The sequence below is a fragment of the Lytechinus variegatus genome, chromosome 2 (assembly GCF_018143015.1).
Source record: "Lytechinus variegatus isolate NC3 chromosome 2, Lvar_3.0, whole genome shotgun sequence".
NCBI lineage: Eukaryota > Metazoa > Echinodermata > Echinoidea > Temnopleuroida > Toxopneustidae > Lytechinus > Lytechinus variegatus.
The window spans coordinates 33,927,999-34,000,087 of NC_054741.1; the positions used below are offsets into that span (position 1 = coordinate 33,927,999).

Below are 72,089 nucleotides of genomic sequence, written 5' to 3' on the forward strand. Positions count from 1 at the left end.
AATTATTGTTATTATTAGTCTGAAAAAATATATACATTTGTTTAATTTTGCTCTTATACAGGAAAAAAAAGCAGGAAAAACAGATGGGAAATCGAAAACTCTTCGAGCGTTATTCCCCCCCACATAGTTGCTTCATATTCAACTCCCAGTTCGTTTCAGAATTCCCTAGGAACTGCAAAAATGAATATAATAATTATATGATAACATTAATCAAAGGGGAAAAAAGAACTTAGAATTGTTATATTTTAATTTTTAGAAAAATTGCTGATTATTACCCTTCTTTTTCTCGTATTTGGAACATTACAAGGTTCTTCAAGGAAACAGAAAAGGGTTCTGAGCAGTTCTTATTAAAGGTCAAATCCACCTCAGAAAAATGTTGATTTGAATCAATAGAAAAAAATCAGACAAGCACAACGCTGAAAATTTCATCAAAATCAGATGTAAAATAAGGAAGTTACGACATTTCGAAGTTTCACTTATTTTTAACAAAATAGTTATATGAACGAGCCAGTTACATCCAAAAGAGAGAGTCGATGATGTCACTCACTCTCTATTTCTTTTGTTTTTTATTGTCTTAATTATACAATATTTCAATTTTTACAAATTTGACAATTAGGACCTCCTTGCCTGAAGCACAAAATGTTAAAATAATGGAATTCCACGTGTTCAAGTAGGAATGAAACTTAATTTCACATGACAATGACGAGAAAATAAAAATATTTCATAATTCATATAATAAAATACAAAAGAAATAGTGAGTGAGTGATGTCATCAGTTCCTTATTTGCATACCGACCGAGATGTGCATGTTTTTTGAAATGAAGCGAAACTTTAAAATGCCATAACTTTCCTATTTTACTTCCGACTTTGATGAAATTTTCAGTGCTATGCTTGTTGATTTTTTCTGTTTTTCTTCAAATCAAGTTTTTGTTGGGGTGGACTTGTCCTTTAAGGAACACTAATTTTGTAGGGTTCGTCAAGAATCCAATTATACGTGGTAAAGGTAATGGACCGGGCTTAAAAAAATATATCTAAATAAATAGAGTAAAATTCATCGATATCGGATGACAAGTAACGAAGAAATTGAATTTTAAAGTTTATCAATATTTTGTGGAAACAGTTATATGCACATCGTCATGAATATTCATTAGGTGGGCTGATGATGTCACCTCCCCACGTTCCTTTTTCGTATGTTATTCCATGAAATAACAAATGTTTCATTTGTTCATACATGTGTAAATGATGTGTCTCCATTATGACGAAATAAGTTGCAGCAATAAATAACTAATGCACTTAATCAGTTTTCAATCCAATCGTTTTAGTTCTTAGTGGAATTCTTTTGAATAAACATACTTTTATATAATCATCATCGGCCTCGGCCCACCTAATGAATATTCATAAAGACACGCCTAGAACTGTTTTACCGTACAGATCTTTAAAATTCAATAAAAAAAATGTTTAGCATTTTGCTTTGTGAATTTTACTCTATTTATTGAGATAGAAATATCTTGACCCTGGACTTTCCCTTTCAAGGTTGTCGAACGGATAATAGCTCTAAAGGACTGTTAAGAACCCTTTTTTATACTTTAAAGAACCTTCAAAGGTTCAAAAAAGGGGAAAATAAATGTTTTAAATTCTTTAAGAGTGTGTGGGAATTTTGCTTATTGCATTTCATATTCTATAGGTGTACCCAACTATGTGTTTATAATTATGTTAGTTCTATAATCGGTCTTAAAAACACAAATTACTTGGATTTTTTCTGTAATTCTCTTTGTTTTGTGAATTGCAGGTAAGATGCAATTTTGATTCTCCATGCCCTATAGCAAAATAATATTAATAATTCTACCCTAACTGTAGAAATGAATAAATTATTTAAAAAAACATTAACAACTGCACAAATATTTCATAATAATTGGATTGTTCATCATGATGAAACACAACGAAACATTTCTTACCATAATTTGCTATGAAAGAAAGATACATATCGGAAAAGAATTACTTTTACAAATCGTAATGAAAGTCTATCGTCAATACCCAATGACGAGTTAGTAACTTACCACAACTAAAATTCAAGTTATGATCTGAAGAGTGCTAAAAGGGTAAACTGAATGGCTAAACCAGCAGGTCTGATCGGTTGTTTTTGTTTTTGTTTTTTTTTCGATTAAAATTACATAAGATATGAACAGTGGCGTAAGTTGAATTTTCTTTATATCCAGACCAGAAAAAATAACATTTTAAGGACTGTTTTTAGGAATTCATGAAGAGTATATAGACGTATCTCACCAACCCACTAATGAAACGTAAGCACGGACTGGAAATGTTTAATATTTCAATCCTTAACAGGGTGCAACCACTTTAGTCATGAAAAAGAGACATATATCTCTACATAAAACAACAATAACTTGAAATACGAGGAAATATATTTGGTGTATATTGACTTGAAAACGGGATGTTTTGGACAAAATGATTATGTATCTCATTAAACAGACAATGCGAGCACCAGGAATGATGAACAAATGATAAGCACATAAATGCTCAATAAAGTTTTTCGGAAAAAAATATTTCATATATTTAATATAGTATATCGTAATAACATACTATAATATAACATACAATAATTTGTATGTTATATTATAGTATGTTTCTCTTTCTTTCTCCCTCTTTGTCTCATTTTCCCACGTTGTTTTTTTTTTGCCAGACGATGGGGGGGGGGGGGAGGCACGTGCCAATGTTAGAACTCTTATCGATGGTAGGGATATTAATCTTTTCTTTCCCGGGGTCCCTGGAAAATAAATAAATATAACGATTACTACAAATATTACAATTCAATATAAAACAATATGAACACGTAAAATGATGACATTGCGGTGCAAGATCAGATACCCCCCCCCCAATTTAGACAGTCCTCCGTAACTCACTGAACATCTAAATCGTGTAAGGACAAAACTCATAGAACATACATGTATGTAACAACAACATGTAACCTAAATCTAGGTATTGGTATCTTCGTATTTTTTGGGGCACAATTTCATGAAACTTTCAGGCAAGGGATTTTGCAAATTCTACTGAACAGAGAGATGCCAAAATATTAATAAAGGTTTATTTGAACTTCTGGATGATATTGTATCCCTACTAGAGAGAACAGTGTCACGGTGTGTGAAAGTGTTCACAGTGTTTACAGTGCAGTGGATCGCAACGTAAAATTATTTTTACACAGCTGTTAAAATGTTTAAATTTAACTTGTTGAATCTCATTGACAGAGTCTATAACAATGTATACACTTGAAAAACTTCATTAAAATGTTTTTTTTTTTCAGAATCCACAATGTGACCACACTGCGCACACTTACACAGTGTCACAATATCTTAACACTCTTAAAAGTGGCGTAATTATGAAAAAGATATGAGGTGCCAGACATGGCGTATGCAGCAATAAAAATAAGCTGCGGAAGAGCTAATCTAATTTCGTGATAAATTTTGACATAAAATTCAGAAAACACTGTCATACGGTATTTCCTCCTGACAATTCCCTTTTCTTTTCTTCTTTTTTTTTCTTGGCCTAGAAACTTTTTTGGGGGTGGGGGCACCCCGAGTCGCCCCATGTGTACACCAGTGACTGTTAAAATGCTCAAAAGTTTACACATCTTGCTCTTACAGTGTGAATAGGCTGTAAGCATTTACTTCGTAATAAGGTGTATAGTGTGAAATTATCTTCACTTTGTTAAATCTAAGAATTTTAACATCGTAAATTACATCTTCACATAGTCTGCAATGTGAACCCACGGTGAACACGGTGTGAACACACTGTGATTCATACTGTGAAAACACAGTGAGAGCACTATGAACAAGGTGTGAACATACTGTGAACAAACTGTGAATACACTGTGAGAGCACTATGAACAAGGTGTGAACACACTGTGAATACAATGTGAGAGCACTATGAACAAGGTGTGAACACACTGTGAAAACAATGTGAGAGCACTATGAACAAGGTGTGAACACACTGTGAACAAACTGTGAAAACAATGTGAGAGCACTATGAACAAGGTGTGAACACATTCTGAACACACTGTGGTCACGGTGTGATCCCGATGTGAACACACCGTGTTACATTGCGATCTTTCCACCCAGCATATTGGTAAATTGTGACATCAATGTTATTTTCATATGCATAGTTTCATTATACCAGTTATACCAGTTACCAATTTCTTAAGTAGATTTTATTCATCATCCTGACAAATATTAATTACAAGAAGTCTTGTGCATATATCCATGTATATTGGTCAAAAGCAAGCAAAACTTTTATTGAAATAATTTTACGTTAGTTACAATACATTGGATGGAAACATTTAAGACACTTTAAAAACTGAGTCATGCTTGTGATTTCCTAAACCAAAAACGATAGAAAGATAAAACGAATACAAATCACATTCTCAAGAGTTTTGATATTGTAGTTATCGATATTTGGTTTATTTTATACTCTGCCGCCAAATCGTTCCATAATACTCTTTTCTTGTAAGGCATGAAAACAGTAAAATTACTTCCAGTAAATATATCAAGTACTGAGTCTATAAATGCGGAGATTGCAAACCACTGATATCTCTCGAAGAAATTGAAGTGTTGTTTTTATATTGTTCTGCGATGTTGATACTGTCTTTCAGTATGCTGTCAACAATCACGGAGGCATATATATTGAGAGGTGAAAAGCTTTCCTGCTCAAAATCATCCCCTAGATGTGAAAATTGTTTTGAACTTGAAGGGTCAATCCGGTGTTTCAATGCTATTGAAGCATCTTTGTCATCTTGGCTTTCCCCAGGAAGAACTGCTGCTTCTCTGACATCTTGAATGGCAAAACTCCTTCTGCCCGGGGAACTATTTCTCCTAACCCCTTCCTCATGTAATCTTTCTTTACAGTGCCTTGATGAAACTTGTTTCACTTCAGCCACTACTTCGTCAGAATTCTCGTCTATGTCATCAGTAATCACCCCTGAATCTATTCGAGCAAACTTCTCACCAATACCGCGATTGACCACACCCTCCTTTACCTCCGCACTCCCATACGACACATTCAACAACCTCGATGGACTCGAGTTACTAGCCAAAGACCCCGGCAAAGACCCCAGTAAGATTTTCGGTGAGCCACGTCCTCTGATCTTAGAACCTTTCTTCAGGAAGGTTGGTGTGCTCGTTCCACTGCCGGTTTCCTGGACGTTGCTGTCCTTCGCGATGACGTCCCTGAGCGAGCGATATGCCGGGATATCAGGCAGTGACGATGTAACGTTGATGTCCCGTATCTTGCTGATGCTGGTGATGGACTGGTTGACCAGGCCAAGACTGATCAATTCTTTAATATCGACTAATTCTTGTTGAAGTCGACCCAATTCATCCTGTTGTGAAAGAGAACAGAAAATGGAGAACAATCGAATGGTAATCTCGACATGCTCAGAGTGGTAGAGTAATTTTGACACCCATCAGATGGTTTGTGACGAGGGTCCTGTCAGATATTCGAATATTTTAGAAAAGCCCCAATCTACACTTTGCAAATTTCCGCTGAGTTTGTAAACCAAATCTATTTAAGCTCAAAAATTCATTAGATTTGTGGTATATAAACAAAAAAAACCCCATAGAATTGTAAATTCAAATACATCTAACTAAAAAGTACGAATGGAATAACTTCTTGATAAAAAAGTTTTTATGAGCAAAATACGTTAAGAGAAATTTTACTTCACCTATTGACTAACGTCTATGCAGAAAGTCATGCGTGAGTGATTATACATAAGAAATAATAGTTAAAATTTACCATACCAAGACTGATTTTCGTATTTCTTTCAATGTGTGCTCACAAAACGATAATTATATTTTTCTCGAAATGATGCAATTGCGAACACATTTTGGCAACAACAAGATATTTTTTTTCTATCGCATGATGGATTTAGCAATCCAAATTTAGAATTAGGGCTGGATATTTGAAATTTCCTCCAAATAATTTGTTCATCAACCCATGCAAAACATGACAAGAGTCGTGGAAGAGGAGACTATGTCTTGAATGATAATCCATAACGAAAAAAAAATAATATTAATACGACCAAATAAATTTCAGAAATGGCTTTGGTGATTTTTGAAAAGTGATAAGTGTCTTTAATGTGAATTTGCTCAAAGATGTATGTCTCTGCGCATAAATTTTATCTTTGCATAGACACGACAGAAGCTGGCTTGTCGATAAGTGAAGGATTGTTCTTGTCAAGCATTTATGATATTCTTAGGTTTTATTCATATCGTATTGGTCAAAATTTAATACAGCAAAACATGATTAAACAAAGCAATATGAATGAAATGATCATGTGGGTTTAGGTGACCGAGGCGGGCTCTGTATAAAGGGGGGGGCAAAATCTTGGGAAACTATTTAGCAAGCACCTTTACTCTTTAAATTTTAAAATTGCATTGATTCCTCAAAATAGATGATGAAGAGTAATGATTATCCAAAGGTCGACGCATACTTTGACCGTTGGTGCCCCTTGCGACCCGCGCCTGCAGGTGTCGCCAGCGGTCTGAAAGATAAAATATACTCATTAATATTGGTTTTAATTTCATATTGTGTTTTTTCATAACTTACCGACACTTCTGGATTTTCATGAGAAAAGTCTATAATCACACTAGAGTTATCGATAGTAAAAACAACTTGGCTCTTCTTGCTTTCTGCCTTCTTCTTGTCAGTATTGGTCCGGTAGAACATGCAAATCTGAAAATAAAGCAAGACGATAGTAATCAAAAGAATTCTAAAGGGAAGAATAAAGTCGCTGCTATAATAGCTTATACTAAAGGAAATAAAGGAAAACAGTTGTAAACGGTCGAGAATAAACAAATGCCTCCCTAAGATCCTTTTCAATCCATAGAATGAAAAACATTTTTTTAAAATCAGTTCTGAATTTGACTTTGCATCCATTTCAAGTACACTCTAAAAAATGAAGTGCTAATTCAGCTCTCACGTAGGAGTGCTGATTTGTCTAGTTCAAATTTGAACGAGAAAAATCAGCACTCCGAAGTGCAGTCACTATACACGCTATTTAAGAGCTGAATTAGCACTTCATTTTTTAAAGTGTACTTTGTCGAATGGTAGGATATTATGTTTCACAGGACAAAATGATGTGGAGCAATGATTTCATTTGGGGGAGTGAATGAGATAAATTTGAAAATAAAAAATGAATTAGGTTCATTCTTAAAGATTTGACATTATGTCTCCACAAACTGTATGAGATCAACGAAATGGGCAAAGAAATTAAGCGAGTTTGAGGAATATATCTAACCTTCGATAAGAAAAGGAGAGCCACCATGACAGTGAACGTTGCATGAAGCCGACAAAAATTGATTATGAGAAACGTATCAGGGCCTGCAAATTCTGCCGGAATCCTACGTAAAAAGCAAAATTAAATGAAATAAAAGAATAAGGGGATTTTAAAAGATCAAAGTAGTCCAAGTATATCATATATATAAAATTGTAAAGCAAATCAAAAGCTAGCTTGTGAAAGCACAAAAAAAAATCATCAAAATCTTGAGTAAAATTGGGCAAACAAGAAATTTTTTTTTTTTAGCATTTGAATATCGAGAACATTAATAATTCTCAGTACAATGACATTGCGAAAAAATTCTATTACAGAATGTACAACTCTCCCTTTTGAACACTTTTTTTTAAACTCAATGTAATAATAGGACTTCCTATTAATTCTGTTAAGCATATGTTTCCTGTCCTCCCTAGAAAAGAACACATAACCTTGTGATAGACTAGATAAAAGATGACATAGTTAAGTGGAACATGTTCTAAGTAATGGGCAAGTTGCACTTGTGTGACATCACAGACATCTTTGTCGAGGGCCATTGAACCTGAACAGCAGTTCTGTCCGCCGTTTCAGAGCTGACTAAAATTGCAACAAAATAATGTCGATTGTCCAGAGTCGCGCACTGTTAAAAAAACGTGATTTTACAGAAAAAAAGATAATTTTGCAGAAAGCAATAACAGATTCATTCTGTAAATTCAATTATTTTAATTTAACAGAACAAGTCTGTTTAAAAAGGGGAAAAGGGTGTTTCATTTAGGATGTAAGATCCCATACACCAAATACCAATTTTCTGTAAGATTAGACAATCTGGTAAGATTACAGGTGTTCTCGAGACTCTGCTGCAGGAACTTCTTTTATTTCAAGGATAAATTTTCTAACAGTGCGAACGAAACTGCTGCACCGACCCTCAAAAAGGACTTCATTGTCATGAAGAGCATTTGACAATAGGTTTTCTACGTTCCAGAAAGTGCCTGCGTATACCGCTACGAAAACTTCCTATCACTTACACAAAGGAAACGACTGCTCCAAATATACTGATGAGAGCTTCGTTGTATATGGATACGCTGATGTATCTTGATTCGTTGAACGCAGAGGGAGCTTTTCTCACTTTGAAACAAAGGTACATCCCCCAAATCAGAAGGATCAGTTCTCCTAATTAGGGACAAAAATCAAAAGAAATGTTCAGAAGCATCGTACAAGAAAAAAAATAAATCACGAAATGGTCAGAGAAACATCACCTAATGAACAGGTTAGGTTTGTCGATAAAACAAAAAAAATTATTTTTTTGGCAGTTCGTTTAAGCTCATGTATATGCCATTGAAACGCTTTTGTCATTATTTTCTTTTACCGTACAAACATGAATTTCCAAACAGGGTCGCAGCTATAAAGAGCAGTAGCGTCACGAGGCCCAAAATCTGAGGGGTTAAGACATGGCGCTGGCGTTTAGATTACTAAATTGTTTCGAGTTTGATACACAAAATCTAATTTCGTAATAGGTTTTGACAAAATTCAGGAAACATGATCATATTTGAACAAATTTTCCTTTATCGATTTTTCTTGGTCTTTTTTCGGCAGGAAGGGGGGTCAAGCCCCTCAAGCCCCCCCCCCAATCTGTACGTCAGTGCTTGAAAATGTGTTTGATCGTGTGTCAGATTTATATTTGGTGACTAAATTGATGAATTTGTAAAAGGATGACGGTAATGATGATGTTGATGATGGTGATGATGATGATGTTGATGATGTTGATGATGATGTTGATGATCATGATGATTTTGATGATGATCTTGATGATGATGATGATGTTGATGATGATGTTGATGATGATGATGATGACGACGACGACGACGATGATGATGATGTTGATGATGATGTTGATGATGATGGTGAGGATGATGATGATGATGATAATGATGATGTTGATGATGATGATGATGACGACGACGACGATGATGATGATGATGATGAAACTGATAGAGGCCGTTAAATTACTCGATAAACCTGTTTCTAATTTTAATGTCCAGTTTAGAAAGCATAGTGTTTTTTATTAAAAGTATCTAAATTGATATATTCTCAGATAGTGCACGGATTGCAGTATCACCAAACGACTTAATACGCAATCAAAATGCACGTTGGTTAAATATTAATAGTTTTAATCGTGAATGAGATTCACAAATGGCTCGTTATAAGCGGCTATTATACCATTATTAGCCTCGGTATAAAACATTAAGTATAAATGATCACTAATCTGATTACAGGCGTCAGGGCACAATGGGGGAAATGAGATTTATATATTTTTCAAATAAAACTGTTCCATATCAAAGGCAAAGGATGACATTAGAAAGGTCTTATTTAACGCAGATTGTAAATACCCATGAAGTCTTTTATTCAAAATCGAAATTTCGTAAAAAGTATGCGTAGGAAATGTTTACAGAATACTATTAAAGGCTTAGAAGATTAAAAAACGTTACTGCGATATTTACCGGCTTTGCTTGCATAATTCCATGCGTTTTGCGAGCACCGGAAGTATTTAAGTCCCGCTTGGTTGCGGACCTGCTGACCTTCTGATGGGCCTAGAAAAGTCCAGGCTACGAGAAAGACCACGAAAATCGCCAATAGGATACAGATCCGGAGGAACAGGCTCCTGTCAGTAATGCGCACGGGTTTGGCGCTTCGAACCGTGAAAACTTTGGTGATCCTTCAAGAGAGAGGGAGAGAGAGAGAGAGAGAGAGGGGGGGGGGCGGATAGGGGCAATAATTTTTCGTTGAAACAGATTATATTATGGAGAATATTTTATTTTGTGTTTAAGGTGCATCAAAATAAGTCCATAAAATTAACAGTAAGCAAAAAAAAATAAATGCAATTGAAATAATCAGAAATAATAATGATAATGATATTAAAAACAACAACAATAATAATAACAACAGAATGGGACTTGATATTGCTATTTCAGCTAATCTTCATCAAGCGATCATAGGGGACGCACTGAACGAGGGGGGGGGGGAGTCGCTGGGCGGATGAGTTCAGCTGTTACGAGTGATGGCAATTTAAGATAATAGCGTAGTGTTCATTTATTATCAGGCAATCTTTGTAAGGGCAAAACATTATATGTAAGAGTAATGGAGTGGAAATAGATAAAGGGATGGAAATATAGCTAATAGTGAGTCTCACCTCCACGTTTTGAACAGAAGTGCTCCATAGGCAAGCCAGAAACCAAGGTATCTAAACCAAAGTAGGCCTTGACACGAGACTAGTCCTATCGGAGCCGCTATCGATATGATTGTCTAAACAAAAGTTGAAATAGAAAGTTATTCTGTATAATGCCCTGAATGAATGAATGACAGATAATGACAGACCAGTAAATGAAAGGACGAAAGGTAAAATAGCCGAATGAAATGATGATTGGTGAAAAGATTAATGTTTAAATTTTTTCAGTCGATATTGTGCAATAACTTTTGAAAAACGAGAAATGTTCTAATCCTGAAATAAAATGGGGGAATACCGACAGAAGAAATATGATTAGAAGGGGAAAATAATCAAAAGAGGAATCATAGGAATCAATGAATTTAAGAAGTGAACTTGAATAACGAAAAAGCAAGGAAATTAACCAATCCTAGATGGGGAAATCACGGGGTAGTTTGGGGTAGGTGGCTCAAGTTAGAGTTTTCGCGGCACATCGTGCCCAACAATATAATTTTCCAGGGATACGTATATATTTTCAGCGAAGAAAATCGATCCTGCCTGATTTCTTTCGAGGAGGGGGGGGGGGGGTGTTGTTACTGCGCTCTTCCCCTTACCGACACTGCATGGGTACTACCATGGGGCTGACGGTAAAATCTTGAAAGAAATAAGGTATAAACCAGCATGGCCAGTGGTGCCACCGGAATTTTTAAGGAGGGGCAATATGGGACAGGGGCGGACAAGAACAATTCGCGTGTATCGAAAGGTGAAGTGAGAATCGCAAACCTACTAAGGGAATAACATAAACCGAGATAGAAAATAAGAAATGGTATTGATCAAGGAGTGGAAAATATATTTTAGTCCACTCTACAGCTTAAGAAGATGCTGCTTTATGACAGAATTTATTTACTACTCACAATTATCTTTCCTACTTTGTAAAAAAATTACCATCCACCCCCAACGCACACACACCCTCCCATCCTCACTCACCCAAACACTCATCGACGTCTAACCTCTTACCTCACAGTAGCTTAACCCCGTTCCGATAAGAATAACGTACAAAAGACCAGGACTGGCTGCTTTAAAAATCTGTACATTGAAAGGAAAATTTCCAACACGATTGGTTAATTTAAAAAATATGTAGGAGAATAATAACAAGATCACTTAAAGTATTAATCCATGGCCCAGTCAAATAGAATTGTTCAAACCTAAGCGACCACGTAAACTATCCTCTCACTCAGAGGCGTTATGAGCCGAAAAATATGGGGGGGGGGGACGAAATAGGCCTATGACGTATCCGGCAAAATTTATTAAAAGTTTCGAGCGAGCGAGCAAAAATGTCGACTTTCTATGACACAGATCCAATTCTGCGACAGGTTTTGATATAATATTCTGAAATATCCACAATGTTGCTATACCACTGTCCAGCAATATATGACGTATCGGGGAAACCATATCTCAGCTAAGGAGCGGCACCGATTAAAAGAAATAAACTAATGGTCACCATCATTTTAGGAGGCCCATTTGCAGTGAAAAAAACTCTCTCCCTCGGGTACGCTAATGCTCTACAGTACTGTTAGCGAGTTTTTTTCCAGCGACGCACGACTGATTCAAGAACACGGTAAATATAAAAATGTTGTAAAATGACAAAAAACAGCTGGAAGGTCTTTGTCGAAAATTAGTGAATCGGAACAGCAATTTCTTCCTAAGTTTCGGGGCTGACGAGAAAAAATGCAAATATGTCGTTTGTCCACATTCCAGGAGGCCGTTTCATAAAGCTGTTCGTAAGATATATATAAGAGCGACTTTAAGGACGACTGGTGAATCTTTCTTACGCGCTTAACCATCGCCAAAGTATATACCATTTACCACAAGAAAGGATCACCAGTCGTTCTTAAAGTCGCTCTTAACTTACGAATAGCTTTATGAAACACCCACCAGGACTGTTTTAATTTTCGACAAAGACGTCTTGGTTGTTCTTTGTCATGAAGGGCAATCGACAATGCATTTTCTATATTCTTGAATCCGTCACGCGTCTTAATAATAATAATGTTTATTTACCCAGGGTAGCCACTTCAATCATAAGACTGCCCTTCCAGCGGGCCCTGCATAACATAATATGTTATTATTACCCTTCTCCGGTCTGAATGCTGAGCGCCAAGCAAGAAGGCAGAAGGTCCCATTTTTATAAGTCTTTGGTATGACTTGGCCGGGGATCGAACCCACGACCTCCCGTTCATAAGGCGGGCGCTCTACCACTGATCCACCATGCCCAAAGCCAAAACTCCCTACTAGCTGGATTGCTCCCTTACCCTAATCTCACGATGGCGGTAGGTATATATCCCTAGTACAACGAGAAGAATGATACAGACGAGGTTGGCCCCAAGGAAGCACCATCTTAACGTGATATTGGGACGAGCCAAACACGGACTGTCATCATCACATTCATCACAACCGGGCTGGCAAGGCAGGCAATCAAAGGCACTGTTTGTGTAAAGATATTACAAAATCTGATATTCATGGGGAGTTTGAAGAGAGAATACACTGTAACAAATATTTATATTTTATTGGATGGCTCAGAATGGAATACAAGGAATATTCCAACAGTTAGGGAAATTATTTCACGAATCGAAGATGGTCGGAATATTGGCCCTAACGAGACCAAAATACGCGTTTTTAATGCATCGCTAAAACACTCTATACATAAATGATAATGGGTAATATTTTTACCATCACGAGGGTAATCATGTGTCCAACCAATTAGGGGTAATATTTTATCCAATGCGGGAAGCATAATGTCCAGTAGTGTTGAAAAAATAAGCAGCAATTACTTTAGAATGGGCAAAATTTTCATCACACTGGATATAAAAATGCCACAAAAAAAGAAATGCCCAATGTAGGTTGGACACGTAATTGCCCTCCTGGAGCACTTTTGCCCAATATTGTTTAGAGAGTAGGAGAATATTAACAATCTTGATCACTTTAAGTATTCATTCATGACCCAGTCAAATTATCATTCAAACCTAGCGACCACGGAGACTAATCCTCTCACTCAGAGACGTTTTGAGCCGAAAATCTGAGGGGGGGGGGGGCGAAAGAGGCATGTGATTTCGACATTTTTATGACAAAGATCAAATTCTGAAAATGATCATATTTCCCCCTTCTCTCTTTCTCTTTTTCTTTTCTCGCCTTTTTTATCCTATAAAATTGGAGGGGGGCAAGTGCCACCCCAAGCCCCCATCTGCACACCATTGCTCTCATTTTAAAGGGGAAGTTTACCCTGACAACAATTTTATTGTAAAAATAGCAGAAAAATGTTTTAAAATATTGCCGAGGGTTTGAGAGAAATCCATCAAGGAATAAAAAAAGTTATTTAAAATCTAATTATTTGATTTGTGGCGCCATATGCGAGCAACTTTCCTGCATATCGAAAAAAAAATCGAAATAAATGGCAAATCATCAATGAAATGTAATTTTCTCAGAAAATTGAAAACGGTTTTTGCTGTACATTGAGTATATCAATAGAAAAAATCATGTTACACCTGTTCCTAAAGAGAAAACAAATATCAGTTATCACTAGCCATAAAATCGCAACAAAATGATCATATCTCCAGAATTTTTGAGGTTAAAAGTGAACTGAGTTGAAGAGGAAATCTACCAAATAAATTTTAAACACAGAACAGCAACGTCATTGAAGATGATATGGGATTAATTATTGGTCATTTTAGCCAACAAAAAAAAAAACGCCAGGAATAATCAAAATACAATTACAGATCATCCGCGCTTTGAGCACAATTATATCTATAATAAAATCAGTATACCAATGAAAATATATTTCACGTTTCTGTTCAATCTTACAAGCTACTATCAATCAGTGCTTTCCGGTCAAGCTAGGAGCGTGTTGACAAACTACAGTGTGTATCAAAAAAAGTTTCCACTTAGAAAAAATCCTGTAAAATTATGCATTTGTAATATCCTGAGGATTTTTCCACATTTTAGCATTGGTACTGATACATTTAAGCAAATGACGATGTAACTGTCAAAAACATTTCCGCTTGAGTGAGCACCACTTACTTTTGAAAAGTTAGTAAAAAATGATTTGCGCAGAACTTTGAAATACTTATGCGAATAAAAGTAGACCTTAATCATAAAGAACACGTTGAATTTAGCTAGTAATATTTATTTGAAGTTATCTTTTAGGTTTTTAACTTGTTTTCTTGCCCAAAACACTTTGAAGGGTGCATTGCGCCCCACCCACTCCCCCACACACGAAGGCCATCGTGACGATATTTGCTTTACACTGAGCTGTGATTTACATGAAATGGTTTAGGCTTGATTTTGATTTTGTTAATCATTGTCAGGCTTGGAAAAAGTGTGCAGAAACAAGTATTAAATGAAAAATGAAATGTAAACCCAATTTAAATGATAAAATCGTAGTGACAAATGCTGGCGATGTCTGATATAAACTTTTGTTCAGATTTAGTTAAATGTCCTCTGATCCAGCTGGCACAAAAAGGGTTAATGTTGTGCTTACTAAGTGTTGAAATTTCAATTTGGGTGGCAAAATTGTTACAAAATGCTTGAATGTATCCATTTATTACAATTGACAAAAAGTGCAATGGGAAATGTATGAGAAATGTTTCACAGGGTAAGTTTGATTTCGCCCTTTCCCCTTGACACAGCATGAAAACGAGCATTTCTGCAAGCTTTACAAAAATGGACAGTGCTCACTCAAGTGTGACATTCTGTCAAAACTTTTAATTTCATTGGACAGATGAGACACAAACCCAAGATTTATATGTGAAAATTTTACCCACATGTTGTATATGTTTTAATTCCCAGGGCTTTTTCAAAGTGTAAACTTTTTTGATACGCACTGTATAATGGATAAAACTCATCAACAACAATAAAGCAAATGATACTAACCGGAAACTCGTCCTTAACGATTTATGGAGTAAATCTTTTTTTTTTTTTTTAGAATTTAAGATGTATGTTATATGCCGAATTTTGAAGGTAAACAGTGAACTGAGTTGAAAAGAAAATCTACCAAATAAATTGTAAACACAGAACAGCAACGTGAAGATGATATGGGATTAATAGGTCATTTTAGCTATAAAAATCGGTAATGAATAATCAAAATACAATTACAGATCATCCGCGCTTTGAGCACAGTTATACCTATAATAAAATCAGTATACCAATGAAAATATATTTCACGTTTCTGTTCAATCTAAAGGCGCTGTCACACCTTGGCGTTTTAGACAGCGTATGCCCGACGTATCAAAAATTCTCTAAAACGTCGGCATACGCTGAACTTTGTTGTTGTTTTTTTTCAACTCTGGGCGTATACTTAGCGTATTCATAACGAGTTGGACGTATACATAACGTATTAGTAACTTATATCGAACGCTTCGTTAACTTATAAGTAACGTATTCCAACGAATGCTTAGCGTATTGCTGGCGTACACAACTTATGCCCTACGATAGCCTAACTCAGGCGCTGTCACACCTTGGCGTTTTAGACAGCGTATGCCCGACGTATGAGGAACTTGGCGAATACGCTGGCGTACGTCGAATACGTTACGGGTAAGTTTTGCATACGTTAAGAGTACGCTAAAACACGCTGGTTTACGTCGTCATACGGCGAGGTCGTCGAAAAATTTTGTGCAAGCACAAAATTTTTCGACGTATGCCAGCGTATGGCTCATACGTCCCGCATAGGCGGGCCATAAGTTGTAGGCAAGTTACGCGATCGTTGATACACGTTGACACACGTTACTCGTAAGTTACTCATAAATCGATGTACGTCGAGATAATGTCCAGCGTACCCTAAAACTTACTTCTAACCTATGAGTAACGTGCTTTGAACGTATGTGTAACTTAACTCCAACGTATATTGACGTATGAAGACTTACTGAACGTGTTTATAACTTACAGCTACCGTATAATGGCGTATTGACAACGTTTATTATGTTTATAGGAATTGGTATATAAAGGTGGGGTTCACAGGAGTTTTCTTCGGCATGGCGGTGGTGTTGATAGGTGATGTATCGTGCGGTTATGATTTGAATAGTCGAGCGGCAGCCTTTTTATAGGCTACGACACGTGTTCGTCAGCAATACGCTGCCGCGCGCTATGCGTAAGTTAGACTATCGTAGGGCATAAGTTGTGTACGCCAGCAATACGCTAAGCATTCGTTGGAATACGTTACTTATAAGTTAACGAAGCGTTCGATATAAGTTACTAATACGTTATGTATACGTCCAACTCGTTATGAATACGCTAAGTATACGCCCAGAGTTGGAAAAAAAATCAAAGTTCAGCGTATGCCGACGTTTTAGAGAAATTTTGATACGTCGGGCATACGCTGTCTAAAACGCCAAGGTGTGACACCACCTTTACGCATAGCGCGCGGCAGCGTATCGCTGACGAACGCGTGTCGTAGCCTATAAAAAGGCTGCCGCTCGACTATTCAAATCATAACCGCACGATGCATCACCGTATCAACACCACCGCCATGCCGAAGAAAACTCCTGTGAACCCCACCTTTATATACCAATTCCTATAAACGTTGTCAATACGCCATTATACGGTAGCTGTAAGTTATAAACACGTTCAGTAAGTTTTGTGGTCGTCCGAGCACGTCTTCATACGTCAATATACGTTGGAGTTAAGTTACACATACGTTCAAAGCACGTTACTCATAGGTTAGAAGTAAGTTTTAGGGTACGCTGGACATTATCTCGACGTACATCGACTTATGAGTAACTTACGAGTAACGTGTGTCAACGTGTATCAACGATCGCGTAACTTGCCTACAACTAATGGCCCGCGTATGCGGGACGTATGAGCCATACGCTGGCATACGTCGAAAAATTTTGCGCTTGCACAAAATTTTTCGACGACCTCGCCGTATGACGACGTAAACCAGCGTGTTTTAGCGTACTCTTAACGTATGCAAAACTTACCCTTAACGTATTCGACGTACGCCAGCGTATTCGCCAAATTCCTCATACGTCGGGCATACGCTGTCTTAAACGCCAAGGTGTGACAGCGCCTTTACAAGCTACTATCAATCGCTGCTGTCCGGTCAAGCTATTGGAGCGTAATGAGAAACTACAATGGATAAAACTCATCAACAACAATAAAGCAAATGATTCTAACCGGAAACTCGTCCTAAACGATTTTATGGAGTGTATCTATTTTTCTTAAAGAATTTAAGATGTGTGTTATATGCCGACATAGCCCTTGTGGAAGAAGGATTTTTTAAACTTACAATGTTATACCCTTCAAGGTAGCACAAATGAATAATAATGATGATGAAAACAATACAAGAACAAATAATCATGGCGATCGATAATGATACTGTCAATAGATACTCTGTAAGCTGACCTCTTATTTCTTGTCTTATCTTACTAGCCCTATATGTGATTATATGTAATTGTATTGTTGTGTTTTTGTCTTCATGTTATGTCATGTCTGTTCTACTTGTCCCTCTCTCATGTATATCTCGTCTGTCTGTCTTTCTCTCTCTTCCTCCTTCTGTTCTTAGTATCAGGTGCACTATTATTATTCTATTATTATATTAGTATTATTCTATTATCATTATTATTCTATTGCTATATAAGTAGTAATATATATATTGTTTCCCTTTTCCTTTTTTTCAAACTGTACCTATAGCAAGAATGTCCGTTCTTATTGATTTATTTCCTGTTTAAGGATAACTTATGATTATTACATACTGTTATTTTAGGGAACTTGCCTTGTAACAAGCTTTGCTTTTTTTGCATGTTCCCCCCATATCCAAATCTGTTCATTATTATTATATGCTTTATCGTTCAGTAACATCAATTGTGTAATTTGTATGTATGAGTTATATTTTATATACCTTGTGATATCATGGATATGGAAATAAATGAAATGAAATGAAAATGAAATGATAGTAATAGTGAAAACAAATGGGTTAGTAGGCTAATTGAGCGGATTTAATTTGTTTGCCGATATGCAGCTGTACAAAACAAAGTTCTGATCTCGTCACAAGTGAGGCCAGCCAAATGAATATTGATTTGCAACTGATTAAATATATTGGCAAAAGTACTTGCCCTGAATATATATGGGTTACATGCACGAGATCCTCTTGCATTTCATCCCGGTGAACTTCTTTCTAAAATCGACCGCTGAATGTCTGAACTTGCAAAATCTTCGTTTTGCCATTTTTCTCGCCTGCATAGCAGGAGCGAGACTTGCGTTGCTTTTCCATCGGAAGTAGCGGCGGCGTCGTCGACATCAACTCTTAAAGGGATGGTCCGGGTATTTGTAGCTAATAAATAGAGTACAATTCACTGAGCAAAATGCTGAAAACTTTATCAAAATCGGATGACAAATAGCAAAGTTATTGAATTTCAATATCCCCACTCGTTCTTTTGTATATTATGATATGAAATTTGGTTTATTCATTTTTTCCTCCAAGAACTAGAAAAATTGGATTGAAAACTAATCTCGTGCATTAGATATTTATTGCTGCAGCTTATTTCATTATAAGGGAGACATATCACACAAGTATGAAATTAATGAAAAACATATAATTTTATGTAATAACATAAGAAAACAGAACGTGGGGATGTGACATCAACAGCTCACCTAATGAATATTCATGACGACTGTTTTTACAAAATATTGCTAAACTTTAAACTTCAATAACTTTATTATTTGTTATCCGATTTAGATCAAACTTTCTGCATTTTGCTCAGTGAATTCTACTCTATGTATTAAGATATAAATATTTTCAGCCCGGACCATCGCTTTAACCAAGGTTAAGTTTTTGAACTGCTATCATAAAAGTATATAAAACCATGTTTGGAAACTTGGACAAAATCATCGGGAACGATTTATACTTTGAGTCATTATCATCATTTCATTTCATTTCGTTTATTTCCATTTTCAACAATTAAAGTTTGTTTTTGTACATTTTGACATATAAATAACAAAACATATTTCAAGTATTCCTGTACTGTACAAACATTATATTCAAGATTACATATCAGGTTGAAAATGGAGATCAAAGGGTCAAGGATTGTTTTATGTTGCTGTATCCATACGAAAAAAATAACCAGGATTTTGAATTGTAAGATAATTTTAAAGTTGATATTCCATAATACTGACATTATGGTTTCAAGTATCGGCAAACGAACGGATTTTTCTATATGGGTTGAATGTTTATCAGGCTTAGTCATTTACTCACGCCCACAGGTTTTTTAGATGACATAACTTTCACATAATTCTTATAGATTTTGTTCAATATTTTGAATAAAGATATTTAATAAAATCAAGTGAATCTTATATGTATTTTATATCACAATAAATATGAAATGAATAATTTGTTTCTCGATCAAGGTCAAATGTCATTTTTGGTTAGTGAACTTTTTATTTTGATATCAAATTAATTGGCGGTTTCTTCCTCTGTGAAAAATTATTAATCTTAGTTGTTTTCAAAGTCAGCCCTGCATGCGGTATTGAATCGCATAGTAAAAGCGAGACTGTCAGTGATATTTCACTTGTTGCTTTTCATTTGCTAAAAATGCAATCTTCATAAAAGGATTACTTTTGTTAGGTAACACAAATGCTGCAAATTTGTATTTATCCATCGTTCTTAGATATACGGGTCGTGTGGTCCAGTGGTTAGAGCATTGGACTCATAATCGCAAGGTTGTGAGTTCGAATCCCAACTCTGCCATTGTTTCCACTTTGATAAAAAGGCCCGAGAGTGATATCTGTCGTCTATATAACGTCAGCCACTATGACTGATTAATCTAGACGTAAAATGTTTCATAGGTAATTGGTTATATACCAGCTTGGCGTTTACCAGCAAAATGCTGCCTGCCGAGTTCCTACGGGAGTTACCACAAACAGAAACAGAAACAAACAAACAGAAACAGATATTAACATTTAGTCATAGATCATATTGACAATAAGTAGATTACTCTATCTCGAGAAACAATGCACACTGTGATATGTCATTGCTGATCATCATAGAAAACAGAATTACCAATACGTGAAAGGCATCGGTCTAATCATCTGATTACATCTCAATGCACAGATAAAAGTCAATCAAAAAAAAAAAAAATCAACCGGCAGTGTATTAAATTGTGTGTACGGTATTTACATGTATATTACAAGCCATATGAGGGCTGCTTCTCGGATGCGACGCGACAAAATCTAAAATCCTTAATTCCGTTTACTTTGGATTATCTCTAAACCTTCGTTAGTGTTTTACATTCCCCCCCCCCCCCTTAAATCTGATTTCGAGCTAAGATTCCCGCAAAAAAATTACCTGTCGTAATCATTCTCCAATCCATACGCTTTCTTGTTGTATTCTTCCTCAATGGCGCTTCCTAAAAAGGCGGGAGATCGAGTGTTGTCCGCATGGGACACCGCATCAGGTGGGAAGTAGTAGCCACGTTTACACTGACATAGATATGTTCCTCTCTGAAACCCCTTCCCAGATACGTGAAGGCACTGTGTTTTGGAAGGTGGGCAAAAAAACAACAACAAGGCTTGAAAACAAAATCGGATGAATTCACATCCTGTAACACCAAGATAGAATAGGATATCAATTCTACATTTATATTATTATTACTTATACGGCGTTTTTTCCCCATAAGGCCCGTAGCGCGTACAATGAAAAATACTTAAAATAAATGATAATACCAAAACCATGAAACTACAAACTACGAAAGAGGTGGGCCTGTAATACCTTTTGAAACTTTCTACCGATGGAAGCTGTCTTATTGTTAGAGCCAAATCATTCCAATATTTTGAAGCTGATACAGCAAAAGTTCTATGACCGGCTAATGTACGAGTTAATGAATAGATGAGACCAAGAGGGTCGCCGGCCGACCTATTTTAAGTGCTCTATATAGTTACAGCGTCAAACAGTTATTTAAATAATCTGGAGCCTATTTATACAGTGTTTTGTAAACAATCGAGAGTAATTTGAACATAATTCTCTGAATTCAAAGGAAGCCAGTGAAGCCAGTTGAATACGAGTTAATTGATTAGAGAGGATTATAGAAAGGAGTCCACTGTAATGATCGATAGGAGACAGGACTAATGAACGGACAGCATTGTGACAGGCAGTCTGGTCGATGAACATTCGGATTCTAGAAATTAATGTTCCTTAAATATGACATCACTTTCTATTATGGTTTTAATGTAACATTCTCTTTTTCCCCTGGCTGCTATTATTTCAAGCTTTCAGCTTACGATAGCTGGCCTCTGAATTTAAATTTATTTGTTATTGTTTACATGAATTATATCTATATCTACTTAACTACTATTGAATTGTCACCTTTGTAATATGATCACTATGTATGTTTGATATCATTGTTATAAAATTGTAATTTTGATTTATTAATAAATGCAGAAATACCTGTAAAAAAGAGTGACTGTGATACAGATATGAGATATGTGGTACGACATTGACATGCAGGAATCAAAATATAACATTAAGGTTTTTCGAATTTTGATAGGGCCTATATATTTTTCAATTCAATTCAATTCTTTATTCCATTTCCAATCAAAACATAATACAAAGTAATATAAAGTAATACAAATCAAATACAATTTTACAAACATTATGTGAATGTGAAAGAAATGAATATACGTAGATACGTATTTTCGGCCTTACCATATTTTCCAGAAAGGGGGGATAGCTCTGGGGCTTTAAGATATGCATGTACATAAATATATTGTTGATGGATTTCTTCAAAATTGTTAATATTTCATATATTTCTCTTGATTCCTGCTCATACCCTACTTGAGGACAGTAAGATATTTCCTACAAGGCAAAATAATATAACAACAAGCCTTTGTGAATATCTTTATATAATTCTGGCAGATGATAACAAAATGACGATCGATATTGTTATTGCGAACCCGTCAATTAATCGGAACGATATTAGCATTGATTAATCAGGAATATGCATTTACACACTGTGGCAGTATGTGGCCTGCCATAATAAAAAAGTAACGATTACCACATTAAGACCGAAATAAAACCATAGTATGGATGTTCTTTGGGTTAATTACAGCATTGCATGTGGTAGCGCGGTAATAGTTCTTTTATGATTTGCTTGGGATGACAATGCGGCGACAGTATCGTGTCTAATTATCTAATCAAATTTTCATGAATTTATTAATGATATAATAGGGAGCTAATTATCAATGGGTAACATATTCTCACGCGTCAAGGACGGTATTAAGGTAGTACAAATGTTCATACGAGCATTTAGACTACGAGCATTGGGTAAATAACGATATCCTCGTCAGATATGATCAGTATAAGTTTCAATTGTCGATTCGTATCAATGACAATAAAGGCTCTGCATTAAACCCCTTTCTATACCAACCCTACCCTCTCACTCCCACATACACGTACCCACACATACACACTCCCACACACACACACACTCATACGCACACCCTCTCACGCACACCCTCTCGCGCACACACACACGCACCTATAGACACACCCATTTTTTCCTAATACTTTTATTTGCGATTTCATTCAAAATAGATTCATCAAAGATCAAAGTAAATGATTGCACTACCAATTGCAAGTTTTCAATCCTCATTTCATTTTCAATACATGAAACAGTAAAATGCAATGTTTTCACTAATCTATCATTACCAATGGCGTAATAATTAACACAAAATAAGGATGCACCACATTACATGGCGTATTCTTCACTTTCTTTTTCTCTTCTTCCTTTTTTTTCTTATATTTCATGGAACTTTTTTCTTTTTTAGAGGGGGACTAAGCCATGCACCCCAAGGCATTATATTATATTATGCCTATGGTGATAACCTACGCCCCGCCCTCCCAATATTTGATAATTTTTTCTTGTCATTTCTATATGATGAACACAACTTACAAAACACCCCCAGTTAACCGGTGTACACAGAGGACCACCCCAGTTGTTATTACAACACCTATGGTTGTTACATTTACACTCTTTGGTGTTATGTTCAATCTCTTGGCTGTTATTTTAACACCTCAGGGTGTGGTCCTCTATTAACACCAATTGGTGTCAGTTTTAACACCACAGTTTTTACAGTGTACCCACACACACCATCCACATACAAACTCCCCTCTCTCCCTTCTCTGACCCACCCTCTCTCTCTCCTGTCTATTCTCTATTCAGTGTTCCAATTTGTCAACCACTATAGAGAGATTATTCACAGATATTGACTGTGTTTCACCAATTTATGGAAAAAAAAGACTGAAATGAAAATGCATGTACGGTTAATTTCATTTTAATTAACATAATTTGAACGCAGACCACGGAGACTGGTTCGGCGTGTCAGGTATTCAATATCAACATTGCCCTAACTGTGAAAAAAAAAGAGAGAGCCACGTACAACATGGTGCAATGAAATGGGATTTCGATATGGATGAAATAATAATAATGACAATGTTATCAAGGCAGATGTTTGTGAATATAGCCTCTCCTGGTATTTGTCAGAGTTAGAATGTATAGATAAGACATTATTATGATAATGCAATTAATATTTTTTTCGTGTATTTTATAATAATCTATTAAAAAAATATAGTACAACATAAGGATTATTTTTGTTAATCTTAATTATTTATCTAATTATTCACTTATTTAATTTCTTTATTTGATCGGGGATTTCTGGCTACTAATCTTCTTTTCTCTTTTTATTCTATTCTTTCTGTATATTCCTACGAGATTGTTCTCTCTTTATTCAGACCATAGTCGATGTTCAGACCAGGGATGGCTATCTTGGGGGGCCGGGGGCACAGTGCCCCCTTTTTTGAAGCACTGAAAAGGTGCCCTTTTACGCAAGAAAAATGCCCCCTCACGAACGTGTACTGTGCCCCTTTCACCCGAGAAGAACCCGTCTTATGTGTGAGCAAGTCCACTTGCCTTCTTTTTAGTGCCCTTGCTCGAATCAGTGCCCCTTTTCAGGAGCAGCGGAAGCGGTAGGGGGGGGGGGCTTCAGCCCCCACTTTTTTTTCAAAAACCGTGTACAAAACGTTACCGTATGATTGCGATTTTTTCATGGTCAGCCCCCACTTTTCAATTCAATTCAATTCTTTATTTCATTTCCATTTGGCTCAGCCCCCCCCCCTCCCACTTTGAAAACCGTTCCGCGGTCCCTGCTTTTTACCCAAGAAAAGTGCCCTGTGCCCCTTCCATACCTGAGAATGACCCGTTATGCCGTTAGCAAGTGCCCTTTTGCTTTCTAATATAGGCACCTAATCTCGTATCGGTGCCACTTTTTACCCAAGAGTGTCCTCATGAACATGTTCTGTATCCCTTTCACCTGAGAAGGACCCGCTTTATGTGTAAACGAGTTTCCCTTTAGAACAGGAAAAAATTCTAATATTTATATGTTACCACTTTTGAAGGAAAAATTATATTAATCATACCGTAAAGTTTCATGAGTCATGTCAGTTGGGGAGACAAGCAGTGGTGTACAGATGGGGGGGCTTGGGGGCTCTTCCCCCAATTTTCCAAGACCAAGAAAAAAAAGAGAAAGGAAAGAAAAAGAAAGATAGATGGGTAAAATACAATATTTTTTCTGAGTATTATGTCAAAATCTGGATTTTCGTTATAAAAATGTCAAAATTTTCGATTGCTCGCAACTTCTTAACGTAAATTTAACGTGATATGACATGTCTAGCCGCCTCAAAAGTCAATCTCATTACGCCACTGTAGATAAGTCATTTGCTTTCTTTGTTTTAAAGATAGTGCCCCTTTCGAAAAAAGTGCCCTTTTCCCCTGTGCCCCCTCCCCACTTTCAAATTCGCTCCGCCGCCCCTGGTTCAGACCCAATTCAGGTTGCCTCGTTGTAAGTCCAGGGCTATAAAAATAATAAATTGCTTAGCAGTTGATCGTGGGGTAATTGATACACTAATTTTTATAAAATTAAAATAAAATAAAAAATATTGTATGATCGATCATGAGAACTATCCTGTTCGACAAGCCTAACGATGGGAAAGGGGTGTTAAAATCACATTAAACAAGGAGACATGATTTACTGATGAGCCCATTTCGTCAATACCATAAAGGCAAATCTGAAAGCATTTTCAAGGCTAAAGATGCTTTTGACATCCCCCAATTGTGCGGATTACATGGATTATGTCTATATGTTGATAATGGTTCGTCCTAATGGACCTCTATAATTATAATACGACGAAGTCATCAAATATTGACATCAATGAGGTAACAAACATATTCAAATAGTTATGTATCCATACGCCATGTAAATGATGCACTTAGTTTGATAGGCCGTTAATCTAGCCATGAATGTATTTTCTGCAACACAATAGAAACCGCCAAAGATGCAAAGATGGTTAATTCAAATGTTAATGTAATTTATACTATTGGACATGAATGCCGCAATTGACAAAAAAAAACACGATCCAAATAAATGGATCACATGATATGTCTCTTTTTATTTTTCCTTTTTAGCACACGGTGATATTTTGAAGGGCATTTCTTTTGTAACCAAAACTTAAAGGAAAGTCCACCCCATAAAAACGCCGATTTCAGTAAAAAGAGAAAAATGCAACAAGCAAAACACTGAAAATTCTCATCAAAATCGGATGTAAAATAAGAAAGTTGTGATATTTCAAACTTTCGCTTTTTTTCACAAAACAGTTATATGCACAACTCAGTGACATGCAAATGAGAGAGTCGATGATGTCACCCACTCGCCATTTCTTTTGTTTTTATTATATAAAATATTTTAATTTTCTCCACATTTCCATGTGAAAAAAAGTTATATTCCTTCCTGCACATGTGGATAATAATTGTTTTAACATTGTGTGGTTTAACCAAGGGGGCTGATATTGTAGAATCTGTGAAAATTGAAATATTGTTTAATACAAACAATTTTAAAAAATAGTGAATGAGTGAGTGACATCATCGACTCTCTCATTTGCATATCACTGAGTTGTGCACAATTTTGTTAAAAAAAAGCGAAACTTAAAAATGTCATAACTTTCTTATTGTACATCCGATTTTGAGGATATTTTCAGCATCATGCTTGTTTGATTTTTTTTTTCATTACAATTTACTTCTTGTTGGGGATGGACTTGACCTTTAAGAGCTTGTCTCATATACTCTCTTCATATACCATCGCGAAGACGGTTACATCAAAGAGGAATATAGGCCTATACAGCGCCCAGGGCGAGTTGAAACTAGAACCCCTTTCTTATTATTTTGTTCGTTTTGTTTACTTCATCTCTTGTTGAATTCGAATCAAACGCAATGTTTTAGTTTCTCAGAATACAAAATTCACTAATGTATAGTACAAAAACCAAAAGTTTTTGTTTACACTTCATTCACAGGGAGCGCTTTGTCCTTGTCTCTCATTAGAGAAGGATGTCTGTCATTTACTCCTCAAATGTAATTGTAATCTATCCTTAATATGTCGACTTTTCAATACTTTCTAAAGTATATGTCGATTCATTCTCAGGTAAAAAGAAAACTGTGCCCTGTAATGTGGGGGCAATGTGATACATTTAAGGCCTGTCAGATCGAGCTACTACGAATAATACGGTAAATACCATACCCCTTTTCTTTTTTAAGTAATGATAATTGGGAGGGGAAAAATATATATATATAAATGAGGAATAACATGAATTAAAAAAAAGAGGGGTGGAGAATACAGAAAGAATTCATTAAAAGGGAAAGAGGACAGAAACAAAAATCCTAAAAACGAAAGAACTTGAGTCGAAAATAAAATGACCATTCAAAAGGATGGTAAAATAAACGAGGCACATCCCATGCGCTGGGTTGCGGAGAAAGGGGTAAACTTAAAAAAGATAATGTCATGTGTAAAGACATACACATGAACATCCTATTCTATTTCTTCCTGGAAATTTCTTTTTCTCCATCCGTCTCTTTCTAACAATTTCTGAAACAATGATTTCATTCAATAACAATAAAACTAAGAAAATTCTGGGAAGAAAAAATATGTTCATCATGCGTAAATACGACAATCAATCAGCATCATCATCATGATCATCATGTCCTCCCTCCTTATCATCATAATACAGAGCGTTGTGGCCAAGTGAATTAGTTCTCTGGACTTTGAAATATAGGGTCCTGGGTTCGAATCCCAGTCATGATGTAACTCCATTCGGCAAGAAATCTATACACAATGTGTTGCTCTCAACCCAGGTTAGGTAAATAGGTACCGACAGGAAGTAATTGCTGAAACAGCTGTGAGCACCGGCATCAGCTTCAGCACCTTTTCAAGACAGACACGTGCGCTTAACACATGAACACTATCATTATTGTTATTATTATTATTATTAGTAGTAGTAGTAGTAGTAGTAGTAGCAGCAGCAACAGTATTATTATTATCATTATTATCATCATCATTATTATTATTATTACTATTATCATTATTATCATCATTGTTGTTGTTTCTGTTATTATTACTATTACAACATCATCATAACAATTAATTTGAAGGGCGCCTTTGCAAAGCGGTTTTTTATCTTCAAACGTTAACAGGCCAATGATCAAATGAAACATGATAAATAAATAGAAACATAAATAGATGAATAAATACATTATCAAAAGCGTTGTTCTTATCACACCTCAATTTTACCTGTGTCGTATTTTTGCATCTGTGTGTACCAACGAACGGATCAAATATTTTGCCTTCGCTGCTGTTCCCAGTATCATTCAAAGCACACTGGTGTATGTCGAGTTGGTCCAGCGAAATATCAATGGTTGTCACACCACTGTCGAAAAAAAATCAATAAAAAATCTTATGTAAAATGATTGATAAAATAATGTTACACTAGGAAAACATCTGCATGTGCATGTTATGAATACACTGCAAAAACTCCGGTCTTGATTTAACACCAGTCCGGAATCACCAGAGAAGTATTGAAACAACACCAGTTTGGAGTCAAACCGATGCTGTTTTAATACTAATTGGTGTTGTATAAACACCTTTCTGGTGTTAGACCAAAACGAAACTGGTGTTGTTTCACACTTCTCTGGTGTCGACATATACAGATTCCGGGCTGGTGTCAAATCAACTCCGGAGTTTTTGCAGTGTAGAATTTATCAAAGGTTATTCTTCTACGCTATCATTCATAGTAGAGGATCACTTTATATAGGCTTGAATCACATGTAGGGTATTTTGGATCACACATATAGGCCTATTTTCAAAATACGAGCTAAATGTTACAAGCCCAATAAAACAATTATATCCTATATAATTATACTGATAAAGTAAGACAATCTGAGTAGCGACTCTAACATGTTGACATCCAACACGAAACTACAAAGAAATCATATTTGAAGGCTTTAATCTATCAATATTGTTATGATTTTTACGTTGATTTAAAAGTATTTTTTATTGTTATTTTGTTACGAAATTTCCGTGCATATTATTTTTTTTTGCTTTTAATAATAAAAAAAAATAAACTTACCGGTACATTTTCAGAGGAAATTCTAACTTTATACAAAAAATTACCTTTTGGCAGCTCGCTACGTCCTCAACATGTGAGTATGAAGTAAGGCATTTAATATTCTATTAATAAAAGATGTTGAAAACTAGTCAATTTAAATGGATTGCTATAGGCCTACTACAAAAAGGCCTAATGAAAATTGCTACTCAATCTGCTGGACGAAAGACGAATTAGGCTGGTTTGTGACAGGAAAGGAAATGATGAATAAAAATCATCGTTTTAAATGATTATACACTGTAAAAACTGTGGTGTTAAAACTGACACCAATTGGTGTTAATAGAGGACCACACCCTGAGGTGTTAAAATAACACCCTAGAGATTGAACATAACACCAAAGAGTGTAAATGTAACAACCATACGTGTTGTAATAACACATATAGGTGTAAAACTAACACCAACTATTTAACACCGGCGTAAAATAACTGGTGTGATCCTCTATGTACACCGGTTAACACCACAGTTTTCGTTGTGTATCATATCGTCTTTAGATGACATCAACTGCTGTTCTCAAGATTAAAGAGATGATGCAGGGGCGTGGGAACGATTTTCGAAGAAGGGAGGGGGGGGGCTGGTTTTGAAAAAAAGACAATCCCAGCACCCCTGCACTGTAAGAACTGTGGTGTTAAAACTGACACCAGTTGGTGTTAATAGAGGACCACACCCTGAGGTGTTGAAACCACACCCTAGAGATTGAACATAACACCAAAGAGTGTAAATGTAACAACCGAAGGTGTTGTAATAACACCTATGGGTGTTAAACCATGGACCTATTAATAGGTCCATGGTTAAACTAACACTGTCAATTTAACACCGGTGTAAAATAACTGGTGTGGTCCTCTATGTAACACTACAGTTTTTGCTGTGTGCTTCTTTAGGACCATGAGATGATCAATTTAAAATTCAAGGATTATATTTTTCGGTTAAGCATGCTAAGGAGAGAGGCAAAGTAAACCTTTAATCCATTTCTCCACCATTCATTCATTCATTCATTTAATTATCATGATGAATACCTCGTTTTACCTTGAAAATTGATTGCGTTGAGGAATTGTTAACCACGTTGAAGGAGTGTAATGGATTTCGAGCAAAATTTTAATTTAGGCGTCGGGCATAATTAACTGCTGGATAATTTTGACGTATAGAAAACTGGGATGTCGTTTATGACCTTTGAATCACCAGCGATAAAATACAATCAAAAGTGCATTTACAGCGTCATTGATTGGCTGAAGGCAACCAAACGACAATGATTCATGCAAAAATATTATAGAATTGTTTATTTTGCGGGGGTTTCACCCTCGTCTATATATTCATTCGGATTGGAATTGATCATGCTGATTAAATGATCAAATTTATCTTTTGTTTTCATCAATTTGCAATAAAAAGAAGGCTAAATATACCGGTCTAGTTAGCTTTTAGAATTTTAATTAATTTAGCAATTGTAAAAGCAAACGCAACAACTACCCCAAAATCATATAAAAACTTCCGGGATAGACGGTTGTAGACCTTTCTCTTCAAGACCGCATATGGAGCGGGGGCAACGTTTTAAATGAACATTTTCACAAAATTCACCAAAAGTGTGCACCAAATCTTTCAATTTCACTATGGAAAATGCAAAAGCGCCCCAATGACATACTCTGCGCACATGGCGTACGGCCACTTTCTCTTCGGTTGTTCCAGACGTTTTTTTTTATTCTCTACCAACGACCAATCCACATTTGTAACTGCAACAACCTTGAATCGTCAAATCTTTTGCAGAAACTGTGTTAACAGTGGGTGTTATATTGTGTGCCTTTGAATATTTCTTGCAGACAGGGTCCTAAATGGAGTTTTATATACGCATGCTGTTCATCATCAGCATCATAATCATCATCATCATCACCACCACCACCACCATTATCACCACCACCATCATCATCATCATCACCATCATCATCATCATCATCCTCATCATCACCACCATTATCCCCACCACCATCATCATCATCATCATCAACATCCTCATCATCATCATCTTCACCACCATCACCACCACCATCATCATCATCACCACCACCATCATCATCATCATCATCACCACCATCATCATCTTTTCCCACCATCATCACCACTATCATCACCATCATCATCATCATCATCATCATCATCACCATCATCATCATCACCACCACCATTATCATCGCCATCATCACCATCATCATCATCTCCATCATCATCATCACTACCATCATCAGCAGCAGCAGCATACGCATCAAGTATGATCGTTTAAAATAAACTTTATTCGATTTGTTTGGGTTTTTTTTTAGGGGGAAGGGGTGCAAAGTTTTTCCCTATGATGAGAATGCGATGTGACATCGTTTATATCCCCAATCCGCAATAACCTTTACTTCACAAATCAGTTAAAATGATAAAGACTAGTGGTCGAATGTGACTTTAATCATAGTATTCAGTGCCTTTGTCCTTGTAATTCATACTTCGCAGGACGACCAAGGAGACATTTAAAGCGGTCTTGTGCCCAGCTCTCTAGAGATAATAACCGACATTATGAAAGAAAGCGCCTTTTTCCAAGTATTCTAACATTTGGTAGGCCTACTTGAAGTTCAGTTGCCATGGTTTCAGAGAAAGGAGATGTAATTCAATCGCATCATTTCCATCTAATACTCCGCTTTCAGCATGTTCAGGAGACCATCATTAATATAAATCATTATCTTAATTATAAAATGTGGTTGTAAAAGGGTCTGCCGCTTTCACGCTTAGACGGTATCGAAGTCATTCATATATGAGACAGTGGCCGAACTACGGGGTGTAGGCCCCCCCCCCCGCCTTTAAAAGGGAAAAGAAAAGAAAAAAAGACGGATAAGAAGGGGAAGCGAAGGGAATAATTGCCAAACAGAATAACTTTCAGGTATTTATATAAATAAATAAATAAATAACAGATTTCCTTCGCGGGTTTTTCAGCTTTTTTTATTTAGTTTGTAAGAATAAAACTAATATGTGCTTTTTAACTTCAGACTACCCCTAAAAAAAATCAGGTTTTACCAGCACACCGTGGAAAATGTGAACGACATGTTTCTTTGCCCCCATAACATTTTCTTTCCATCATGTTCACACCTTAGTCTGTGAACATTTCCATTTTTCTTTTTTACATATTTAACAGTTTTCATACTCATGTTGAAATATGATCTGATTCAATTTTGCTCTATGCATTTAGCTCCGTTCATAAGTTCTTACAATTCACAATAATGCCGATATTCATAGACAGAACATTGAGCACGTATAGCGGTCCCCAAAATAGACCATTTTGACATGATGAAAGAGGGTCGTCCCTCTGGTCCCTCGAGAACGATTCAAACCCCTTCTTCACCTTTACTTTACGTCATGCTTTTTAAGTACCTTTGCCTTGTTGCATGCATGTGGAGATGCTGCTGAGGAGAGGGGAGGGGTGGGTGTTTATGAGATACTGGGAAGAGTAAGTAGATATTTCATCTAGGGGTAGGGTCCACACCCTACTGCCCACCTATACAGGTAAACACGATTGCCTTCACCACCTCCTCCTAAACCTATAAATGCCTCATCGTATTTATATTCACTACATTGCACGAGACGCCTCTAAAGCCATACACCCAAATCCTTCCCTTCCCAATGCATATTTGAGGTAGATTTAAAATATTGTTTTCACTTTCCGTTACAGATCTTATTTTAAAGCTGAAATTACCATTTCTTTTCATTTACGTTTGTGTTTATGTTACAAAGCTGTCGGTTCTTTTGGTTATGTTTTCGTTGCGTGCGGCTTATTTACTGTATTTTTGTTGCATGCTTTCATTATTTTCGTTATTTTCTTTTCTCTTTTCGTTAGTTTCGCTGTTCTTTGCCTATCATTTTTTTATTATTTTCTTTCCGAAAAGCTCTAATGGAGACCCGAAAAGAGGTCGAAAGCTTAATTGGCATTAAAGGAGAGTGAACAAATTCTCATTCGTCCGCAGCCCCTTCTGAAGCATATTCACGTAATACATACCAAAATGCAATAGTACTACCTCTGCCTTTAAATGGAGATAAGAAATAAATATAGAATTCATTGAAAATCTGCAAGAAAAAGTTATCTTCATAAAGAGGGAAGATATTCCATTTATTTATGACTAGATTCGCTTTCACCTTGTTGGCAATACTGAGTAGCAATGTAGTATTGTGATGAAAATATCAGGTTCAGTTTCACCAATTCACTAATACCGTACGATCACGATCTTATTCCATACAATGTGAAAGCAATACTGTACAAATATTAATACTACATTATCCACTAATTCTATTGAAGGTCAAGTCCACCCCAGAAAAATCATGATTTGAATCAATATAGAAAGATTAAACTAGCATAACGCTGAAAATTTCATGAAAATCGGATGTAAAATAAGAAAGTTATGGCATTTTACAGTTTCGCTTATTTTTCACAAAACAGTTATGCACAACTCGGTGGTATGCAAATGAGAGAGTCGATGATGTCCCTCACTCACTATTTCTTTTGTTTTTTATTTTTTGAATTATAAAATAATTCAGTTTCTACAGATTTGACAAAAAAAGATCCACTTGACTGAATTACTATTTTTTTAAATCAAAGATCTAAACAATAGTATTGCACCACGTGCTTAAGATATTCCATTTGGATACATTAGATCATTACATAAAAAATAATTTCACCCGTGTATCAGATATATTCCATAGGTACGATACTAGAAAATGTAATTTTAAATTTGTCAAAAGCAAACATGAAGGTCATATGGGGAACACTTATTTTAATGGCATCCAATTTTGGAATGCTCTTCCTAATCAATTAAAAGCTATTTCAAATTTTGCTCACTTTAAGAGTGTATTAAACATGTTAAAGAAGCACCTAAAATGGAATCTACTCGAGAACAGTATTACCAGTACATTATCACACATGTACAGTTGGTTTCTCGTATTGTAGATAATGTAGGGTATGTTAAAACATAAATCTTGTTTCGTATAAGGTAGATTATTGTTTGCTTCGGGTTTTGGCAATTTATTTGATTGATGGATATGTCTTTCTTAAGATGTTCCAGACTACTTGTCGTAGTTTATACATTTTGTTGTTACAATATATTAATGTTTTATACTAACAATAGGACCCCAATGGAAATAAGCCTTTCGGCTTTCATGGGTTATTCTGTTAAGGTATTGTTTTCTCTTATTGTATCTCATATTACCTGTGATATTCCTGACGAATGAAATCAATCAATCAAACAATGGTATGATTCACATGTTCGGGGAGGAATAAAACTTTGTTTCATATGACAATGAGGAGAAAATTTAGATATTTCATATTTCATGTAATGAAATACAAAAGAAATAATGAGTGATGTCATCGGCCCCCTCATTTGCATACCGACCAGGATGTGCACATAACTGTTTTGTGAAATTAAGCCCCTTAAGCGAAACTTCAAAATGTCATAGTTTCCTTATTTTACTTCTGATTTTGATGAAATTTCCGTGTTGTAACATGAATTTTTCTCTTTTTATTCAATTTCATTTTTTCTTGAGGTGGACATGTCCTTTAAGCAATGTAAGTTTTAAAGCATTGCAAAAAAATCACTCGATCAACCCATCATCTTGATTGAAGCAAACTTGCTTCCTGGCCAGAATGACCCTTTAAACCAAAAAAATATTTGTTTTTCTTGTTTTGGCCAATATATTTTTCTTTTAAGTAGAGACGAATGTCACTGACCAAGATTTGACACTGAAATGAGGGAAACGATGGGATAGAATAATCCTGCAATGGTCAGATGGCAGTTTGATTTTGTACAGTGTCATCCAAAGTAAAAAAGGATCCAGAAACCATATCCTGAATATCTTCGAGTTTCATTATTTCATGCTCATTAAAATAATGATAATATTATACGTTTACATTTAGATCATCCCGACAAATGGCTTAACATATATACAACTTATAGGGAATAAAATTTGTACTTACGCGAAAGTGAACTCTGACCCCGATGCCGGGTTAGACCAGAAAAAGGGAACAGAAAATGTGACCATCCAGACGTCTCCTCCACCGCAATCAAAGTAAGGTTTGGTCCAGTAGCCATCGGTGATATCAACAAAGTGCATATTGTCCAGAACGGGAACCTGTGATTGTGATGGTAGAGGAAGATCCTCGCTCACATTGGATTGAATATCAGCAGCAGTTGCGTTCCTGATTCGAGTAGTAGGTGTGTCTGTGACCAAAGCATCCTTGGTGATATATTTCAGTGGATCTGTCTTGTCTGTGGTGCCATTGTGTAGTCCTATCTGTGTGGCTACCTGACTTCCCAGAGTTGACAATTCTGTGGCGCTAAGATAATACGAATGTGTTGAAAGAGCGTAGGGTGAGGAGAACTCTTCAGAAGTTATGGCTACCCCAGGAGTGGGAGTGGGATTGACAAGGGAACCCATCGTATTCTCTAAAGAGGAGCTCCCGGTGCATCGTTCGCATGGAATGTCTGACTCGGGCGAGCTAAACACAAACTCATTATCCTGAAAAGTTGAGCTTGTTGTTACTGCAGACGACAAGCCAAAGGTGTAGTTTCTGAAGGACTTAAAAGGGATGTGGAACCAATCTGTTTCTTCCATGGTGTAATTATATCCGATTGAGAGATCCTTGGCAGTGATTGCATCACATGGATCGGGAGCCCGGAATGCATATGGGCAGAAAAGGGCATAGTCGCGATAAAAACTCGTCTTGAACGCGATAGCTGACCCAAAGACATCTTCATGATTCTGGACGTTCCCAAGGACCAGTGAGTAAAGAAGATTCTCGTCTTCGGGATGGATACCACGGATGTGGTTGCCTGTCCTCGAGAAGGTCGTCAAGAGATTTGCAGTATTGACTGCCACGTTGGCCTGCATAGTCCAACGGTCTTGGTTGTACTGAAGATCGAGGGACGGTCCGAACGAGCAGTTATCTTTCTGCCTCGCTATCTCTTCAACATATTCTAGAGCTTTGGTGACCGGATCCACATCGGACGACACGATGTCCTCCAATGGAAAGACGATGGGTAACCGCGAACCAAACACCAATGCAAACGACACCCAGAACATGTACATAGTATCGACTTAAATGAAGACAACATGATCAAAAAATATAAATCCAGGTGGCATCTAATTTTAAGTTTTAAACATATTACTGCAAAGGACATGCATCCCCGTCGACCTGCTCAGTATGCTGTTCCGCGAAGCGTCTGGTGATTGCCATCAGGTAAATAACGACCTGAAGTGAGCATCCGCGCAGAAAAAACAGCATCTCCCGCTCCCTCCCCATCATGCCAACCAGTGGCGTAGCTACGGGGGGGCATGGGGGGGCACGTGCCCCCCCTGAGATTTGGTGTGCCCCCCAGGTGCCCCCCCCCCCCAGAAAAAATTGGAAGAGCAAAAAAAAAAAGAAAAGAAAAGAGGGAGAAAGAAAAAAGGAAAAGAAGAAGAAAGACAGAAGAAAAAAGAAGAGGAATATAAGAGGAGGAAGACGAGTGAATGAAATAATGTAAGGGGAAGACTTGCAATAAAAAAAAATCTTTTCATGTTTTACTATATAAAATTTTTGCTGGCGCTTCGCGCCATAATTGCCTGTTCGATGGGATTCATATCTTGCTCAATGGGCTGATGTGGAGCAAGTTGCAAAACATATTTTAGCTCGGACATCGAGCTTTCATTATTTTTTTTTATTTACAAATTTAAGTGCTCTGTAAAATGTCCGTTTTATGGTCTACATATCAGCATTTTAAGCTCACGCTGCGTGGTCACATTGTTTGATTTGCCAAGTTCATATTGTCTACGTGTATTCCATAATGTTCCATTAAACAAATGTATTCAGAATGCCCAGATTTTAGGTCTAAATATAAAACATGCGCAATAGCCTGCATGTTCTTTATTTAAAATGTACTTAAATTATCCAGTTTCACATCAGAATATCAATAATTTTCTGCTCACGCTTCATGATCGCATTATTAATGATACCCAATTGACTATATCCTATTTATGACTTACAAAATATGAATAGGGTGTTCCGCTTTTAGGTCTAAAATCTCAATTTTCTTTCTCTCGCGCTTCGCGCTCGTATCAATTGTTTAGTTACATACCTATCCCATTAATTAATACAAAAAAGTGCTTAGAACGACCTTTTTTTAGGTCGGAATGTCAAAAAAATTTGCTCGCGCTTCGCGCTCGCATTATTGAAATATATACCGTCTTCGTGGGTAACTGTAAGCAGTCCTTAACAGGTCCCTTTTCGATAATGCTAGAACAGTTGATAAAAGTTTCTGTTCGCGCTTGGGGGTAAATACGAATCTTGTTCAGGATCACACATAATATTGCCCAGAAAATTAAATTTTCTGGAAAAAATACATTAAAGTAAAAAAAAAAATCGCTCGCGCTTCGCGCTCGCACTTTTTATAAGGCTTATGAGATTATTTTATGTTTACGTTGTTTTATAACAATAAAACTAAGAAGTGACTGATATAGGTGAAGATAATTTGGGCCCCATCCCCTATTGGCGAAAGTCGGATCCGCCCTTGTGGACACATACACACACACCGGAAAATGGCCGGTGCCCCCCCCTGAAAAAGCAATGACCCCCCAGTGCCCCCCCGGGAAAAAAATCCTAGCTACGCTACTGATGCCAACATTGAACAATAACGGATTTTGTGAGAGGGAAGTTGAATCCTCTGAGAGTTCGATGAATGCGGTACCCCTGCTCCAATTTACCCGTAATGTCCGTCGAGATCACAATGCATTATCATGATTACTTTCTAATTAAGACAATATGTTACCTCGTATATTGCTGTCATCTGACCAATCACAAGCAACCCTTGTGACCATCTAATCATTACATCTCCTTCTCAGTCGTCTTCACAGTGATCTAGCATGTCTAATCAAATTGTTTACAAGAATCCGATCAGATGATGCTTGGTGTGTTTTCAGGGTGAATGAATACTCATCTCATGAGTCGGTCTATAAAAACAAAATATTATAGGTGAAAGCACTGATCAGAGGTCCGAAATTATTCATATACCATGTTCGCGGTGGTTTAACATGAGTTTGTATTCTTAGTGCGTATATACATTATCAAGGTGCAACATGTACATGAGACCGGCAAGAGACTCGTAGGGACGATGGAGAAAAAAATCAAATGAAGCTGAGTGGTACGGCGTCAAAATGAATTAGTTAAGGAATTAGAGGAAGCTAAATAAAATCAAGAGATGATAGAATTGTCATGATTATGCACGTTGTATGCGTTATATGAAGAGGAGGAGGAAGAGGAGAAAAGGTGAAAGGATATTTATAAGGAGGATATGAAGTATAGTACACTGTTAAAAACTCTAGTCACTTTTGACTAGACACTCGTCAAATTTGACTACATATTGGGGTAAAATATGCTCTTACTAGAATCTAGTCATTTTCACTACATTAATCTAGTCAACAGGAATGACTAGAGAGACTTGTAAAAAAATGGCTAGAAATATCTAGCCGTTTTTCACAAGAAACTGGTCAAGTTCGCTAGTAGAATGTGATCTGACAATAGCACTAGTTGTTTTTGACATGGTCAGTCTAGTCAAAAAGTACTACATTTTTATTACATTTTATTGCACATCATCGTAATTAATTCCAAATATAGATTCAAAAAAGTGCATTAAAAGGATTTTACTAAAACTTTTAGTAAGTTCTATCACAAATTCGCAATATGACCGTGTATATTTGTGTCGCCTGACAAGTGTGTGCTCCCCATAGAGTTTGGTGCTCCCTTTTTCAAGCAGCAAAATCAGGTCACAAGTTACCTGCATGTGCCATCTTCATTATTACATCAAGAAAACAGACAGCAGACAGGGAAATAGAAAAAATTACTTTGGAAAGATTTATTCAATTACTGAAAAGTTATATTCGTACAGTTGCAAGAACATGATGAACATTAAAATGAAAATAAAATACATGTTGTACAACAACTGAAAATGGAATTTTCTTTTTAATTAAACGGAAATTGTGTCACTCTTGTCTAGGACCAGAAATTCGCATAAATTCGTTCCAAAAAAAAATTATCTCTAAAATTCTAAATAAGTACCCGTCACTTCCATTACCATAAATAGAATACAATGCCATTGCACAATGGTAAGATTGATTGATATATTGATTGACTGATTGATTGATTGATTGATTAATTGATTGATTGAGTTTATTCGTCATGAATATCACAGGCGATATGACATGTATGAGATACAATGAATCTAAAAAATACTTTGGCAGGATAGCTTATGAAAGCCGAAAGGCATATTTCCAATGGGGGTCCTATTGATAGTACAAAACAACAAAATGTATAAACTACGACAAGTACTGGAACAAAGTAAAAAAAGATATATCCATCAATCAAATAGTTTTCACAAAACTTGAAACAAGCAATAATCTACCTTACATGAAACAAGAATATATTTTAACATACCCTACATTACTTACAATTGTAGAAACCAACTGTACAAAATGTGTGCTTTTTACTGGTATTACTGTTCTCGAGTAGATTCTAGTTTTAGGTGCCTCTTTAATGCACTCGTAAAAGTTGAGGAAATTTTTATCAGCTTTAACTTGATTACGAAGAACATTCCGAAATTGGATGCCATTGAAATGAAAAATGTTCCCTATATGACGTTTTGGTAATACAAAATTAAAATTACTATTTTTAGGGCATCCCCACTGGCGATTCTCTCTCTAGGATAAAGCGTGTCGGTTGTCAAGGTTTTCAGGGATGTTAATAATAACAATATTAATAATAATGATAATAATAACATTGATAATAATAATAATAATAATGCTCAATTCTTGTATAGCGCATCACACATACCATAGCATGTCCCTATGCGCTTAAAGAAGAAATAGTGAAAATAATGATAATAATAGTTCATGGCATGACAGCGTAGACGAACATGGAGCACAAATCTGACAAAAATCTGATGCTATAGCGTTGTGTGTTTGATTTGATTTTGATTTGATTTATTTTATTTCCACATTTCAAAACAAAAACAAAGTATATACAAGTATAATAATTTTTTTCAATATTACATAATAGGCAAATATTTTTTCAAACATATTGAATAATGTACATAAATCATTATAAAATATCAAATTCATTTGAATGAAATCCTTAATAAAAACATGTTGAAAAAAAGTGTAAGCATTGATCATTCTAAGCAATGTTTGTGATCCTGAACAAGATGCGTATGTAACTGAAAGAAACTACTGAATAATTACTGCGAGCGCGAAACGCGAGCAGAAAATCTTTGTCACTGGAAAAAACCCTTTCCGTTACAGTTGGTCTGTCATGGAAAATCAAGGTACTTTTTTGTAATCATGAACAAGATAGGTATTTTTATTTATTTATTTATTTATTTATTTATTAGAACATATTTAATCAGGTACAAAAGATCAGTATAAAACTGTTTTTCATCAATGACCTGATGAAAACATAAAGAATAACATAAATCATCACATCATACATGAAAATATAGTCAAAATCTAAATCAAAGATAACAATACTTAGTAACATAAATAAACAAATATTGTTACTTAGATGGTAATATTAATCAAACTAAAATATTTTGAATTATTAAAAGGAACAGTAACTAATTTTAATACTACTAATTGTATAATTTATTCGCTGATAAAAACAATGAACAATGAAATAATCCTGGCACAATAGAAAATCGAGTGAAAAATCAATTGATGCGAGCACGAAGTGTGAGCGGGAAAATGACAGTTAGACCTGAAAATGGGACACTATTAATGTTTTGGAAATCATGAAAAAGGATGGGTAACTGGGTATCTTCCTACATTAAAGGTCAAGTCCACCTCAGAAAAATGTTGATTTAAATCAATAGAGAAAAATCAGACAAGCACAATGCTGAAAATTTCATCAAAATCGGATGTAAAATAAGAAAGTTACGACATTTTAAAGTTTCGCTTATTTTTGACAAAATAGTTAAATGAACGAGCCAGTTACATGCCAGTTACTAAGGCATTATATTTGGCATTTGGTGGGATATTAAAACCGGAGTAGGGCCCAAAGTTGTACCCAAATGTAGCATAGGATGCGAGAAAGGAAACCCTAATGCAACCTGTTTGTATATCAGAAGTCTATTTCTGCCCCTCCCCCTACGGAAAAACACATTACTTTCAATTTTCCGGAAAAAGTTTTCAGTTAACCATCCTTTTTCACATTAGACATCAAGTTTTCAGAATTTCTTTTGGGAAGGCCACTTTTCAGTAACTTCAAAACGCAGTATTTGCACTAAACTTTGGGGTATTCCTTTATCGTCAAGTATTCCTTTATCGTCAATTGTAGATTATGTATGTGTCTATTTCAGACCCCAAGAAATCCTCACAAAAGTTGTTGTATTATGGAATAATAGCTGAGATACATGGAGGGCACCCTCTACCAACAAGTACACATTCTGTGGTAATTTTAACAGAGGGCATGATTTATAGAGGGTGCACTGCTCTTCATTGCCCAAGTGCTTCTAAGCTATAGCAAATACACAAAAATCTATTAAGTACAAACTCAAAAGTTATAAATGATAGCCACAGCAACTCGGGAAACTTGTTAATTTACTGACTTTACACAAATGTTTTGAGTATTTTTCAAAAACAATTTTGGGGGACTTTATCACATAGGGCGCCCTTGTTAGTAGAGCCATTCGTTTTTCTATGCTATTATTTTTCCCCTTAACTTATACATTAATTCATTATTTCATTGTAATGAAAACTGAAATGGAATTCTCTTTTCTTCTGTAGATACTGCGTTTTTCCATGGGGAAACCGTGCATTCGGTTCGACGTTCCGCCAAAGTACCTACATTTTCTTCCATAATTATCTCAAAAACAACAACAGTATTTGTTATTTGGGGCTTGAAATAGGCACATATTATATGCTCTTCAATTTCATAACAGAATACTGAGAAATAATATAGTTTTGAGCGACTATGAAAAAAGCCCCCATAAAATGCTGAGTTTTTGAACTTGTGAAAATGTAGATATTATGTTTTTCCATTGGGCATGTTGGGAGTAGATTTTATTTCCAACATGTTTTTAGAATAATGTTTATCTTGGAACTTATGTTTAATCAGTTCATTCTATTTACAATGTTCAAAGGTCGGAAATTATGTTCCCAATTATCAATATTACATTTTGTCATGTTTGTTTGAAATGTCAGTTGTTATTTTCATGTAGCTCTGTTCTATTCACAAGCAATCGTTCTTAAAGATATTAACACAACTCGTCCGTTTGTATTTTGCTCTTACTTAACCAAAATGGCCGATTCCAAACAAACCCCGGTTAAAATAATCGCTTGGGTCTTGCCAAGGACCATCTCCACAGCTCTATGCAAGTGTTTAAAGGTAAATGCTAGTTTTGGTAACGATATCAAAATGAGTTCGTACAGAATCCAATGAAATGACCACTAAAGTGTCTGTTTGTATAAATAAAACGCATGTGCCAAAGGATTCTGGAAGAAATTGTGTAATTGCTGAGAAATCAGCAAATAAGCACGGGATTCGGGTAGGGCGTCGTGCCCGACGCCCTAAGCAATAATTATACATTGTCCCACGTGCGCTTATCTGTGTTGGGGATTTTCGGTGTGAACATTTTTCAGCGTAGATTTCAAGATTTCACAAAGTCCAGTTAATATAACTGTACCAGATCTAGATCCTCGATGATATACTGGCAATTAAGTCTTGTTTTACAGACTTTCTCATGAAATCAGTGTTAACTGCAACTACTGGAATTTCTCTTTAAGTGGCGTTGAAGGAATAGAAATATGGTTTGAGCGGTTTACACGAGCGTACAGCGTGAAGAATGAGTACGAGAATCGGACGGGTGATAAAATGCCCCTGGAATATGAGGGTAATGAAGAGAAAGTACGGGAAGCTACCAAGTTGTTTGGGGGTCTCAGTGGAACTGACTTAGTCCCAGAACGAGTGGTGTAAGTACAAAAAAGATCTTAATTATATTTCTCATTTTTGTAGTTTTCAAAGCAGCTTTGACAGCTCATGTTCTTGGTCAATATGATTGTATATATGATTGTATATCCCTTTTATTATTTTTTGGAGGGAGCAGCACAGGTTCAATTCATTACATTTCAGATAAAACATTATCTTCTGCCAAATATAATTTTTAGTATGAATTATACAAAATCTTTACTTTTAAAAACATAAATATATAACATTATTTATTTTCAATTGTGCTAGATATTCTTCTAGTCAAAATGTCAACATTCTGTGTAAAAAAAATAATGAGTTTCAAAAGCATTTTAAAATGTTGGAATCCCCTTTATCGTTTTATCATTAAGGCAAACTAAATTTAAATCAGGCATGAAATGCCGAAGAAGAGCCATTTTGATTTTGTGGACTGACGAAAGAGGACGGATATTACGCCAAAGCAAGTTAATTCGGCCCTACAATAAGAAATAGGATGAGGAATAAAGGGAAAAGACAAAATACTATGAAGAATATGAACATGAGAAAGAAGGGGATTAGAGCAGAACGGGGGGGGGGGGGGAGTGTTGATTTACTGGGAGATGAAGACAGAATTTATTGTAATGTAAACTATTAATATTAACATGCATTTTAATATTAATATTTCGTTATTCTTGTTTTAGATACGATAACGTGAAGAAGGACATTGAACGGTCCAGTAGCAAGTACATATTTGCCAAAGAAGGGTATTTCGTTTTTGAAGACGAGGCAACTCGACCGTACCTACCTTCCGGATTCAAACACGTGTTCTTCATTCGGGATCCTTACAGATTGTACACTTCCTACAGAATAGCCATGTACAAACACCTTACCAACGTTGGTATCCGAACGGGTGATCCGGACGACGAAGAGGCATTCGACATTGAATACGATGACCCAATCGGGAAGGCAAACAATTTTTACAGCGGAACCTTAGAATTCTTTAAATACGTTCGTGAAAATCTGGACCCAGACCCAATCGTCATCAACACAAACGATTTGTTGGCCGACCCTGCGAAGGTGATGAAGAAGTTCTGTCACCTGACTGGTCTTCCTTACAGTGATTCACTACTGCATTGGGATGCCTCTCCGGATATCACCAAGACCTGGAAGACAGCGAGCGACGACATCATCAAGTTGTCCGTTGCCTTCTTTGAAACGGCAGTCTTCTCAGACGGGTTTCTCCCGCTAAAACCAACCGTTCCAGTAGAAAAGATGCCACGGGATGTTATCAGACTAGCTAAGCAAGCTATGCCCTACTACGAAGAACTGAATAAGATGAAAATATGAATGAAAAATCGAAACTTTCATCGACTGATAGAATGGCGAAAAGTTGTAGAAAGAATGTATTTTTATGTAATGAATAAACAAACCCCTATTCAAAGAATTGAATGATATTAAATGCACGCTATAATGTTTTAAATAGGAATGGGTTACAAAAACAATAAAAATGGTAGGCTTTTTTCGATGGAAAAGAAAAACATCGCACAGATTGCAGTTTAAATTGATATTTTTATTTAAGTAAAACCCCAAGGGTCATTAGCTGTATTAGGTGACTGCTTTGATGTTGTCCCCGTGTAGTCTTATAAGCCGCAATAGTTAAAATGACATTCAAAATAGCATGAATGAAAAAGATATCTGTACACAGTGCAGTGGCGTAGACAGGTCCTTAGACCTGGGGGGGATGATCCCTCCTAGCTGGGTCATATTTTATATATATATATATATATATATATATATATATATATATATATATATATATATATATTATATATATGTATATATACATACATATATATATATATATATATGTATATATACATACATATATATATATATATATATATATATATATATATATAATTAATATATAAAAATAAAGAATGAAGGAGATAACGTATACTCGATAAAAACAAAATATCATGGGCCAAAGCAGACGAGTTAAAGATAACAAAATAACACGATCTGCCTCATGGATTATCTCGTGTGTCTTTTAATCACTTTGCTTTCAGCAATAAACAGGGCATCCAGTAATAAACAAACTTCCTTGCACATTTTTCATGGCAGTAATCTTTTGTTTGATTAATGACAATGAGTAAAGATGATCATAAGAGAAATGTCATTTGTCGGATGTCTAGTTATCATCTTGGTCATAACAGTCCTGCTAAACATGATCTAGAATAACTAGTATTCCTTATTTTACTAGTATAGTAGTATACTCTTTTAAAAGTAGCGATATTGTTAATGATCAAACGAATGAATCAACAACTAAAGGAATAAACAAATAAACAGCCAAATAACTGAAAAAATATCAATTACAATTATAGTAATAGGGGTAAAATAAAAAAAGCTCAACATTATATTTCTTATCCACGTGCAGATATGCGGACACTAAAATGATAAGCACACTCTGTTTAAAATTACCATGATTACAAAGGCTTGATTGAAATAAGTATGGAAATAAAATAAACCTCACCGGGTTGTCGGAAGTAAACTGTATAGATAGTAACTTGTTATAATTTCGATTCATTTCTTATTATGTACCTTGTTATGATGATTATGATAAAAACATAGGTAAGGAAATGTAACAGTTTATAACCTTCAAACCTAGAAGACTGCGCACGTACAGAAATCACTGGTATAAGTAATTCCAAAATACATTGCGCCAAAAATATTGAGTGAAAAAAACCTCGGATATCACTGGAGGCCATCCAAAATTTGCACTTTCATTCCAAAATCATTCATTTACTAATTCGCTTCTTAGAGACTGAAAATTTTCACCTTTCCTTTGCAAAGTAGGGGTTGTGGACATGGTCAGCAGGGAAAAGGGTCAGTGTATGTGTATAGGTAATTTCTTATTAATTCGTTTGAAGAGTGTCATATCAGGGAGGGGAGCTTAAGATAACACCCTTCCTGGTACGACTATCACAACAACTACATCAACAATACAAAACAGAAAAGAGACGAAAATAGAGACAAAATTTGTAAAGTTACCTTAACACTTCTTTTAATACGCAAAGAGCGCCCCCATGCGCTGACAAATATCGCACATGTACATGACATACCTCCCCCCTTAAAAGAAGAAAGTTATAGCAATTTAACTTTCCTTCATTTAAAGAAGCATGTTGAAATAATAACACTCAGAAGAACGAGTAATATGAAAACAAACACAATCCATCCAAGTGCATAGTCAAGACGTATCATTATAAACCTTTACAAAAAAGAGATGCAGAAAACTTCAGTCAATAACAAGCTGGTTTTACCTTTGGAATTCTAATATCACATGAAAAAAAACATATGCCAATACAACAAGGTGACTTAACTCTGCAAGACTTTTTTGTCTTTTTATATACATATATATATATATAACCTTTCCATAGCAACATAAAAAATGAAATTAAGTCCTTCAATGCAAGAACTTTGATCCAGCTTCATGTTTACAAATGCAGAACCTGAAGAGAGAAAAAATAAATAAATGAAGAGAACAAGAGTTAGAATATGTAGACTTGTTAGAACAAAATGAATTGTTCCATGTAATTGATATATCGATTTTTTTTTGTCATTAAAAGATAGTTATTAATAAACTATTATAGACATTCATCTCAAAACATTGCTTGACCACCTGGATAATGGAGTAAAAAGAAGAAAATCACTTTTCTTTTAAAATTATTGTTGTTAGTGTTATTTTTTTTTTATTATGTGAATACTAGTTAACGATCGGTTTGCAGCTTTCCGTTTTTTTTTTGTTGTCGTTTTTTTTTTATTATTGTTTTGTTTGTTGTTTCTAAGGAGGTTATCTGGCAATTGACTGTAGATTTGTCTAAACTCTAGAAAGCGCATCCGCAATAACATTGTCATTTCCTTTGATATGAGTCACGTTCAGCCCATAAGGCTGAAGAAACAGACTCCAACGGAACAGTCTCTGATTCTTGTTCCTAAACCTTTCGAGGAAGGTTAGTGGATTGTGATCCGTGAAAACGGTCACATCGGGGCAGCTACTCAAATACACATCAAAGTGTTGAACTGCCAGCACCAGACCTAGGCACTCCTTCTCTACCGTAGAGTATCTTTGCTGGTGTACATCAAGCTTCTTCGAAAAGTAGCTCACAGGTTTCATGAAACCCTCTTCATCCAACTGAAGGAGAACTGCACCAACTCCTACCTCACTTGCATCAGTGGCCAGTAGGAACGGATGCTCAAAGTTAGGAGCCTGCAACACAGGCTTTGAGATCAGAACAGCTTTCAATTTCTGAAAGGCAATCTCACAGGGTTTGGTCCAATCAAACTTAGTCCCCTTCTTGAGAAGATCTGTAAGAGGAACAACAATGTCACTGAAATTAGGAACAAACTTGCGGTAAAATCCACACATGCCCAGAAACCTCATCACCTCCTTCTTTGTGGAAGGGGCAGGGAAATCCACAATAGCTTGGACCTTTGCCTCTCGTGGGGCAACGCATCCATGCCCTACTACATGACCCAAGTAAGTAACTGTCGCCTGCGCAAATTCACACTTTGACAAATTCACAACAAGTCCTGCCTTGGTCAATCTGACAAACACATCTCTCAAGCAAGTTAGATGATCTGACCAGGTATCACTAACTACTAGAATATCATCAAGATATACTACAACATTGTCAAGTCCTGCGATTACACAATTCATGAGCCGTTGAAATGTTGCTGGAGCATTCCGCATGCCAAAGGGCATAACCCGACACTGGAATAACCCCTGCGGGGTAACAAATGCAGAGATTTCCCTTGCCCTCTCTGTTAATGGCACCTGCCAATAACCTTTCATCAGATCCAGCTTTGTGATATACCTTGCATTGCCAATCTGATCAATGCAATCCTCAATACGAGGTAGCGGAAACGAGTCAGGTTTTGTTACAGCATTAACTTTCCTGTAGTCAATGCAAAAACGCTGACTCCCATCTGGTTTTGGAACAAGAACTACAGGTGAGCTCCAACAGCTCTGACTAGGCTCAATGACACCACATGCAAGCATATACTCAAGTTCCTTCCGCACCTGGCTCTTCTTTCTTGGATTCAAACGGTAGGGATGTTGTTTAATAGGCAGATGATCGCCTACATCAACATCATGAATAGCCTCTCCGGTATATCCCAACTTATCTCCACATACTTCAGGGTAATCAAGAAGTATTTGTACTACATCCTGCTGTTCAAAATCTGATAGATGACCCAATATCTTTGAGGGATTAGCCATCACATGTGAATTATTCACCTTTCCAGACATCCCTTCACCAATCTCCGCTTCCACTGGGATTTCAAGTTCTCCAGGAATATGTTCTGCTGCCTTTTCACAAACAACAGCAACTGTCGCCACCTCGTCACGATCATAATACTTCTTCAGCATATTAATGTGGCAAACCCTCTTTGTTTTTCTCCTGTCTGGAGTACTCACAAGATAGGTTTCCTTACCCAAGTTCTTCTCTACCACATAAGGCCCACTGAACTTAGCTCTGAGAGGTTCACCCTGGATGGGCAGTAACACAAGGACTTTGCTACCAGGCTCAAATGAGCGAGGTTCTGCCTTCTTATCTGCACGGGCCTTCATTACACCTTGAGACGACCTCAAATGTTCCCCCGCGAGTTCACACGCCCTCAAGAGTCTTTCACGAAATTGTGACACATAATCAAGCACATTCCCACTCTCCACCTCAGACTCTGACAACATGTGCTCCTTCACTACCTTGAGAGGACCTCTTGGCTCATGGCCAAACACAAGCTCAAATGGGGTGAATCCTGTAGATTCATTAGGAGTATCACGAGAAGCAAATAAGAGGAAAGGAATACCCTTTTCCCAGTCTCCAGTGTTCTCAGAGCAATAAGACTTGATCATTGTCTTTAAGGTCTGATGGTATCTCTCAAGGGCACCCTGCGACTGTGGGTGGTAAGGTGATGAGTTCACCTGCTTGATTCCTAATTGATGCATCACTTCCTGGAATACACTAGATGTGAAATTAGAACCCCTATCCGACTGGATGTCTTGAGGGAGTCCATAGCGTGTGAAAAACACCAAGAGGGCATCAATAACTGTCTTAGCCTTAATGTTCCTCAATGGAAAAGCTTCTGGAAAACGTGTGGTTGAATCCATGACAGTAAGCAAGTACTGATAACCTGCCTTGGTTTTTGGCAATGGGCCAACACAATCTATCAATACACGGCTAAATTGTTCAGGAAAAACAGGAATTGGAATAAGTGGGGCTGGCTTGATGTGATGTTGTGGCTTGCCCACCACCTGACAGACATGACATGACTTACAATACTCAGACACACACTTCCTAAGCCCAGGCCAGTAGAAATGGGCCCTAATCCTGGCCACTGTCTTCCTCACACCTAGGTGTCCAGCAAGGGGAATATCATGAGCTAACCTTAGAATCTCTGCTCGATACTGGGGCGGGACAACAACCTGATCCACGGCCACCCAATCTTCATCAGCTGGGCGACCAGGAGGACACCATTTCCGCATCAACACACCAGACTTAATGTAATAACACTGTGAGACCTTCTCTGCCTCTCCTGCTGTCAGAGCAACATGATACAAACCTTTCAAGTCCGCAGCTGACTGTTGGGCTGCAATCAAGGCAGGCTGGCTGAAAATAGTCCTATCATCACCAGACTGACTATTCATACTCTCACTCAGATCTCTAAAAACTGTATCCCCTAAATCTATGTCACCACCATGTTCAACCTCTCTCTCATCTCGCCCTGCCATAGCCTGTGCCCTGGTAACCGCACAAGATGGAAAAATACCCGGGATAGCTGTTTTCAAAGCCTCTGTCTTGGAATCCACTACCGCACGTCACTCAAAACAGTAGATGGCTGCACCTTACCTCCAGCCAAATCATTGCCAAGCAGCATTGTGATTCCCTTCATAGGCAATCGAGAAACAATGCCAACTGTCACTCTCCCAGAAACCAGCCCACTACAAAGTTCTACATCATACAGAGGAACAGATTTGAAACCTTCATTCACATCTTGGATCAGAGTTCTCATGCCCGTGAAACAAGATTCCAAGGATGACTCATCAGCAATTAATAACGTCTGAACAGAGCCAGTATCTCTCAAAATCACAACAGGAAATTCTTCACCATCAACAGTGAACTTCACCGTGCCATCAGAAATAAATTCCTTGTATCCTTCATCCACCCCATCATGAAACTTGTGCTTCACCCCATCAACACACACAGGGTCTCCCACACAAACCGTAGCCGGCCGAACAAAACCGCTGGCCTGGACTTTATTCTGACCAGTATTCTTGTCCTTTAGTTTCTGACAGTGAGAAATAAGGTGCCCATCCTTCTTACAGTATGCACAAAACAACCTGCCCTCAGGTCTAACACCATTAGACTGGCTACCACCACTCAACTTACTCTTTGGTGACTTTGACCTCTCCACGTCCTTATGTAACGTCTCGGACCTACTCCAACCAAAACCACTCGCTAACGGACTAGGAGGTTGAAGCTGCGACGCGCTACTTCTATGTGACAATTCATACCCATCTGCCAACATTGCTGCATTTCTGACACTAACAACAGCATGATCATTCATGTATGTTTTAACATCACGGGACATGCATCTTGTGAACTCATCAATTAAAACAACCTCACGCAGTGATTCATATGTCATCTCAATTCTCAGAGACCGGATCCATCTATCAAATGCAACCTCTTTGCGACGTGCAAACTCAACACAAGTCTCTGCAGGATCCCTCTTGAGATCACGAAACATCTGACGGTATGCCTCTGGGACTAGCTCAAATGCCTGAAGGATGGCATCTTTCATTTTCCAATAATCAAAAGCATGATCATAGCTCAATGCAGACACGACAGACTGTGCCTTGCCTGAAATGACTTGCTGAATGAGCAAAGCCCAGTCACTTTCAGGCCATTCCATTTTCCTAGCCACCCTCTCAAACAAAAGAAAGAACGAGTCTAAATCAGTCTCATCATACTGTGGAATAAGCTTTACCCTGGCAGAGAACCCAGCTTCCATCGACCTTTTCTCTCTCTCACCCAACTGCCCACTCTGAGACACCATTTCACTATGACGCATCATCTCAAACTCCAGTCGCTTCCTTTCCATTTCCCTCTCATGCTCAGCAGCTCTCAGCCTATCTCTTCTTTCTTCTAGTTCAATCTGAGCCAGTGCAAGCCGTACCCCATCACTGTCAAGTTTAGTTCTGTCATCACAATCATCAGAATCACCACTCACACTTTCAGGCATCAATTCCGCACGGGCCGCAATAGCAGAAAATAGCTCTGCCTTAGTCTTCAAACCCGAAAGATCTAGCAACATTTTTCGTCCAACCGCTATCAGATCATCTTTACGCAGCTGACGCAAGCGAACGAGTGTAAGGTCTTCCTCCAAAAATGTATCTGCGTTAAACTGTGCCATATTTCTCTATCAAGTAAAGTGACAGAAGGAATATAAACAAAAAGAAAGAAGATCCAGCAATATTTAGGAGACCTTTTACACTGTCTAAAAAAAAAAAAATCATGAAAATGTCATGTGATGAAGTTTCTAAACCAAAACTAGCTTAGGCCAAGTATGATCCAGTCTAACAAGAAAAAAAAAGTCACACCAAAAACTCCTCTAGAATGGCATAGGACCTGATTAAAGAAGGATAGGTCTAAATCATTGAAGTAGACAACGTTACGAATTGAAGACTATTCAGTTGCCGGCCAAACTTATCCAGGCAATGAACAGACTTACAGAGCAGTATCGCAACGAAAAAATGTCCTAGAAGAAAGTGCGGAAAAAATGCACAATAAAAATATCAAATAGCACCAGCCAACGACTGCAGTACAAGCTATTTAATAAATAGACCTAAATCCTAAAATCAAGATCATAACGCCTACGCTACGTAACTACATGTACGCATGCACAGAGCTCAGACGTAGCCCATATAGAGACTGGGAGGCAAAAGCCATAGCAAAGCAGAGAGAAAAACCCGACATCAAATTAGATACGTGGGACAACCACAAAAAACCAACGCGAGATCGGACACAACCCGAGCAAGAAAATGGCTTGGAAAATCATATTTCGGACAAGCCCCCATATGTCATATCAGGGAGGGGAGCTTAAGATAACACCCTTCCTGGTACGACTATCACAACAACTACATCAACAATACAAAACAGAAAAGAGACGAAAATAGAGACAAAATTTGTAAAGTTACCTTAACACTTCTTTTAATACGCAAAGAGCGCCCCCATGCGCTGACAAATATCGCACATGTACATGACAACAGTGTTAATGTGTTATGAAAGCAATTGCTCTGAAAGGGAGTGATTAAGCGACACTTTCTTAAATCTGTAATGAAATATTTGAACTTATCTCCTTTGCAAATACATAATTATTATAAGGAAATGTACTTGGTGAAACTCTGAATAACGATCCTTAAATGTATATGACGACGCAAGACAGTTGTTATTACTTAAAACTTGCAAGTTGTAAATGCATATAAGATGATTGACTCTGAATAAAAGTCCAATTTTGATCATGTTTGTCATTGCTGTACGTTATGATTATTACTGCTATTATTATTGATTGATTTTAACTAGCATTCATTGCTTTATTACTGTATAGTTTTGCTTCTTCCCCCACAGAAACCTGGGGGATGATTGTACACATCATCCCCCACCTAAAATTCTGGGGGATGCATCCCCCCCATCCCCCCCACTATCTACGCCCCTGACACAGTGTCACTATGGTGTCTGGGCAAAAGCCAATCGACGGAGCTTGTGTGTTTTAATGTGTTCAGGACAAAAATATAGGTCGGAAATAAAACGTTTACCACCCCCTCTCTCTTTGGAACTGCCAATTCCACATTCGCAAAATAATCTTTAAAAATCCTGAACTTTGATGTGCATTCATTTGAATTAAAAAGAACATACATAGGAAAACTTTAAAGATAAATGTACTTTTTACTAAAAAGTACCCCCCGTACTTAGGCTCATCTTCTGGTGACTCTTTCGTAATATGTAGTATCCTATACATGAAATAAAATTAAGATGACTCTTCCGGTCAGAGTGCAAGTTTTATTTTTTTTTGAAAGCGTTATATCACGATTTTCTGGCACATTTTTCCGGAATTCATTTTCAAAACGCATCACAGATATGGGTAACAATACGGACACAACCCCAAATTGTTTAACATGTTTCCAATGTCGCCTGAACTTAATGGTAAACATAAAATATGAAATTTAACAAAAGAATGGAATGGACGTTTGATCTCAGTGTGTAGTATAAAGAAATTTTCAATATCGATCCGATTCAGTATATTAGAAATCCAATTTGATTTGCGTAATATATTGTTTCCTACTGTCATATTTTTTTGTAAAAAAGGAAAAGAGATTCGCAACTCACCATTTCCTTTCTCTCTCCTATCCAGCCTCCATATCCCTTTCATACCCAAATGTATTATTATGTGCGAGTCTACTTTGAACCTCTGAGTGTTTGTGAATAAGGGATATCTCTTCACATAATCTGCTTCTGTTTTGATATTTACATTCACTTGCTGCTGACAACTATATCATATAGCCTATTATGTACTCCTGCGATCATATTGACCTGTTTTTGTTTTTACTGAAAGAAATGAGAAATAGAATTAAAAGAACGAAACCTTAAATCCTGAGTCGTTTGTGATTGTATTTATACAACCATTTTTAACATACATAATAATTCCAGCTTATATGACTGCTAATTATGCTAGTTTGTTCTAAATAATCAAGCTGAAAAATGTCCTTTTCATGCTAACGAATTCAAAGATAATTACTAAAATATATAGACCACTTGGGCATTATATGTGGCATTTGGTGGGTTATAAAGGCCGGAGTAGGGCCCAAAGTTGTACCCAAATGTAGCATAGGTTGCCAGAAAGGAAACCATTATGCAAACCTGTATGTATATCAGAAGTCTTTTTCTGCCAATCCCCCTACGGAAAAACACATTGCTTTCGATTTTTTCAGTTAACCAACCTTTTCACCTAACACATCAAGTTTTCATGATTTTTTTGGGGGAAAGCCACTTTTCAGTAACTGCAAAACGCAGTACTTGCACTGAACTTTGGTTTTCCATGGAAAAACGCAAAAATCTACATTTGCACAAGTTGAAAATATTAAACCTACTATTTCATTTTTTTTTCAAAGCACTCGAAAATAGTTTATTTCTCAAGTATTCCTTTATCGTCAATTGTAGATTATGTATGTGCCTATTTCAGTCCACAAGAAAACTTCATAAAAGTTGTTGTATTATGAAATAATAGCTTAGATACCCGGAGGGCACCCTCTACCAACAAGTACACCTTCTGTGGAAATTTTAACAGAGGGCACGATTTATAGAGGGTTCACTGCTCTGTATTGTCCAAGTGCTTCTAAGCTACAGCAGACACAAAAAATATATTAAATACAAAGTCAAAGGTTATGAAAGATAAACACAGCAACTCGGGAGACTTGTTAATTACTGACTTTACACAAATGTTTTGAGTATTTTTTAAAAACAATTTTGGGAACTTTATCACAGAGGGCGCCCTTGTTAGTAGAGCCATTCGTGTTTCTAAGCTATTATTTTTTCCCTTGACTTACTTCATTATTTCATTGTAATGAAAACTGAAATGGAATTCTCTTTCTTCTGTAGATACTGCGTTTTTCCATGGGAAAACCTTGCTTCGGTTCGACGTTCCCCCAAAGTACCTACATTTTCTTCCATATCTCAAAAACAACAGTATTTGGGGCTTGAAATAGGCATTATTATATGCTCTTCAATTTCATAACAGAATACTGAGAAATAATATATTTTTGAGCGACTATGAAAAAAACCCCATAAAATGCTTAGTTTTTAAACTTGTGAAAATGTAGATATTATGTTTTTCCATTGGGAGTAGATTTTATTTCCAACATGTTTTTAGAATAATGTTTATCTAGGAACTTATGTTTAATCAGTTCATTCTATTTACAATGTTCAAAGGTCGGAAATTATGTTCCCAATTTTCAATATTGAATATTGTAATGTTTGTAGTTCTTTTCTATTCAGAACCAATCCTTCTTAAAGGTATTAACGCAACTCGTCCGTTTGTATTTTGCTCTTACTTGACCAAAATGGCCGATTCCGAACAAACCCCGGTTAAAATAATCGGATGGATCTTGCCAAGAACCATCTCCACGGCTCTATGCAAGTGCTTGAGTGGCATCGACGGAATGGAAATATGGTTTGAACGGTTTTCACGGGCGTACAGTGTGAAGAATGAGTACGAGAAACAGACGGGTGATATAATCCCCTGGAATATGAGGCAATGAAGAGAAGGTACGGGAAGCTACCAAGTTGTTTGGACGTCTAAGTGGAACTGACTTAGTCCCAGAACGAGTGGTGTAAGTAAAAAAGAAGTTAATTATATTCCTCATTGTTGTATCCTCAAAGCAGCTTCGACCTAATTATAGCTTATATTCCTTGGAGGATTGTTTTATCCCTTTTATAATTTTTTTGGAGGGGGCAGCAAAGATTTAATTCTTCATTTCAGATTAAAAAATGATCTTCTTCCAATTTCTTTTCTAACCATCAATCATACAAAATTGTTTGTTTTAAACGCCTAAATATGTGACATTATTTGTGCTTAATTATGCTACATAATTTTCTAGTCAAAATGTCAACACTCTGTGAAGAAGTTATTTAATGAGTTTAAAAGCATTTCTATTTTTCAAATCCCACATATCGTTTTGTCATAAATGCAAACTTAATTTAAATCAGACATAAAACGACTAGGAAGAGCCCTTTTATAATTGTGGACGGACGAAAGAAGACGGACATTACAACACGGCATAAATTCATTCGGCCCTTCAGGTCGGATAAGCTGTTAAAAAAAGGAGAAGAATATTAGCAGAATTTATTGTACTGTGTGTATTAATATTAAAATGCATTCACCAATATTTTGATGTTCTTATTTAGATACGATAACGTAAAGAAGGACATTGAACGGTCCAGTAGCAAGTACATATTTGCCAAGGAAGGGTATGTCGTTTTTGAGGACAAGGCAACTCGACCGTACCTACCAACCGGATTCAAACACGTGTTCTTTATTCGGGATCCTTACAGATTGTACACTTCCTACAGAATGGCCATGTACAAACACCTTACCAATGTTGGTATCCGGACGGTGATCCGGACGACGAAGAGGCATTCGACATGGAACACGACGACCCACTCTTGAAAGCTAGCGAGTTCTACAGCGGAACTTTAGAATTCTTGAAATATGTTCGTGACAACCTGGACCCCGACCCAATTGTCATCAACACAAACGATCTGTTGGCCGACCCTGCGAAGGTGCTGAAGAAGTTCTGTCATCTAACTGGTCTTCCCTACAGTGATTCACTACTTCATTGGGATGCTTCTTCAGATATCACCAAGACCTGGAAGACAGCAAGCGACGACATTATCAAGGTGTCCGCTGCCTTCTTTGAAACGGCAGTCTTCTCAGACGGGTTCTCCCGCTAAAACCAACCGTTCCAGTAGAAAAGATGCCACGGATGTTATCAGACTAGCTAAGCAAGCTATGCCCTACTACGAAGAACTGAATAAGATGAAAATATGAATGAAAAATCGAAACTTTCATCGACTGATAGAATGGCGAAAAGTTGTAGAAAGAATGTATTTTTATGTAATGAATAAACAAATCCCTATTCAAAGAATTGAATAATATAAAATGCACGCTACAATGTTTTAAACAGGAATGGGCTACATAACAATGAAAATGGTAAGCTTTTTTTCGATGGAAAAGAAAAACATCGCACAGATTGCAGTTTAAATTGATATTTTTATTTAAGTAGAACCCCCAAGGGTCATTAGCTGTAGTAGGTGACTGCTTTGTTGTTGTCCCCGTATAGTCTTATAAGCCGCAATAGTTAAAATGACATTCAAAATAGCATGAATGAAAAAGATCTCTGTACACAGTGTCACTATGATGTCTGGGCAAAAGCTAATCGACGGAGCTTGTGTGTTTTAATGTGTTCAGGAAAAAAATAGGTCGGAAATAAAACGTTTGCCACCCCCTCTTTCTTTGGAACTGCTCATTCCACATTAGCAAAATAATCTTTAAAAAATCCTGAACTTTGATGTGCATTCATTTGAATTATTAAAAACGAACATACATAGGAAAACTTTAAAGACTAATGTACTTTTGACTAAAAGGAACACCCCCCCCCCCCCATACTTAGGCTCATCTTCTGGTGACTCTTTTAGTCCAGGATAGGCCCCATAGAAAATTGACCAAACCTTGTTTGTTTTATATATATACAATAATTTTTGATGGTTTCTTGTCAATTCGAGGGTGCTGATTACGAATCTGAATGATGCCACTCGTGTAACCTTGAGCATTTTCCGCAAATTGGCAAAATCCAATATGGCCGCCAAAATATGCAAATTACCCATGAAAATCATAAAATTCTCCGCACATTGGCTGTGAAATGCATGAAATTGTGTGGCAGGAGTGAAATACAATCTTAAAAAACAATTTTTGACAAAATATTTATCTTCCTGATATTCAAAATGGTCGCCAAAGGCATTGTATACACTATCATATACAATATGAATAGGAAAACTAATTTTCACAAAAATGAGCACTAAACTGCAAAAATCGCGATGTATGAACGATTATGCAAATCATCATTAATAATGAGATATATATTTTATATGTCAAATATGGGAACATTGCTGTATTTCGATATCTAAAATAGCCGCCACTGGCCCAAACAGTATTGCGTACAATGGCAATGGCCTGGGCCAAAAAAATGAGAAGATTTAGCATTAAAATGCATATTATTAAGACAAACGAGTGGAATACTGACTAAAAACATAATTGTAAATATGCCATTTATGTGGTAAATTATGTATTTTAAATTCAAAATGGCCGCCATAGCCCCTATATTCATCGTGACAATGCGAATAGAGAAACTAATTTTCACACGAGTAAGAAACATAAAATGCATGTAATTGTGATCTATGAGTAAAATATTGTCTGACAACATGTTTTATAGCAAGACATATCATTTCTTTTGTCATGCATGAGATAAATACTGTATTATGAAATTCAAAATGGCCCCTATAGGCCCTAACAGTATTATCTACAATGTGAATTGGGACATATAATTTGTAAGAATTTGGATTTGCTTGACTATGACATCCATATAATCCTGTTGTATGAGTAAAACGTTGTTTGAAACATTTTTTTTTAATCATCGCATTTCATCTTTCATATAGGCATGATAGGTGATAAATACTGTATTTTGACATTCAAAATAACCTCTACAAGCCCTAAATTATGTAACATGCGAACAGGGAAACTAATTTTCACAAGAGTGAGAATCATAAAATGCATATAACTGTGATGTACGGGTAAAGATATTGTCTTAAACATTATTTCTAACTAAATACATCACATATGGGTGGATATGGTGGAAGTAATAAATGCTGTATTTTGAAATCCAAAATGGCTGCCAGGTCCTAAAAGTATTGTGTACATTGTAACATGGGACATATAATTTTGACAGAATTTGGCTTTGCTTGACTCTGAATATTGCATATAATTGTGAATTGTGATGTAAAGGTGAATTATTGTCTAAAACCATGGTTTCTAACTAGATATATCATAATGTTGTGTAATTAAGGTGATAAATGCTGCATTTTTAAATTGAAAATGGCCACCATAGGCACTTATCGTATAATATACAATTTGGGTGGAGACAAATGATGTTCACAAAAAGAGCATATGACAGCCATTTTTAATGTTGAAATAGAGTATTTATCACCTAAATTACATAAGATATGATATATTTTGTTATAAATCATGTTTTCAGACAACATTCCACTCATACATCACCATTTGACCAAGCAAAGCCAAATTCTGTTCAAATGATTTGTTCCCATTCATATTGTGTATAATACCGTAAGGGACTGTAGCGGCCATTTTGACTTAAAAATAACCGTATTTATCAACTGGCAGAATAAATGATATATCTTAATAGAAATGATGCTTTCAGACAATATTTTACTCATAGATCACTATTACGAGCATTTATGGTGCTCACTCCACGGGTCGTGTGGTCCAGTGGTTTGAGCATTGGACTCATAATCGCAAGGTTGTGAGTTCGAATCCCAACTCTGCCATTGTCTCCACCTTGATAAAAGGCCCAAGAGTGATATCTGTCGTCTATTATGTCAGCCACTGTGGCTGATTAACCTAGACGTAAAATGTTTCCAAGGTAATTGGTTATATACCAGCTTGGTTTACCAGCAAACAATGCTGTCCTGCCGAGTTCCTACGGAGTTACCACAACAGAAAAACAGAACAGAATATTGGTTCCCACTTGCATTGTACATAATACGGTTAATGTCGATGGCGGCCATTTTGAAAGTCGAAATACAGTATTTAACACAAACTTGAAACCTGAATGATATATTTCGTTAGAAAATACGTTTTTAGACAGTATCCAATTAATTCATCACATATGCATTTTAGCGCTCACTCTTGTGATTTCTTTTCTCCCATTTCTCATTGTGTATAATATTACTTTTAGGGCCTTTGGCAGCCATTTTGAATATCAAAATACAACATTTACCACATACATAGCATATTAATAATATATTTCGTTAATAATTGTATTTATAGTCAGTATTCCAACTGTTTAATCTTCATAATACATGTAATAAGCATTTTAGTGATCACTCTTGAGAATTTTTTTTGCCCCCATTGCCATTGTACGCAATGCTGTTTGGGCCATTGGCGGCTATTTTAGATATCAAAATACTGCAATTTTCCATATATGACATTACAAATGATATATCTCGTTAGTAATGGTGATTTGCATATATTACTTCGTTGATAGATCGCGATTTTTTGCAGTTTAGTGCTCATTTTTGTGAAAATTAGTTTTCCCTATTCATATTGTACATGATAGTGTATACAATGGCCTAGCTATGGCGGCCATTTTGAATATCAGGAAGATAAATTTTTTGTCAAAAATAATTTTTTAAGATTGTCTTTCACTCCTGCCACACAATTTCATGCATTTCACAGCCAATGTGCGGACAATTTTATGATTTTCATGGGTAATTTGCATATTTTGGCGGCCATATTGGATTTTGCCAATTTGCGGAAAATGCTCAAGGTTACACGAGTGGCATCATTCAGATTCGTAATCAGCACCCTCGAATTGATAAGAAACCATAAAAAAATATTGTATATATAAAAAAAACAAGGATATGCCTCTTCTATCCTGGACTAATGTTCGTAATTCCGAAGGTTTGTTAGTCCGAAAACAAAGTGAGGCTCATAATTCCGAAGGTTCGTTAGCGGTCCGAAAACAAAGTGAGGTTCGTAATTCCGAAGGTCCGTTAATCCGAAACGAAAAGAGGTTCGTAATTCCGAAGGTTCGTTAGCCCGAAAAGGTAATGATTAACGAACCTTATTTCGTTTTCGGACTAACGAACCTTCGGAATAACGAACCTTCGGAATAACGCCACAAATGTTCGGATTAACGAACCCTTTTACGTTTTCGGATTAACGAACATCGAGGTATAGGCAATTTACGTGTTTTGGAATTACGAACCTTCGGAATAAAGAACCTTTGAATTACGAACCTTCGGAATTACGAAGTGTTACCGTCACGGAAAGGTTTTTTTTTTTTAAAGTAGTTTGTTGGAATATAGAGATGAACATAACTCACCTAGAAACGCCTATGGAAAGGGGTTTGCCATTTTCTTGTTTATTCATTGGCAGAATAGACTCTATCATGTCTATGCCTATGTGATGAGATTCCTGCGAAAGTGTAGGGCAATGATAGCGTGCTGAGAAATCATGATTTTGTACTGTACTATAGATGTAAAAACTATATTTTATATTGTGTTTGGTTAATTTGCTGATTTCTGTGTAACATTACAATTTTTTTTTTACTTACGGAATTTTTTGGGAGGGGGGGGGGCAAAATGATATGCTTGCCACCCCAACATTTTTTATACTCGCATGTATTGCTTTTGCAACCTTTTAATGATTAAAAATTGAACTTCAGTTTGAATCTAGCTTTGCTTCTTTTTTTTGTGTGATAGTGATCAGTGAATTTGTTTAAAATCTGAGAAAATGGGCCAAAATTTCGAAGTGAATTTCTACAAAAGACCTATGTAGATATTCTATAGACGTTGTAAATTATATTAAACCCCCTCAACTATGGTTTACTGTCGTACAGATGGGGAAAGGGCTTTGGGGTTCTTGCCCCCCCCCCAAAAAAAAAAAAAAAAAAAAAAGATGAGATGAGATGAGATGAAGATGAAATGGAAAAAGGTCTTTAATTTTTTTTTTCAAACAAAATTATTATCGCAACCCAAAAATTCCTGACCTATGACATTTCTTGATGATTAAACTCTACATTAGAATGTCGATGGAAATTTATTAAACTAATTTTCATTAAAAATGGTCTGAAAAAGAGATGCTTTAAACATACAAAATTTGAACCAGTGTCGGAATTCAAATATCTAGGTGTCGTTTTGAATAACAAGTTGACGTGGCATAACCACGTCGAATACATCTATCGTAAAGCAAATCGTATGCTAGGCTTTGTTTTTTCGGCTACCAAATCACTAGCACCCCACACAATATTTTCTATTTATAAATCCCTCGTAGTTCCAATACTAGAATACGGTCAGCCAGTCTGATATCTGCACACACAACTTTTGATAAATAAAATTGAATCAATACAGCGTCGAGCTACCAGAATCGCATTAAAACAAAGGCGCCAACAAGTGTGCTATGATCAGGCGCGCCGGAACACTTTCAGTTTTTTTTTTTTTGGGGGGGGGGCAAAATCCCGAAGGGGGCACAATATATTTGACAGCGTGAGATACCGAAGCGATCGAGCGGGAGAGGGGGTTGGACCCCCCGTAAGGACTTTGTGTAAAAATGGAGTATAAAAGTTGCGTTTCTAAGAGAATTCAAAAATAAATTTCTTGAGATCGAATTAAACATAGAATTCACTACGAAAGACTATACTCAGAGTTTATGAGAACCTATAAAATCTACGCGCAAAATGTGTTTTTTGTGTCTGATCAATTAAATTACGTAATACGCTTATATTGACTCAATATACCAGAAATTACATTTTTCATGCATTATCCTTTCAGAAAAACTTATTTATGTACATTTACATACACGGACGACGCGAGAGAGCACAATTATCATAAGTTTCAAGGAGTGTATTAAGCAGAAGAAGCGTAACAACAGAAACAACATACATTCTAATGAATGTCTTTTCAAATTCAAAATGTCATAATGTTCTGACGTGGCAGACGTCGATAAGCACTTAAATCCCCATTTTATGCAAATCATTTCTGACCTCAGCATTGGAGATAGTCAGTCCCTGATTATCCATGCATAGGCAAAACGTTTCATATTTTGTAACTGGAGGAAAAAGAAATATGACCTGCTTAATTATTGTCTAACAATTTTATACTTTTCTGAAAATTTAAAACATTACTCGATTTATGTGTTTCCTTTGGCATTTTTTTTACATATTTTCTGGGGAAAATGTGACCATAACTAGGAAATGATGAATATCAAATTCCATGAAATATTCATTTGTAAATAATCATGAATTAACAAACTACGGCAGTTCATAATGTACATTATACATGTATGTAACATTATTTAGAAGAAAACGATTACATTCCAATAGCGGATGCGGTTGACAGTACACCATGTGGAGTTTTCGAAAAAGTGGATAGAGGAAGAAGTGAAATTGATAGGAGGAAGTGGACAGTTGATAGTCGAGTAATTTTGTGTTCAAATGAGCGTAGTCCTGATAAAGACAGTAAACCAGAAAAGGTTGAAGACTTGAAGAGGCTTGATTAGTTGATAGATGAGTACTCCTGCTCTGCACTCCATTCGCCAACTCAAGCTAGCATCTTCTCATTTATCCAATAAGCAACTACTCAAGCCTCTATAACTCTTTAAACTTTTCGGTTTTACAGCTATTTTCAGATTCCATATGTTGCTCGAGTAAATAGCGTTCACACGCGTTGGTGATATCGGGTCCGGTCTGACGTTTCTGGGCAAACGCGCGTTTGTTAGCCGACACAGCATTGGTGAACCACTTTCAATTTGCCATTCGGTTTTAGTCTGAAATGTATTCATTAAAAGGTTAAACCTAATCACACTGTAATAAGATGGAAAGGGGCTTATCAAAGGTATGTTTCACAGAGGGACATATTCGTCAAAAGACGCAAGGCTTATGCCAGCCTGAAGCCAGGCTGACACTTGCACGACTTTTGGCCACGATTTTGTCGTGGCAAGTCGTGCCATTTTGGGGCACGAACTGAGAGGCTCCCGCACTGTTTACGACTTGTTCACGCATAGTTCACGACGAGTTCACGGATAGTTTACGAATGCGTGCCCGTCAGTGTCCACATTGACACGAACTGGCACGACGAGTTCACGCATAGTTTGCGCATAGTTTACGCACTTCCCGCATTGGCACGACGAGTTTGCGCAATTCGGACGGTGTCGTGCTGAACTATTCGTGAACACGACGTGAGCTGTTCGTTAACTATTCGTGACAGTCGTGGCATGGCGCGCACTGCCACGCACTGGCACGCATTCTCCCGCATCGTCCCGACGAGTTCACGAGTAGTTCATGAACAGTTTGCGCATAGTTCATGACCCGATCGCAAAATTTTGTCGTGACCAAAATTTTGAACATTTCAAAATTCTCGTCCCGACATGGCACGCAGTCACGACGTGTTTACGCACACTTCATGCCAGTTCATGACTAGTTTGCGCACTGGCACGACTTGAGTCGTGCCAATGCGTGACACAAAATCGTGTAAGTGTCAGGCTGGCTTGACACTTAAACGATTTTATGTCACGCATTGCCCCCCCCCCCCCCCCCCCCCGCTTTGGCTTCGGCGCCCTTGGCTATGATGACCGACTGCAGCTCTTAAATTGGCAATGTCTACATTCTCGCCGTAAATATTGCCTTAACTCTTATATTGTTAAGTCATTATTCCGTGTAATTGAATGTACTACTGTTGGGCGTGCCATTTCGGTAAATACTCGCCGAACTGGTGAGGTGAGGTTCGTCCACCTCCGTGCGCGGACTCAGCGGATGCATGGTTCGGCAATCAATGCATGTCTGTTTTATAATTTCTGTAAAATCCTCACATCCTAAATCCATTCATTCTTTCATTTATTCATTCATTTAGTAATGCATAAAACAGACTCTTTCAAACCAAAATATATGGATATAGCTTGCCCGACGACTAGGAGCCGACCGACCGTTTTTATTATATATGATAAAACAAATATCAAACTTGCAGATCTCCGTTATTGATAGATATTCCCGACCTTTCGTTTGAGGACGCGGACGCTTATTTACAACGGTAGTTGACTTTGGAAGGGACTTTTTGGGCCCGTCATCATGGTCGTAAAACTCAGTCCTGCAATGCAAATTGTGTGACATGAGATTTTTTTTTCGTTTCGCATCTGCGACGGAAACATTCAATATGCGTTTCGTGTGCAAAATTCTGGTTGCTACTATGGTAACAGCGATTTATCCGATTGAGGACGACTTTCCAAAGCCACATTTGACTCCTCCTAGAGCTCGAGAGGCCGCCCGGGGGGCCCACTTCCATTGATTAGTGGATACCAGTAGCGACCACCGGTAAAAGGGGACAGAGTGGGCAGGTACGTTACGTATATAGGCCTATGTAACGTTATAAGGGTGTCAAAACGATGTTTAAAATGCTGAAAAAAGGGATATAATATATCCAATACTTGTTGGGTTTCTCAAGCCAAATACTTGTTAAGAGATGCATTTTCATAATCTGGAAAAGAATTGCTTCCCTTGTTTAGGGTACTTTTCGAAACCCCATGGTCGTGCCTGGTATATCCACTCATCAATGGAAGTGGTCCCCCCGGAATTTGAATCTAATCCCCATTTCTGGGGAATGTAAAACATAATGCCCCTCACATCGTGTGCGAAAGGCATATCGTTTGTGTATACGGAGTAAACAAAAGAAACAAAGAAACAAAAGGAATCGAGTTCAAAGGTATCGCATATGATGTGTACATATCAACGCATGCGAAATGTTCGGCTGGAGAGGTTGATCTGATCCATGAAATCAATTACCAGTGATCCACCAATAACCCACATTAAATGTAATATCGATTCGATGGACTGTAATGATCTATATCTAAGCCTTCATTCAGTAAGTTTTTCCTCACTCAATATGTTCTCTATTTGTTTGAAAAACCACTTTCTTATCCATGTCATAATCTATTTTAGGTCCTGCATTTTGAATATCTCCAGCCATCAGTCGTAATATACATGCATGTATGGTGCGGGTGTCGCGGAAAGGGATTTTACACACGAAAAGCAGATTTGTAGGGCCTGTAACCCCCCTGTTACACAAAGCTTAACATTGATCGTAGAGCAGTTTTCTACGTCTGATTCTATTGACTGTAATGCACAATCAATCTTAAAAATCAAGTGTACTATTTCAGCGTTAACTTTTGTGTTAGGGGACCCTAATACTAGCGTCCGTGAGGATTGCGAAAAGTCCCAAATGAATCTATGACATTACATATACACCGTTTCTTGTAGAGTAATAGTGACACATGAGCTGACCTCTTAACCTATATTATGCGACAAGTCAGACCAGTTGAAAAAACCAAAGATAAAACTCGATGAGCAAAATACTCTGGAAAAACTGTGAAAGACGTTTGCAAAACCCCCCTTTAAATTTGATTATAAGATTATTATGAACTGTAATGATTTGAATACTTTCACTTTGCAGATTTTTAATTCTGTAAGTTTGTCGTAACGAAGAGAACAAGCTAGAATGATACACCCAACGTATCCTTACCGCGCGTTATCCATTCTTTCCGCGCTCCAATGCACCAATGCACTTGTAATTACATTCCACGGAGGCTTCGAACCCCATTGACTATGCATTCCTGCAAGGTTTACGAACATTAACGAAACAAACAACATTTACCTGCTATGCAACCGTTACGCAGGTAAATAATATTCCCCGTTATTGGGATGAGCTCCCCGAGTCCTTGCGCACGGGGGTGGTCGAGACTTCCTTATCGAGATGGCTTGCAGCGCTTGGGCGTTACCTCCGCCAGCGCCCGATTTAAGCAAGTTGTTAAGTGTTCAATCCCATAGAAATTGTTTAGTGTTTAATTCCTTAGAAGTTAGTCTTATTTTAAGTATTATTGTACCATTTTGGGTACGTCCACAGTTCCTTTGCCTGTGTCACCTTTTCTTTTCCTTATCCCCCCCCCCCCCCTCTCTCTCTCCCACTATCCCCTTTCACCTTCATTCAGCTTAATTCCCCTTTCCCGTCATTTGCACTCATTTTCAGTTACAAGTAACTAAATTTATTTATATATTTTATTAATCGCATGCTACACCCCTTTACAATTATATGAGTATTTTACTATTGTTAAGTTATTGTAAATCAACCATTAGAATTGGGACAGGAGGCTTTATGCCACAGTAATTAAGTTCACTTTTTCTGTCCCTGGCGTTCCAATGGTTGGTATTTCTTATTTTGTATTGTTTACACTGAAATGTATTTTTGAATATTATTTGCCGAATAAATAATAATAATAAATAATACATTCATTTTCTTCCGGTTTAAAGTATTTACATTTACTTAAGAAAAAAGGCAAAGCTAAATTCTTTGATAATGTGATTTTTCTGGCAGAATAAAATTCACCACTAACCAGAGAATGTTTTCATATCTTGCTTTCATTTTATTGAAAAATGATAGTATTGTACCGGCAGAGCTAAAATGAAAGGGATTTGGAAAGAGTATTGAGTGGCTGTTGATGCCCAAAGTTCAAAATGAGATGGAATGAGGAAGGAGAGTGAGAAGGGGATTGAAATAAGATGAGAAAGAGACAGAGGGGCAAATACAAAGAGATATTTAAAGGAGAATGAAACCTTTGGAACAAGATGGCTCGTGTGAAAAATCAAAGAAACAGATCAACGAAAGTTTGAGAAAAATCGGACAAATAATGAGAAAGTTATAAGCATTTGAATATTGCGACCACTAATGCTATGGAGATCCTCATATTGGTAATGTGACAAATTTTATGGGCTAAATATCAGCTCACGCTGCGCGGTCGCATTATTTGATTTGCCAAGTCCTTATTGTCTTTGTGTATTCCATAAAGTTCTCAAAATATCCCTTTTCAGATGTGATTGTCAAAACGTAGGCCTATCAGCTCGCATTATTATCATAATTAACAATTACCCATCTTCATGATTTACAAATTATCAATACAGGCGCGGATCGGGGGGGGGGGCACGTGCCCCCCCCCCCTTTTTTTGAAGGTCTAAATCTCTTTTTTTTTCGCTCGCGCTTCGCACTCGCATTATTTAGTTACATAAATATCCTGTTCATAATTACAAAAAAGTGCTTAGAATGTCCATATTTTAGGTCGAAATCTCAGTGTTCAGCTCGAGCTTCGTGCACGCACTATTTAAATAGATTATTATATAAATATTAATGTTGTTTTATAAGAAGAAACCTAAGGAGTTACTGTTAGGACTACCCTTCAAGTAAACAGACAAAATTCAACTTTCAGCGGTAGATCAGGGAAAATATTGGTGAATTTTTTTTGGCACCCAACCCTATTGGCGGAAGTGGATCCGCCCCTGAAAATTATGAGATTTCTAGTCATAAATAACTAGAATCCCGTCCAAATAAAAAAAATGACACGGCTTTCTAGGCCTAGGGGAAAAACCCGACTAGGGTAGTAGTGGTGGTGGTGGTGTTAGTATTTGTTTTTGTAGCAGTAGTAGCAGTAGTAGTAGTAGTAGTAGTAGTAGTAGTAGTAGTAGTAGTAGTAGAGTAGTAGCAGTAGTAGTAGTAGTAGTAGTAGTAGTAGTAGTAGTAGTAGTAGTAGTAGTAGTAGTAGTAGTAGTAGTAGTAGTAGTAGTAGTAGTAGTAGCAGTAGTTGTAGTAAAAGACCTAGAGAAAATTGAAACGAAAAAAAAAAATAAAATACATGAAATCATCTGATTGACAATGAAAGGAACACGAAAAACACAGCCAACAAAGGATCAACAAAATAAATAAACATTAACATTGATTTCAATCCACGTGCGATTGTCGTAGAGGGGGTGTTACTTTATCCCTGTGGATGCGTTGAAAGGTCATCTCTCCTATTTTCAAAATTGCTGACTTCATTCAGATTATTGGAATTATAAATTATTTCTCTATCTAAAACTGTTATCAATCCTAGTAAAAAAAAGAAAGGGAAAATGATCGGGAGCACAATGATTTTATGCTTTTATATTGTTCCGTTTATATATATATATAAAAACAGAAATTCACTGTTTTCCGTTACAAAAGTATGAAACTATTTGCTGTTAATAATAATTTTTGGTTCAATATGTGCTCAATCTTGCACTGATTGCCGGTTAGATTTCATATTACACACCCCCTCTCTCTCTCTCTCTCACATACCCAATCTCTTGCGCAAACATATCCACCCTCATACAAAGATATCCTCACTCGCCATATGCATTGTTTTACACAATTTGTTGATATTTAGTATCATAAATAGTAACATAACATCCTTATTCTTTATCTTAAAATATGCTTAAATTGTCCAGTTTAAAATCGGAATATGAAAGATTTTCAGCTCCTGCTTCGCGCTCTCAATATTCGTTAATGAAGGAATACTCATTCTTTTCAGGATTACAGTAAGTGAATAGAATGTCCGGTTTCGGTTATAAATCTAAAGAAAAGTCAGCTAAAAATGAATAAAATAAACATTTATTTTTTTCCATTTTCACAGAATATTATTTTTCAATATAATTTATACAAAATTATTTTTCATAACAGAGCGCTACCCTTTCGCAATGATTGTTAATGAGAGACATATTTTCTTTAATTTAAAACACCTTTAAACTATTTATCTTTTCAGGTCGGTTCATTATATTAAAAAATTCATTTGATATAAATTCAGCCAGCACTCCCTGATAACAAAAAAAAAACGTTCATATTGCCGGGACAGCTATGTTCATGATTGCAAAAAGTGCTTAGAATGACCCTATTGTAGATCTAAATCGCCTAGTATAAAAGAGTTTTGGCTCGTGCTTCGTGCTAGTTTTCTTCATTCTTTATTTAAAGAGAGCTTAAACTGTCAAGTGTTCAGCTTGGACTAAAAAAAAATAGCCCATGTATGTTTATGTATTTTTGTATTTAGACAAGTAAAACATACAAAGTAAAACATGTTAAGGGATACAAAAAAAAGGTTTGAAAAACCCGTACAAGTTTGGATCCCAAATATAAAGTAACATCAAGATAAAAACATAAATTAAACAATCGGAAAAGTAAAATGTGAATTACCATAGAAAAGGACATAGAAATCAATAATAGATTTATGTAACGTTAAAAATATTTAAAAATGTGATATAAGAACAAAATAATAAAATATGGATAAGATAACATAATATAACAAGTATAATAAAATATAATACAATAAAAAAAATTGATGAAAAATCTTTATGAGTTGTGGTGTGATTCAAAATTATACATAATATGGAAAGAATGATAATAAATTAGTTGTGAGGCATCATCATAGAAAGGAAAAGTGAAATTATTTAGTATCATAGAAATTACATAAGAAGGTGAGCCTTGAGTAGGTTTTTAAAAGTCGAGATAGATGTGCTATTTGTTACATTACTAGGGAGCATGTTCCAATCTTTGGAGGTTCTAACATAAAAAGAGTTTTTGAAGTAATCTGTTTTTGCAAAGGGCGTGATTACCTTCTTATCGTGATCGTTTCTACCTATTCTGTGGGCTACTTTAATCATTACATTGACATGAGCTAAATTATTAGTGAGCTTATAAAACATAACAAGTCTATGGTACTTTCGTCTTGTTTCCAAAGTTGGCATATTCAAATTTTGTAAAAGTACGTTGTAACTCGTTTGCCAATCTCGGCACATCATTCTCACGTATCTATTCTGTATACGCTCGAGTAATTTTGTATGGGCTGCCCGATACGGGTCCCATGCTATACAGCAATACTCTAAGCATGGTCGAATGAGTGACTCGTAAAGGGTCTTAAAAACTGATCTTTGACAGTTCATAAAGTTTCTTTTTACAATACCGATAATTTTATTACATTTAGTATATGTTTCTTCACAATGATCTTTCCAATTTAATGTGTCATTAATTAAAATGCCTAAATACCTTTCAGACTTAGTTATGGTTAAGTCGTTCCCATCCATTTTATATGCATAGTCTATTTTTGAAACTTTTCGGGACATTTTCATTATTTTACATTTTGACACATTAAAATCAAGAAACCATTTATTTGACCATTTCTTTAACGTGTCGAGATCATTTTGCAGAATTTCACAATCTTGCGTAGAATTTACTGGTCTATATAAGATACAATCATCGGCATAGAGTTTCATTTCAGAAACAATTCCATCGGATATGTCACATATAAAACATAGAAAAAAGTATGGGGCCAAGGATGGTCCCTTGAGGCACACCTGATTTCACGTCAATCCATTTTGAATATTCTCCATTTAATACCACGCGTTGTGTTCGCAATTTCAAAAAATTAATTATCCATTTCAAATTTGAGCCCTTAATACCACAGCGTTTGAGCTTGAACTCTAAATGTGCGTGTGACACGCTATCAAAGGCTTTAGCGAAGTCTAAAAACGCTATGTGAACATTGCTACCCGAGTCCATCCATTTACTCCAGTCTTGAATGACCTCAATCAATTGAGTTTCGCATGATCGCTTTTCACGAAACCCATGTTGATTGTCGTGTAAGATATTGTTATCATTTAAATGACGAACAAGTTGTTTACAAACTATTCTTTCTAGTAGCTTACAAACGTGCGAAGTTAGGAATATGGGTCGATAATTACTGGGGTCTTCTTTATTTCTCCTTTTAAAAATGGGACACACATTAGCACAGCGCCAATCTAAAGGCAAATCTCCAGTTGAAAGAGATCTATTAAAAAGATCACAAAGCGATGGTGCGAGTTCAACGGCACCTTCTTTAAGAATACATGGGGCTAATCCGTCTGGACCAACAGACTTTGTAGAATCAATATTCTTGAGTAATTTTCGTACATTTTCGACATCACAGTTAATATCGTCCATATCAAATATATTACTGTTTTCTGTGCATTCAGGAATATGTATGTTACTGGGCAATCGAAACACGGATTCAAATTGTCTATTCAAAGCATCTGCCTTTTCCTTGTCGTCAGTTAAAACACTATCCTTTACCCGTAAACACGGGATTGGATTGTGACTTTTCTTCTTTGTTTTCACAAAATTCCAAAAACGTTTAGGATTTCTTTTAATATCTTTACAAACGTTATTTTCCAAGTAATTTTTATATTTTACCTTCAGCATCTTTTTTATATTCCGTCTCAGATTACGGAATTTGTACCATTGAGCCTTAGAATTAGACTTCTTTGCCAAGTTAAACATACTATTTCTTTTGCGCAGTTGGTTTCTAGTTTCCCTATCGACCCATGGAAGGTGAGAAAATTTGACAACTTTACGACGTGGTACATTTTTATTTACAATATCGATTACAATGCTTTTCCAGGACTGCCATGAAACCTCCATATGGCATCAGTATATGGTTAGAATGCCAAGATTTTAGGTCTGACTATCCAAAATTTCAGCTCGCACTTTGCGCTCGCTTTGATCGTGAAGTTAGATACACATCTTGAACGTGATAACAAAATCTACTCAGAAAGTTCATTTTTGGGGGTCTGAATACAATACATTCAAGTATTTCAGTTTTTAGCTTTTAGTAGCCGATATGGGAAAATGTGGGTTTAAATATTTTTCCGCTCCCCCATTGACGATAGCTGGATCCACCTCTGCTGATAATAATCTTTTTATAGGAGAAGGCATAATTCTCCTGCCCGTCCCTCCTACACTGCAAAAACTTTGGTGTTGATT

The 72,089-nt window shown here is 36.5% G+C and overlaps 3 protein-coding genes across 3 annotated transcripts; all 3 read right to left on the reverse strand.

Moving 5' to 3' along the window:
• Window positions 1-4,525: 4,525 nt before the first annotated feature.
• LOC121407921 (probable G-protein coupled receptor CG31760) lies at window positions 4,526-36,329 on the reverse strand. The gene is made up of 11 exons (XM_041599165.1): window positions 35,014-36,329; window positions 28,163-28,298; window positions 20,841-21,025; window positions 12,823-12,994; window positions 11,531-11,599; window positions 10,502-10,614; window positions 9,813-10,027; window positions 8,340-8,484; window positions 7,303-7,405; window positions 6,612-6,737; window positions 4,526-5,385 (listed from the first exon to the last, which is right to left on the reverse strand). The coding sequence occupies exons 1-11, from the start codon at window positions 36,123-36,125 to the stop codon at window positions 4,567-4,569; spliced, it is 3,195 nt and encodes a 1,064-aa protein (XP_041455099.1). The 5' UTR covers window positions 36,126-36,329; the 3' UTR covers window positions 4,526-4,566.
• A 10,553-nt stretch (window positions 36,330-46,882) lies between these two features.
• Window positions 46,883-49,795, reverse strand: LOC121409752. The gene has a single exon (XM_041601657.1). It carries the CDS (start codon window positions 49,793-49,795, stop codon window positions 46,883-46,885), a length of 2,913 nt encoding a protein of 970 aa, XP_041457591.1.
• A 77-nt stretch (window positions 49,796-49,872) lies between these two features.
• Window positions 49,873-51,477, reverse strand: LOC121409753. The gene has a single exon (XM_041601658.1). The coding sequence runs from the start codon at window positions 51,475-51,477 to the stop codon at window positions 49,873-49,875; it is 1,605 nt and encodes a 534-aa protein (XP_041457592.1).
• Window positions 51,478-72,089: the final 20,612 nt, after the last annotated feature.

What these genes read in the sequence shown, in the direction of transcription:
- LOC121407921 (XM_041599165.1), bottom strand. Translation starts at nt 36,125, where the DNA reads ATGTACATGTTCTGGGTGTCGTTTGCATTGGTGTTTGGTTCGCGGTTA. An exon ending in ACCGCCATCGTGAGATTAGG is followed by an intron (nt 11,600 to 12,822) that starts GTAAGGGAGCAA and finishes TTCAATGTACAG; the next exon opens with ATTTTTAAAGCAGCCAGTCC. An exon ending in CGGGGTTAAGCTACTGTGAG is followed by an intron (nt 10,615 to 11,530) that starts GTAAGAGGTTAG and finishes ACTTTTGTTTAG; the next exon opens with ACAATCATATCGATAGCGGC.
- LOC121409752 (XM_041601657.1), bottom strand. Translation starts at nt 49,795, where the DNA reads ATGGCAGGGCGAGATGAGAGAGAGGTTGAACATGGTGGTGACATAGAT.
- LOC121409753 (XM_041601658.1), bottom strand. Translation starts at nt 51,477, where the DNA reads ATGGCACAGTTTAACGCAGATACATTTTTGGAGGAAGACCTTACACTC.